Source organism: Barbus barbus, assembly GCF_936440315.1.
Source record: "Barbus barbus genome assembly, chromosome: 40".
Lineage (NCBI taxonomy): Eukaryota > Metazoa > Chordata > Actinopteri > Cypriniformes > Cyprinidae > Barbus > Barbus barbus.
Window position 1 is genome coordinate 16,607,656 of NC_136718.1, and position 72,089 is coordinate 16,679,744.

The 72,089-nt window shown below is 37.6% G+C and overlaps 1 protein-coding gene across 1 annotated transcript; it reads right to left on the reverse strand.

The window, feature by feature from the left end:
- Positions 1–11,989: 11,989 nt before the first annotated feature.
- On the reverse strand, positions 11,990–43,057 carry znf385a (zinc finger protein 385A). Its single transcript, XM_079401478.1, has 7 exons — positions 42,503–43,057; positions 38,773–38,883; positions 30,528–30,699; positions 20,562–20,891; positions 17,514–17,698; positions 15,808–15,900; positions 11,990–15,672 (listed from the first exon to the last, which is right to left on the reverse strand). Exons 1-7 carry the CDS (start codon positions 42,602–42,604, stop codon positions 15,445–15,447), a joined length of 1,221 nt encoding a protein of 406 aa, XP_079257604.1. The 5' UTR covers positions 42,605–43,057; the 3' UTR covers positions 11,990–15,444.
- Positions 43,058–72,089: the final 29,032 nt, after the last annotated feature.

Below are 72,089 nucleotides of genomic sequence, written 5' to 3' on the forward strand. Positions count from 1 at the left end.
CAACAAATCTTACGGTATATTGAACAGAAGCTCCTCGTCAGCATCGCTTTCGACAAACTGAAAATAAAACAGGAGACATACATTAAAACAAACAGAACAGTAATCTGACAACCGAGTTTATTAACCCATCAGTTTAATTCATTTCTCGAAAGACAACCATTGAATTTAACTTAGAAGAGTTCATATAAAGTAAAACAAACATCCATATATGCAATTAAATATGTAAGTAAATATAGATGTGTCTTAATTCGCAGTTTGGCTCTATTCTACAAGATAATGTAACGTCAGATATTTTCCCTGAATTCTGTTTCTAGTTTTACCCTTGTGTGTGTCATTTACTCTTCATGTTGTTCTAAACCTCTATGACTTTCTTTCCTCTGTGGAGAAAAAAAAAGAGTCTCTGACAAAGTAAAAAATCTGAGCTTCTCTCTTTGTGTTTATAAAAGGAAAGGAAATCAAATGGGAACAGGGTGAGTAAATGTTGAAAGAATTTAAATTTTTGGATGAAATACTCATTTATACTCTGAAAAGCTTTCGTGATACTGGCATATTTATTAACACAGGAAATAATTTTGACTTGTCCTTCAGGAACACGCTTAGAATGGAAGAACACCGGCTGATGTGCTGGAGGAATTAAAAGCAGGAATGTGAAGCTTGTATTTTTCTTAAAACATAAATTCTTACATAATTTTTTTTTTCTAATCTCATTTCAACACATATTAACCTTTTAAACAGTGTTGATTTTAGTTTTTACTCTCTTGCAAGTCCCGAAGTGCATAACTTAAATTGTTTCTACATTGGGATTTTGTTTAACAGCTACTGATGCAGAAATTGCAGACTTCACATTTCAGAGGATTCTGTGCTATCATCCTGGATTCCAGTTTACATGCACTTTTTACAGTCTTGTTCACAATTTGTTTATAGCAATAACTATTGCTTGATTCTCAGTTTGCAACCCTTCTTATAAAGGCTGCATTCTATTCAGAAATGATCCTTCCTCTGCCATGTTCCCTTCTTCCTTCACAGTGGGGGCTTTGGAGCAATGAAGTGATATTAAAAATCATTCAAAATGCACCGTTACGTAATCCTTCCTGTTACTGTTGCACACTGGCTGACATGAATGAATATTAGTTGATTAATGCAAAAACAAACCTAATTTGAGATCTTTACACATGATTTGGCCACACTAATAACCACTTTTGCACAAAAGGACATTATTTGAAAGGGCAGGACTTGAGAAGAAATTTTGAATGTTTCATTATTAAAATCTTTTGATGTTTCATTTATTTGACCAGAAATTCTGTTGCAAGACAAAGTGAAGTTAATTTTGAAGATTTTATTTTTGAGCCCTTCTGTAGTGAAAGATTCTACAAAATGTCTATTATAATTGTTTTCCCTTCAAGGTTTGCATATGCATCATGTTTGCTATTTGAAGCACATGTGTGAAACTCATCATGTGCATTATTTTGCAGTGTGTGTGTGTGTGTGTCTGACAATCCACAGTAACCTGGCTGAGGAGTCCAAGGACTCCACTGAAATTGCATCTGCCCCCCAACCTCCCTTGTCTTATTAAACAGTTTTTTCAAATCTAGCTGAAATTAAAACTTAAATAACTATACTGACCCATATATTGCCCATGTAACCTATTAGATGTAGAAATGTCTTTGCCATAATGAAGGCAGTGTCCCTTGATACCACATCTCTCGATTCAAACCTGGCAGGTATATTAGGTTACTGACGAGTTTCATTCATCAGCTGATCAAAAAGCTTCTGTTCTTCAGATCGACGATATTTTCAGAGTGTTTCTTCTCTGTGCACCCGTGTCGGTACACGTTTCTTAGCCCTTCAGACAGGAAATGGTGTTGTAGCTCAATCAATGTGGCGCAAAATGTGATGAATACATCTGCTCTTATGATGCCCAATAACCTAGTGGCTTATTCCAGTGATATTACACCATCCGTAACAGACCAATCCCTTCCCAACCAGCCAGATAAGGGCCTCCTCTACGCCTCTATTCCTTCGGTGCTCATCTAAAATGTTTAAGGGAAATTGCAATACGACAGGGATCAGTATAGGCCAAGCAATAACAGAAAGTCAGATTGGAAAGGATTAAACTTGTCTGACTGCCATTATGCATTCACTGATTGCAGGAGGGGGGATCAATCTTTACCAGATTTATTCTTGTCCCTTTTCTGCGCACTCAATCTGTTCCAGCTACGATGTTGTACGTTGTTTGACACCTATGGGCCACAATTCTTTCAGCGTCCAATCGGTGGCAGCCAACGACATCCATTAAATATTAAGGTGCCTCTCAATCCTGCAATTATTCAAGACTGATCGCTTCCAAACTAAAACTGGCCCAAAGCCCCATTTTGTAATGATCAGAGCTGTTCCATGTTCACGTCGGCTTTGGAAAGCAGAGTTTAATGTGTCTTTGAGACTAAAGGATGAATATACCAATAAACAACGTGGTCAGACTCGTGAATAACCAGAAGGCCCTGCGGCTCTCCGGAAGGTGATTTATTGCCTTGGCAACGCACGGCTTCTCTAGGGGTAAAGGCCATGGGTGTAAAAGTAATTTCCAAAGCAATAATACAGCTCTCACCTGCTCATTACTTTTGACATTTTTCTCTTTTGTTTCCTTTTTGGAAGAGGACAAAGAATTGAATGCCTATTAAAGACATTATTCATGCAGCTCAATGGACTCTAGATCCATTACATACACATAGGTATGATTATTGCTTTCAAAACGTTCAGAGATGTTGCTTAATGGTTTCTGACATAACACAGCGGAGAACTTCTCCTAGCGCTCTGCCCTTGAAATCTCTCATTAAGCTTTTGCAATGAAGCAGGGGTCATATTGCTTATACAGATATCAAGTGAGTTATGGCCCTCCAAGGGAACTGTCATAATAAAGTTTTCCATAAATTCGCCATTAAGAGATCTGTCTTTCTCCTATTTACCTTACCACAAATGTTCACGGTTTGATGCAAAGCACTGCGCTTTATATTCTGTATTAGGAAACCGTGAAGTTTTCGTTACAAAACTTGAAGCTGTCTTTTTCTAGAAAGGCCATAGTGGCTCTGATCTGTCTTGGCTTCACCGTTGTTGTCGTATTCACTGGTTGGAGGCCTGTCAGTTAGGATAAAGATGTTCTGTGATGCTCAGCATGTGAATAGTTGCCTTTGCAGGGCCACAGATATTGATGCTCTCGGCTAAATGCGAGTTTAATTGATGTCTTTCACTTGCTGGGTCACACTGGTCGAGAAAAATGAAAAAACATGGAGAATGTAATTTGTCAACAGCCTTGACATAAATAAGATGCTTCGGTTACAGTGTTCATGTGTTAGACTGAATGAAATGTCTTTACAGTAATTTTTAAAAAATAGTATACAGCTTGTTTTATTTGTGAGCGCAGTGGAAATGTCTCATTAAGTTGTCTGTGCAAACAGAAAGAAACAAATGCACTCTGTATCTGATTGTCCTCTGCCTCATTAGCTAAGTTAAATTTTCAATTAGAGATGTAACTGACGATGTCCTCCATGTCACTTCATATTACTGTGCATTATGAGAGATGATGACAGATTTATATTATCTCGTGCGCATTTGCTGCTCTCGCATTATTCATTACTCGCTATGATACTCTTAAAAAGATATGTTCATTGTTCTAGATCTTTATAGATGCATGTGTGGAGCCTTTGTGTGTCTCAATATGTATTTTCTTCTGTATAATATTCTGGAAACACTGACAAGTTGTTGACGGCATCCTCCCATCACGTTCAACGCCTACACTATGTACGCACATACATACGCAGATACAATACACGAATGCAGAGACAAGATTGATGACCATAGGCTTCCCAAATGGTTGTCCCTCTATAATAGACAACTGCCATCCAAGCTGCCCAGTGCATGATGATTTGATTATTGCCATAACGCACACAATCACAGTAAACAGCCTTTCCTCTATCCATCCATCACATAGAACACCCAAGAAATGCCACGTATTGTTCAGGAAGTGTGAATGGAAAGTCTTTTTTTAGTGAAAGGTCAGTGAACAGGTGAAAAAAAGTCTGACTGTGTATTATACGCTGAACAAAATTATAAACGCAACACTTGTTTTTGCCCCCATTTTCATGAGCTGAACTCAAAGATCTAAGACTTTTTCTATGTACACAAAAGGCCTATTTCTCTCAAATATTGTTCACAAATCTGTCTAAATATGTGTTAGTGAGCACTTCTCCTTTGCCGAGATAATCCATGCACCTCACAGGTATGGCATATCAAGATGCTGATTAGACAGCATGATTATTGCACAGGTGTGCCTTAGGCTGGCCACAATAAAAGGCCACTCTAAAATGTGCAGTTTTACTGTATTGGGGGGGCCCAGGGGCTCCGAAAACCAGTCAGTATCTGGTGTGACTACCATTTGCCTCACGCGGTGCAACGCATAGAGTTGATCAGGTTGTTGATTGTGGCCTGTGGAATGTTGGTCCACTCCTCTTCAATGGCTGTGCGAAATTGCTGGATATTGGCAGGAACTGGAACACGCTGTCATATACACCGATCCAGAGCATCCCAAACATGCTCAATGGGTGACATGTTCAGTGAGTATGCTGGCCATGCAAGTACTGGGATGTTTTCAGCTTCCAGGAATTGTGTACAGATCCTTGCAACATGGGGCCGTGCATTATCATGCTGCAACATGAGGTGATGGTCGAGGATGAATGGCACAACAATGACGCCATTGTTGGATCTCGTCACGGTATCTCTGTGCATTCAAAATGCCATCAATAAAATGCACCTGTGTTCATTGTCCATAATATACGCCTGCCCATACCATAACCCCACCGCCACCATGGGCCACTCGATCCACAACGTTGACATCAGCAAACCGCTCACCCACATGATGCCATACACGCTGTCTGCCATCTGCCCTGTACAGGATTCATCTGTGAAGAGAACACCTCTCCAAAGTGCTAGATGCCATCAAATGTGAGCATTTGCCCATTCAAGTTGGTTACGATGACGAACTGCAGTCAGGTCGAGACCCCGATGAGGACGATGAGCATGCAGATGAGCTTCCCTGAGACAGTTTCTGACAGTTTGTGCAGAAATTCTTTGGTTATGCAAACCGATTGTTGCAGCAGCTGTCCGGGTGGCTGGTTTCAGACGATCTTGGAGGTGAAGATGCTGGATGTGGAGGTCCTGGGCTGGTATGGTTACACGTGGTCTGCTGTTGTGAGGCCGGTTGGATGTACTGCCAAATTCTCTGAAACGTCTTTGACGGCTTATGGTAGAGAAATGAACATTCAATTCACAGGCAACAGCTCTGGTGGACATTCCTGCAGTCAGCATGCCAATTGCACACTCCCTCAAAACTTGTGACATTGTGCTGTGTGATAAAACTGCACATTTTAGAGTGGCCTTTTATTGTGGCCAGCCTAAGGCACACCTGTGCAATAATCATGCTGTCTAATCAGTATCTTGATATGCCACACCTGTGAGGTAGATGGATTATCTCGGCAAAGGAGAAGTGCTCACTAACACAGATTTAGACAGATTTGTGAACAATATTTGAGAGAAAGAGGAACGTCTTTGATGTCATAGAAAACGTCTTTGATCTTTGAGTTCATCTTAAATGGGGGGCAAAAACAAAAGTGTTGCGTTTATAATTTTGTTCAGTGTAGGAGTGTGAATGCCATTTCATTTTGTATTTGTTTTATGTAAGGTTTGCAACCCTCTTAACAAATTTGAGACCGTCTAAAATTCTGATTTGTGTCATTTTGGTGTTTACATCCAAAATTAAACAACATTTACCCGTTTTTGTTAAATCAAACAAATAATAAAAACAAATTGACCATAATGGTAACAGAGCTGCAGAGTTAATTTGAGTTCATTTGGCTAGTTGGTAAGCTTGAAATATTTAAATAATTTGATTTAACGTATCTAATAGTTAACAGCGAAACTCGGAAACATGGACAATTAAAATGTATCACTTTAATGGAAACTGGCTTTTAATGTTCATTTCAAAATTTAGCGAGTAGTGAATTTATTCTCATATTTGAAGGACAAATTCATTACTAATAATGTTGAATTCTTTTATTTGATAAAAAATAAACCATGCTTGTTTTAAATTTGCAAGAACACTCCATATGACAGTAGGATACACTAGCTGCGTTTCCATCCACCTATTTTATGCACAATTTTAGAATATCGCATAAAGAAACGCTGGATGGAAACGGCAAGATGCGCATAAAAAACTTATGTACACATTTACTGAATAAATTCCTGGATTCGCATCAAAAAAGTCATGTGACTGCTCTATGAGATGGGATAACTTGACTAACCAGCGGACCGATCTCGTTCACAGCATCTGTTGTTATGGTCATTCATTCTGAAAAGCCTGAGCAAAGTCTGTCATCAAAGTATTTCTGTATAATTAATGTTCTCAAACAGCTGGCATCCACCTCCGAACGCAGTGACAGCATTTATTGTGTTACGTATGCTCTCTCTGAGGCGCAAGTAATTTATATCATATATGAAAATTATTATATTCAGTGGCTTCTACTATATTCTTAGTGATATTTAGTGCCACAGTTTACCAGGAAGTGACGATTTGGTTCTCTTTGACTCGTTGGATGGAAACGGTGCTTTATTCGCATATGTTTTATGCGATATTCCAGTTTTGCGCATAAGTTAAATTCGAATCTTTGGATGGAAACATAATGACATTTTTCAAGTCTTTTTCACAGTAAAAAGATGTCATCTGTGTGAGAGACTCTGTGCCTGCTTTCCTGTGTGCTGTAGTGAGTTCATCCACAGTGAACGCTGGCTAGAAAGATGAACGTCCTTGAGATGTTCACATCAACTGAGCAGAGTATGTTCGGTGCCAAATCAATTCTCCTCGTTTCATAGAAATGACATTTCACTGCAATAACCGGTTTTACAGTAAGTCCTGGGAGGATCAACCACATTATTATATTTGCACTGGGATCTACCTTTGAGATTTCATTTGACAAGTTTGTTGCAAGCTACATATTGCAATCTACGAAGGCTAAAACAAATCTATCAGTATGCGATTACATTCCTCCAGCTATCCATGTCTACATCTATCAGTTTTTCCATTTAAGCCCCACTTGGATTGTAGTCAGTTGTTTAGAACCAAACAGACAATTCTGCCTGCAAATGAGTCTATTATAGGCTCATTCATTTGAGACTTTGGGAAGAAAAGGACAACAACTGCTTGTGTCCGTCAATAGCGTCTCTCGTGACGGATGTGTATAGGGAGATTGCTCTAATTATCAGTATGATGCGCTCACACCTAAACCTTCCAGCTTTTGTTCAGCTAGAGCATCATGGGGAAGCTGAGAGAAATTATAATGTCTTCTTTATTGGAGACGTCTGGAAGCACACAATTGTGCACTTAAAAATTCCCCCCTTTTTTATCTGGGTTTTTAGCTCAATATAAATTCATGTTCCAGTTTTAAATTATGTATCTATCTGTCTATCTATATATCTATCGAGATATTACTTTTGCAACAACACTTTTATATAAATATATTGTATATATTATAGAAAAATAGGTAACACTTTAGTATAGGGACCAATGCTCACTAATAATTTGTTGCTTATCAGCATGCCTGTTATTAATATATTGGTTGTTTATTAGCACTTAAAAAGCATGTATTCTGCATGACCATATTCTACATACCTAATCCTCCCCAATACTAAAATGTAACAATTACCTTACTAACTATTAATAAGCAGAAAATTAGGAGTTTGAGGCAAAAGTTGTAATGGTTTGTTAATAGTGAGAATTGGATCTTAAAATAAAGTGTGACCGAAAATGTTGTATAATGTAAAAAAATATAAATTTTTGTATTATAGACTCATACTGTTAAAACCAAGTCACATTGAAGTACATGTTTTCAACTATTATCTTAAAAATAACTAGAGCAATACATTAAAAATGTTTAGGTAAAAAAAACCTTTGTTACTTCTGTTGTTCAGGTTATTTATTGATATAGTCATCTTCTTTTCAAATAGCATGATGTTCACAGATATGAATGTGGTGGTTAAAAAAAGAAGTAATTTCAAGTAATTTTTACATTAATTTTGATTTTTATGTCATTGATGTAGTCCAGTGTCTGTCCACAAATCTGCATAACTTTACATTCACTTGACCGTGTAGAACACGATACGTTTTAGGATGCTGCCTCATTCTGAAGCTTTATTATTCGCTGGATAATTTATATATTTAATTCACATTTATTATTTTCACTTCTGTTTTTTCTTTCCGAGGCAAAAAAAAAAAATGTACTCATAAGTTTACATGAAGTGCAACATTGTGAGCATCTATTTAATCAAGAGCCTGCGTTCATGTTATTCATTTGTATGTGACCCTCATGCAGTGGCCACTTGAGGCAGCGCAAGTCTGTGATATTAATTCATTTAGTTGTCATATCATAATGAACCTTTTTACATTTCATTATATAACAAATTGCACCCTCTCCAATTAATCAGGATTGTTTGTTTTCCTTTGAAGTTGGATTGCAAGATACACAGCCCGATCTGAATTGCTGTTTGAGGTAGCATCCAAAATAATCGTGACTGGGGAAAGAAAAGCTGTCAAATGTCCTTTCAAACAGCCATCAGAACACCCCCGACCCCTCAGGGATGTGAGTTATCTCAGTATTGTTGCTCTCTCTCTTAGATGGGTGTCACACAGAGAGGTTGAAAGCTCCAGAGAAGAGTAGCCTCCAGCTTTCACTCTACATGTATGATGCCACTGCTGGGATGCGGATGGGATTCATAAAGCCATGCTCTCTCACACAGATGCCAGCAACCGGAGCATCATGACAGAGGGAAGCACATCTCTATGGGACTGATGAGAGGAGTGGGTAAAAGGGGTGGGAAAATCAATATGTTAGTATTTAGGCAGTTAGAGAACACAGTGAACTGCACAAATAATACAAGCAGCATTTTCTGTTTTAATATATTTTAAAATTAAATTTATTTGTGTGATGGCAAAGCTGAATTTTTAGCATCATTACTCACGTGATCCTTCAGAAATCATTCAAATATGCTGATTGGGTGCTCAATGTTTTATCAGTTATTATTGGTACTTAAGAGTAGTCCTTTTTATTTTGCTGAAAATATTTTTTGTGGAATCCCTGATACATTTTTTTTCAGGAGTTCAAATGGTCAGCATTATATTTGAAATAGAAATCTTATGTGCATTTCCTTTTTTAATGCATCCTTGCAAAATTTTTATTTAATTTTTAAATCTTACCCCAAACGTTGAATGGCAGTGTATCACGGTTTCCACAAAAATATTAGGCAGAATATTTCAACACTACTGATTTCAACACAAATGATTTCTGAAGGATCATGTAACACTGAAGAGTGGAGTAATGGCTGATGGAAATTCAGCTTTGCCGTCACAGTAATAAATTTCATTTTATAATATACTGAAATAGAAAACAGTTATTTTAAATTCCAATAATATCACAATATTACTGTATTTCAGATAAATGCAGCCTTGGTGAGCATAAGAGACATCTTTGAAAAAAAATAAAAATCTTAATTATTCCAAACTTTTATACATATATATTGTAGTAAAGCACTAGGTTTAACTGTTAGTTGAGGGCCGAACAGTGGACCACTGAGGGTTAAATTTCCTGCTAATTACTGAACGTACAACGATTTAGGAACAGAAACTATAATTCAATCCCTTCCTTGTGGCATTATCATAAGGAAGGAATTAAATTCTCATTACTCCTTATGTTGGTGAATAATCTCAATGTGTACACAAAGAACTTGTCAAGTTCAGCGCTGTCACTGTGTTTTGTTTTGTTGTCAGCATTAGAATATTTTGTAGGTGTCAAGTATGTAAAAGTGCATTAATCACCCAGTTCGCTTTCTTTCTGTCTTCTCTGCATGTCTTTCACATTTTGCTGTTGTTGGATGTATGTGTTATTTGCTGTGTAATTATCCCCACAGACCTGTTAGATTTGTGCTAAAATCTTTGGTAAAAGCACAGGCACATATTTCAGCTAATGGAGTTCTCCATTTGCAGAGCGCGACGCGTGAACCTTTCAAACTCTTACACTGTGTCCTTATGAGATGTGTGTCTACCACAGCTCTCCTCGTCTCTCCACCCATCCTCTCTAACACAGTATGTGTACTTCAGCTGTGCTCTGTCCTGCTCTCAGGCGTCATGGAGAGGATTATAGCTCTAATGACATTCAGATTTCAGTGCAGAACTGCTCTTATTCCTTGATTTTTGGACAATACGGAACTGAAATATTGGGAACAGACTGGTTCAACCTTAAAAGGGCGGATATTATGAAAAACAGAATTTTCCTTGATCCTTAGAGATAAAAGAGACTACCGAAAACTGAACTTAAAGTTTCCTGCTCACTTCAAAAAGACCATTTATTGCAACTATACGCTGCAAAAAAATCCTGTCCGGAAACACATGGGTTGCTGATGTAAATTTATTAACATATGATCGCAGAAATGCTCTGTTAGCAATAATATTCAATAGCAGCTGTTTGGTTCATTATTAAATGTCATGACTAATAACACTATAAGTCCTTGTAGTTTGATATTAGATCTTTTTATTGATAGCCATTTTTAAAAACCATAATCACTGGTATATAGCTGATGAAACTCTTATTGTGGGACTATATAATGTAGCTCTTCTCACTGTGATTACACTTAACACAAATATTAATCAACATAAAAAAATATATTTTATTAAAATCCTGGCTATGCCTAAATGTTTATCCTCATATAAACATTATTACACCCAGCTTCCTTGTAAAATACAAACGGAATATATATGAAAATCCACAATTGCTTTGAAAAGCTGCGTGCAAACTATATAGCATCATTCTGAGTGATCTGTCTAAAACAGTATTCCACAAGGTCAGAGATAAAAGTTCAAATCTATAGGCAATTTCAGCAGACTACATTATTTGTGTTGACAAAGCAACAAATGAGGAAGGGTAAATATAAAGCTTAGACACACCATGTCCCCATATTTGATATACACGTATTAAATTTTTTTAATGTGCATTAAGTTTACAAGTAAAACATGAACACATCATAAAAGGTGCTAGTTCATATAAAGCCTGTTCATTAGCTATTAACTCAATATTTGTTTTAATTTCTCGCAGAAAGCAGATAGTGTATAAATACTAGTCTGCTTGCTTTAGTGAGCTTTGAACTGTGCTGTGAACATATCAGTCCTACAGCGCCATCTAGTGAAGCACAATAGAATTTACATACATGTGAGTTAGGATGTAAAGCTGCCTAAATTATTCTTCACTTTCTGTGTAATGAGCGGAGGAAACAACAAACAAAAATCAGAGATTTGCTTTTCAAATACTGTGGTAAAAACCTGTTAATTGGTTATTAGTAAGTTTCCTTACTATATACAGGGAAAACTGAAAAAGTTATAAATATAAACATATTTTTGGAATTCCCTGTGTGACATTTCACATTTGATAGTATTTCATAATATTTTTTAATATAACTGTTACCATGATTGTGTCTTATATTTGTGTGTATGTCTTATTATTAGTATGTCCCATAACTTATGGAAAGGCTACTTCTGATGAACTTTGATTCTTCATTTGAATGTCTTTATGTCACCTGTTTTATAATGTTGGTTGTTGGTATATGTTCAAGGTACAAAACGGAAGGAAGCAGAAAAGGGCTATTAGGTTTGCTGGTTTATTTATTTATCTATTAACTTTAAAATGTACAGGTTGTTCTGTAAATGTTTCAATTTTTAGTGTATTTTTTACATAATTATTCTGGATTTAATTTTCTGTGAAAATATGTATTTATTTTTTACAGTGTACAGTCTTGGTGTTTTAAATAATAAATTTTTTAAGAGATTAATTTTAACCTTAAACTATAATTATAATTATAACATTTCATAAAAAACAACTATGAAAAAAGAAGCATGAGACATGAGTTTTAATATTCTTTATTGATTTATAGACATTGATTTTTTTCCTTCTTTTTTTTCCCTGTGGTAACTCCAAGTATCTCTGATACCAAGTATTTCCATAATTTTCTGTGTTTGATTTAAATTACATCTATAATATTTTACTCACATATGCATCTATTGGTTGATTTCCTTATTGCAATAAACAAGAGTAGCCAGTATGAGTTGAATATTGCTACGTTTCATCACACATACTGTTTTCCCATCTGACAACTCTATTCAAAAATAAATTTATTGGCAAGACGAGGTTTGACCGAAGCGTCTCCATCCGCGTCCGCTCCTGGAGAGGCCTGGGGTGGAATAAGGCTAAGGCTAAAATAGACTTCACCAACTAACATTACACCTGCCCTGAAAGGTTGAATAAATCTACCAAAGACAATTCTGTACAGTGATGACATTATTCTGACTACAGGATGAACGTGGTCTTTACAGTGTTGACGGATGGGATTAAGCGAGTCTGTCTCGAGCCTGTGGAGTGTGTAAGCTGTGATGGCTTTATGGGGCACTGGACACCTGGTTTCAAACTACAGCATGTGTCAGTGCGCATAGTGTTACCCTAAAATGCTCATCTGAAATCAGCCGAAAAAAACGTCCACTGATTGTTTTAATGATTAAGTTTGGGATAGAAACAGCTGATTGCAAATGTGCAGTTTAAAGGAATGGGTCATCGCAAAAAATGAAAACTTGTTCATTTTATACTCACCCTTGTGTAGTTCCAAACCCATATGCTGTTATTTTTTTCCCTTCACAGAACACAAAGTATGTATCTTTTAAAGAATCAATATGCTTGGTCAGGGAATTTTCTTAAAAAACAAAAATCTTGGAATCAAGAGTTTTTAAGAAAATTCTGATATCAGAATAAAACTACATGCTTTGGTAACACCCTAAACTTCCCGTAAAATGACTGTAAAAACTATGATTTAAATGATGCAAGTTTTGGCAAAAGTTGATAAAAAAAAAAAAAAAAACAGCAGATGGCTGAATAAAAATGCTAAATCACTCTGACAGTAGGTGACGTTTTCCCACTAAAACTAAAAACTCCTTCGATTTGCACTAATGATGTGAATTTCAATGTCAGAACGGCGAGTTTGCAAGTATGATTTATATCATTATTTCTTTAAAGAGAATTCACACAAGAGATCTTTTTGACACTGTGGAGCTTTTTTTTGGAGCTCGATATCCCCTGGTCACTAAAAACTGTCATTTTACTGTGATTTTTTATAAATGTCCTTTGTCCTGTTGAAACAGGTTTGAAACGACATGAGGGTGAGTAAATGACAACAAAAGTTTTATTTTTCGGTGAAATATCCCTTAAGCCAGATTCTGTCAGGTTTCCAGAACCAGATTCTATCCGTTACACACACAACACTACACGATACACACCGACGTGAAACTACAGCACCCATAAATAGTGCTTCAGAAACTAATGAGAGATGGAGGTAACGTTCCATCAAAGCACAATGGTGGACGCTAACCACAGTTAGCATGAAGTAATGGCATTATCATGACGTTTCCCACACAATGCAAACAATGCCACAAACAAACAAAAAAATGAACTAAGTTACATACGCATAGGCTATGGCTGACTACACATTGTTTGCGTTCAGATATACCCTGTCCCCCACTCAGAGATGAGAAAAGACCCTTTAATATGAAGGGCTTGTCCCTGTGGGCGCCCTTTCTTGCTTTAAACACCCAGCTTTTGTACTAAAAAGGCTACTTTATCTCTGTGGAAGAACTTGGAGGCCTTTTAGCAGCCATACCATTTATAAATTCTCTTCTACAACAAATGACAATTGCTTATTGCATTGCAATATCTAAACAACAGTAAGACATTATCGCACTTTGCTTATCAGTGAACTTTCGCGTATCTCCACCAACACGACAGGCCCTAGTTTGATGTTTATGCTTATGTTACTTTACTTCCTCCGAATGCAATTTCTACATGTAGATCCCACCCAAGTGCCGGTTTTCAATCTTCCATAGAAAAATATTCCTGTTTTTTTCTTTTGCTCAATTATTATTTTTTTTTAGAATTTCCACAACAATATTTGTTCAGTGTAACAGTGTGCTATGAAAACAAACCAAAAAAACAACATCAAAACAATTTATCATAATAAAAGAACAAAAATAATATGCATTGCATGGCTTTAGATTCAAGACAGGAAGTTCATACCAAAAAAAGGGGAGATTGCACAGTCGTGTCCTCTGTGACCTCCTCTCCTCTGTTAATTTTTCTAGACTCTCATGGGTGTCCGCTGGAGTAGCTGACCTGTGGTGTCAGTCCTTGCGGGATGGAGGCTGTCTCGTGACACTGAATGCAGAAGTCGAACAGAAGGGGGGCCGTATTGCTTGGGGTTGCATAATGTCCACCGAACATACAGAGACAGAATGAACAGAGGAACCTGTATGTACTGAAAGTCCAAGTGTGTGCTTAGGTTTGTTGCCTTTCTCTGAGAATCAAGGTACCCGTCCATCTTATTTCAGCAGTTACATCATCCTCTACGTACATATTTCACTTCGGAATATTTCTAAAGTCAACCAGCTTGGATGTTCTGAACTAAACTACGCTACAGAATAGAATAAATAGACGTCTACTGATTTTCTAAGATCTAAGTCAGGGTTCTGGGGGTTTTCAATCAACCGCTCCTAGCACAAACGGATGTAAAAGTGACACAAAAGAAATCTCGAGTGTCTCTTCTGAATCTCTCCGTTTTCCTAGAGAGATGCGACTGTATGAAGTCAGGTGCCATCTAAGCTTCTCAATTCAAGCCAGAATTGAGAACGTGTTGGCATCCTTAGACCTCCCCACAATCCCCATGCTCTGAGTCTTGACGTGGTGGAACTGCGACGGAGATTGGGGCATTTTCCTCTTGCAAAGCCAGACAGGATAAGTTGAATACAGCGAATACTATGAGAAGCATACTGATGGTTTCTGTAGGTTTCTCAAGGTGCATAGGGTTGAGGGTGCATTTAATCAGAACGACATTTAACTGTAGTCTTTTGGGGTGTCTAGAAACTGATTCCAGCATGTCTGGCTACGATGTGACTGCTGCTACCTCACAGTATGAGTATAAATAGAGGGAAGGAACAAGGACGTCAGATGCACTCTGCATACGATATTGCTCTATTCCAACAATCCCTGCATTCGTTCATTCATCCACCAACACATAAATCACTCAATCCGAACAAACGGAGATGGAGGCGGTTAAGGGTGATGGAAAGAGGGTTGGAACGCTAGTCGCACCCTCCTTCATGGATGCGCCCCCTTCTGTTTGGTTTGATGATTGACGTTATTGTTGATGGGCCGATTCTTGTCATTGCTGTGGTGTTTCACTATTTTTTCGTCTTCACAGTGTGCTTTTGGAGGTGAGGCTCCAGACTGGCTGTGATTGGCTAAGGGGGGGGTGAGGGCGGAGTCAGTACGGCGAGAACAGGATCGGCCCGTGTGAGGTGCGTATGGGCCCCGGAGCTGGTCTCAAGATGGCGTGGCTGAGGGGCGGACCCTGCAGGAGGTGATGATGTGGATGGGGGCCGGAGGCTGCTGCACGGAGAGCGAGCTGATTGGAGGAGGCTGCTGCTGCCATTGCCGCAGCAACGGCCAGAGGACTCGGCAGGAGGCCGGCGCCTAATGCTTTGGTAAAATCCTATATGAAGAGAAATATTATGACCCAACGATATCATATTGTAATCTGACATACAATTAAATGTGCATGCAAGCACTTGTAATTAATTTGTAATTAATTAAATTGTAATTAATATCATGATTGGTTACAACTTACCACAAGGTCAGCTCCCCTGTGCTTCTTGTGTCGGCTCAGGAGGGGGTTTGGTTTTCCTGCCACTCCATCCCGGTGCCTTCGACTTGATATGTGCTGCAAACATATCAAACATACCAATTTTGAAACAAATTTGATTTAGTGTGAGTCGCTCGTTAACAATGTATACAGTACATACAGTGAGGGGGAAAAAAATTTGATCCAGTGCTGATTTTGTACATTTGCCCACTGACAAAGAAATGATCAGTCTATAATTTTAATGGTTATAAATTATATAGTTATAATTATAATATTATAATTATATAAAGTTATACATTGATTTGCATTTTAATGAGTGAAGTAAGTACTTGACCCCTTCGCAAAACATAACTTGGTACTTGGTGGCAAAACCCTTGTTGGCAGTCACAGAGGTCAGATGTTTCTTGTAGTTGGCCACCAGGTTTGCACACATCTCAGGAGGGATTTTGTCCCACTCCTCTTTCCTGATCCTCTCCAAGTCATTAAGGTTTCGAGGCTGACGTTTGGCAACTCAAACATTCAGCTCCCTCCACAGATTTTCTATGGGATTAAGGTCTGTAGACTGGCTAGGCCACCATGTGTTTTGGGGCATTGTCATGCTGGAATACCCATCCACAACCCATTTTCAATGCCCTGGCCCTGATGGTACATGGCCCCATCCATCGTCCCTTTGATACGGTGCCGTTGTCCTGTCCCCTTAACAAAAACACACCCCAAAGCATAATGTTTCCACCTCCATGTTTGACAGTGGGGATGGTGTTCTCGGGGTCATAGGCAGCATTCCTCCTCCTCCAAACACGGCGAGTTGAATTGATGCCAAAGAGCTCCAGTTTGGTCTCATCTGACCACAACACTTTCACCCAGTTCTCCTCTGAATCATTCAGATGTTCATTGGCAAACTTCAGACAGGCCTGTACATGTGCTTTCTTGAGCAGGGGGACCTTGTGGTCACGGCAGGATTTCAGTCCTTCACGGCGTAGTGTGTTACCAATTGTTTTCTTGGTGACTATGGTCCCAGCTGCCTTGAGATCATTGACAAGATCCTCCCGTGTAGTTCTGGGCTGATTCCTCACCGTTCTCATGATCACTGAAACTCCACGAGGTGAGATCTTGCATGGAGCCCCAGTCCGAGGGAGATTGACAGTTATTTTGTGTTTCTTCCACTTGTGAATAATTACATCAACTGTTGTCACCTTCTCACCAAGCTGCTTGGCGATGGTCTTGTAGCCCATTCCAGCCTTATGTAGGTCTACAATCTTGTCCCTGATATCCTTGGATAGCTCTTAGGTCTTGGCCATGGTGGAGAGTTTGGAATCTGATTGATTGATTGCTTCTGTGGACAGGTGTCTTTTATACAGGTAACAAACTTAGATTAGGAGCACTCCCTTTAAGAGAGTCCTCCTAATCTCAGCTCCTTACCTGTATAAAAGACACCTTGGAGCCAGAAATATTGCTGATTGATAGGGGATCAAATACTTATTTCACTTTTTAAAATGTAAATCAATTTATAACTATTTTGAAATGCTTTTTTCTTGATTTTGTTGTTGTTTTTATTTTGTCTCTCACTGTTAAATAAACCTACCATTAAAATTATAGACTGATAATTTCTTTGTCAGTGGGCAAATAATTTTTTCCCTCACTGTACAAGCATTTAAAAGATAAAAATGATGAACACCATGACCCCCGCTAACCTGTTTCAGCTGCAGTTCTGAGTTGACCCGTACATTGCAGATCTCACAGTGGAAGGTGCGTTCCTGAGTATTGGGGTCTGTGGCACCGCCTCCCTGCTCCCCGCTGGGCTTCAGGCCCAAACGAGGGTATGCCTTAATAGGGCCCAGTCCGCTACGGGCTTCCAGAATGGTTTTGTGTTTAGTGCCTGAGGAGTGCAGAGAAATACAATTGTGGTATTGAAAACAGTGTGTTGTTATAAATAAAATATAATGTATATATGCACATACATGCATATAAATTTGGGGTCAAAGGTTATATATTATTGTTTTTGAAATCTCTTCTTTCAGGTTTTTTTTTTTTTTTTTGATATAGTAATTTGTGACATTAAATTTAAAAATTAAAATAAATAAAATAAATAAATAAAGAGTATATGATAAATAATAAAAATAGCAACAAAGGCAATAATAATAAGAAGAAAATAAAATAAGAATATTATATTATGATAATAATAAATACATAATATTTTTAATTTAATGTAAACTACAGGCAGTATTGTAATATCTGGTCATAGGCACTAGAGGGCTCTTGAATCTTCCACTTTGAATTCCCCTCAAATACCGCTGCTCATGCCAGGGATGATTCTCATTTCTGTCCACGTCTAATAGGCAGTCACACCATTCTTTTGTTGGAATGCTTTGCACTTGGAAATCATATCCTATTTGAATTTCATTCAGTTTACATTATTGTACAGTACTGTTCATAAATCAAGAAGTATAAGGGGGAAAGGGGTGTGTGGCCAAGTATGGTGACCCATACTCGGAATTTGTGCTCTGCATTTAACCCATCCAAGTGTACACACAGTAGTGAACACACACCCAGAGCAGTGGGCAGCCATTGCTGCGGCACCCGGGGAGCAGTTGGGGGTCCGGTGCCTTGCTCAAGGGTCTCACCTCAGTCGTGGTATTGAGGGTGGAGAGAGTGTTGATTATTTACTCCCCCACCTACAATCCCTGCCGGACCCGAGACTCGAACCCATGGCCGACTCTCTATCCATTAGGCCACGACTGCCCCAAGTATACTGCCTGGCTTTCAATTTCAAAACTTTATTGCAAAACCGAATTCCTCAAGTTTTAGTGATTCGTTCGATTTGGTTCTCCTTATTACAATGAAGCTCATCAATTATCCATTTCCTGCGTTTGGAGCCGTGCAACACATGGTTCTCCTTAAATGTTTCATCGTCATGTTCCCGGCCTCACTATGTCAATGATATGGACAAAAAAGCATGTGACGTCCACATGCTTGGATTCCTAAGAAGTAATGTCTTTGTTTTGTTCTTAACCACGAAAACATTGGGTATGTTGAAATATTCTCTTGCTAAACCAAATGCAGGCTTCATTTTCTCCCTTTGACCAAAAGTTCACCTTAAGTTTGGGTTTGAGGAGACAAAGCAAAAAAGAAAAACAAGCATAAATGACCTTTGTGCTCTTCAAAAATGCACTCTTGCAATATTTAGACTTTTTCCAGACAATGAGCATTGCTACAGTTGTTATAATTGCTATGTTTATTGCTAAACAGATAAAATAGGAATTGACAGCTCTGTCTGAACATAGTTTAGAGGTTTAGAGAATTAATTTAGGGAATGGACTGTATTGATTCCAGATAGCTTTCTGAAACCCAGACTGTGATTAAAATTTGCCATTCCACTGGCAACAACGCCCTGATATCACTCATAACTTGTAATGTTTACTGTAAAACATGGTCTTGTTCCAAGAGGAACGACTTCCATGTGGCTTCCATGTATCAAAGTGTGAATATGCACTGTTTAATTTTCAGACCACATAAGCAGTTGTCAAATACCTTATGTAAAAGCATTAATTTCTTTTGGCCTGGGGAAAAACAGAGCATTTAATCAACAAGCTCAACATGAGAAATGTCTAATTAGATGGTATAAACACACTGAAACTATGACTGCAGTTTTCCCTGACAAATAAAAGAGGAGATCAATAATAAATAGAGTTGTGTGTGCCTTTGCAGCAGAGTCTTCTCTAGATTCACCTTCATATCATCAAACAGGGCTGTTTGTGTTGACACAAGCTGAATAACAGAGCAGAACGAGATATGCTCAGGCATTCGATATACCACGAGAAATCTGGAAACACTGTCTAAAATACTACAAGCTGCACTGCAGTACAAAAGTTGATCTACTTCATTTGTTTTTTTGTGCACACCTTTGGGGAAAACTGAGAGGACAAGCAGCGCTGTAAAGTTGTGAATAAATCACGAGCGAAAGAAAGCTTCTAAAGACGGCCATTTTAGAAGTTTAAAGGGGTTTTTCGGTGATGGACGTAATTGCTAGTGTTCCTCTGTGAGCTGCCTTGAGCTAGGCAGAGCATATATCTGCTGCTCACAGAACCAGATAAATCTTGCAGACTGTTCTTAAAATAATAATGTCTTCTGAAGTAATTTGAGCAAGTATTGAGAAAGACAACCTGGTTTGAATTTAACATTCGCAAGTGCAAAATTAAAGTAAAAACTAAATAAGGGTTATATTTCCCAGTTTGTCTGCAACTTTATTAGGAACAACAACATGGTTTTATTCCAGCTGAATGATAGGCTCTAAATAAATAAGAAAGGAAGAAAGAAAGAAAAAGTCTGCCAACATAAAAAAAATGAATCTAAGATGCATAATTTATGGAAAATAAATTATGTAATATTCTATATGGAACATTTCTTCCATTAAGCAACCAAAACATGGCAAACAATAATATGTTTTCACATTTTGTGATAGGACGTTTTATGGAGAATAAGTGTTATGATATAAAAAAAAAGAAACTATATAACCTCTGTATTTACTTTTTCTGTTTGCAACAACATTGAGCGTTTTAAAATCATAGCTGTACAGACTAGTGAGTCCCTCAAACAAGAAAATACACAAGGAGCATTTGTTATTATGTATCCACCTCTAAGCTCATTGGAGACTGTTTATTGCAAATGATGGATGTTTTGTGTAATCAGTCAGAACAGTAAGTTATTGAGTTCAGATGAACTGTCGCTAAATGAATGTTCACCTTTATTGTGGGCCTCCAACTGGGAGAGCGAATTGACGGCCACTTTGCACAGTGAGCAGTAAAGCAGCTTCTTGGCTTTGTCCTCTTCGGTCTCAGGGTTGCTGGGAGTGACTGATGGTGCCCCAGGGGCCCCGGTGCCTGCCTGCTCTGGGTTAGAAGAGCCACAGCCGGGAGATGAGGAGGTGGCTGGAGGTGGTTGAGGGGTAGTGGGGGTGGGCAGAAGAGGACAGGTAGAAGGACCGGGGGATTCTGGGGTAGGGGGAGCAGAAATGGCCACGGGCCCTGGGGCCACCGCAGGTCCATTTGACTGTGGCGCTGTCCGCGTCTCATCTGCAAAGCAAAGCAAACAACAAAATGACATTCAAATGGAGTATTTATGGAAGTTAATGGCCTCTGCTGTTTCATGTTTGAAAATAGCAAAGCTGCTGCACAGGAATTCAAGAGCTTTCATGCCACAGAAATGTGTTTTCCTGTAAACCTCAAACCAGGCATACCTCAAATACTTTGTCTTAAAGTGAGAAACCCCAGCTTTTATAGACCACATAAAAACAAGTTTGCAAAAAAACTAACTTCATAAAATAAAATTATATACATATGTTTGTATTTTTATGAGCCTTCACGTATTGTTTAATTTAATATGTCAAGTAAAATGGGAGATGCTAAGCAATATATAACCATACATTTCAGAACATTCATGACTCAGAATAGCAGTTTTTGCTAATAACTTCTGTTGACAGACTAAACAAAACCTGTGATTACAGTCTCAGAAAAGGCTGTTTTATGTTCAAAAAAGGAAAACAAAGGAACATTTTTGAAAGAAGTCTCACCAAGGCTGCATTTATTTGAACAAAATACAGTAAAAACAGTAATAAAATTTTTTACATTTTCAGCAGCCATTACTCCAATCTTCAGTGTCACATGATCCTTCAGAAATCATTTGAATATGCTGATTTGTTGCTCAATAACATTTCATAATATTATCAATGTTGAAAACAGTCAGGCTGCTTAACTGTTTTTTGGATTCTTTGAAGAATAGGAAGTTCAACAGCATTTATTTGAAATAGAAATCTTTTGTAATATTTTAAAGCTTAACTGTCTCTTTCGATCAATGTAATGAAGCCTTGCTGAATAAAAGTATTAAATAAAAACAAAAATCTGTCCATGTGTCACTGAAAATCAAACCCATGACCCAGGTTTTGCTAGAACCAATTACTTTACAGAGAAAAACATGTTTTGTCATTCACCCTACTTTGGCTTCATACTAAAAAACCCTCAAATTGGAGCGGGGTGTTACACAGTTCCGGCTGTCACCTTCAACTAAAAAACAAACATCCAGCCTACAAATTATGGCTTTAGAAAGACTAGGAAAAAGTATCTCTTGGGGGGAAAGTAAGCAGTGACTTCACCACTCAATTTCCTTACAAAGACGATTCAAGATTTTTTTATTTGTCACATACACAATTATACAGAGTATAACCAGCAGTGAAATGTAAGTAAGACGATGTGTGTTTTTGTCATTTTACAAACATTTAACCACAACGTCTTACATAAACTCTTAGTCATTCCAATTCAATGTCCCGCCCCTGAAGAAACTGTTCAGATTTTATTCACCATGTCATTTGAATTTCAACAGCCTCTGCTGTGGTGACAAATCCTGTATGGCAGGTGGATAAGAGCTGGTTAGAAGCAACCAGATCCCTCGTTTGACTGGAAACAGTCCTCTCTCTCATTGGAAGTTTCCAGGCAGATTTCTCAGTGTCTCTCTCTGTTTGCGGAGCAGATGAGAGTGTGTTCTATATTTCTTTTGGGCTTGAGCTCCTGTCAGAGCTACATAAAGATCATCTGGATCAAAGCACGGGGCGATGACATACTGCACTTTTGGAAGATACAGGATGTTACAGAAAACCTTCAAAAAAACACCAAATATAGACCAACGCTTTGTCCAATAGATATTATAGCATCAGAATGAACAGGCCAAACTATATGGCTTGTACTTGGTGCAGGTTTGGTTTTGAATGACTGAACTTTTAACTCTGAGCTAATATTCCCAAGGGCTCTTTTCCACAACACACCCCATTCCCTTTCAGGCTCCCACCCTCCAACAAACACACACACTATGCGTGTGTAGTGAAAAAATGTGGGTTTGGCCATGTGCATGTGGTTTGTGTTAGCAGATCGCGGTTCGGGGGTGGAGGAGAGTGTGTAATGGGGGATTTCAAAATCCTCCATCCTCTGGATGGTTGCCATCCACCACCATCATTGACATGCCCTCCATGTTCACTGCAAAGTGTGCCTGTCTGCCCTCCATTTATTCTTGCTCTGCATATTTGAAAGTACAGTTACACAACATGCACTCTCAGAGGACTCATATTTAATGCTTAAATTAACACACGCCTTCCTTCAACTGCTGAAGGAGTCAGCTGCTGTAAACACTAGCTAGTAATGATGTAAATATTTTCAAGAAGGTTCAGAGGTCCAAAAGAACCCCCAAATATTATGACTCTAATATTGCCAACAGTGGGCATGGAATTATGGACATCGCTTGGCATCTTTCAAATATGCTGATTTGCTGCTCAAGAAACATTTCTTATTATTATCAATGCTGAAGACAGTTGTGCTGCTTAATATTTCTGTGGAAATCTTGATCCTTTTTCTTTGATGATTAGAACAGCATTTATTTGAAATAGAAATCTTTTGTAACATAAATATTTTTATATATTGAATGCATTTGAATTGTGTGTGTGTGTGTGTGTGTGTGTGTATATACACACACACACACACACACACTCAATTCAAATGCATTAAATTTTTAAATAAGTAATATTGATAATTTGATATAGTATTAGTGCTGCCAATCAATTGAAAGTAACTAAATCACATTTTTTTCTGAAATGAATTGCAATTAATTTAATGTAGAAACAACATACAGTATATTTTTAATACTTGTTTAATGGCATCTTTTTTAATGACTGAAAGTGAGTATCACTGATCTCTAGGAAATTGTTCTTTTTTTCCTAATAGCTTATTTAGCCTATAGCCATTCAACATTACATTATAATTGAGAGCTATCAATTTTAACATTTATTAGACTTTAAAAAATAACAACTTCTAATTTAAGTAAATTTAAAATAATCTTCACATAAACCCATTAGAATAAATGTCATACCTGTGCCCTTCAGCAAGTAGGAAATATACAGAAATTGAATAAAGTTATCAAACACTAAATTTAAAATTTAATATAGATGAACCCTTAAAGCTGCAAAAGTTATTGATTTCCTCTTTTTTCTTTTGTTCTTTGATGAACAGACATCACAGCAGCTGGATTATTAGGTTATTTGGCTGCTATTACTTTAAGAGCTGGCGCTGCTGAACGTGATGCAATCTGACACGCACGCTCATAGTTTCATTCACACTTTAATATGAAATGATACAGGCTACAGTGCACGCAATCGTATTTGTGCATGCAATTGAAGAGCATGCACTACGAGCACAGTATAGCGGCTGACAGGAAAATTAATTTAATTACTGACAAATGGCCTGACAGCCGGACAATAGCGAACTGAAGCTGCCTCGTCACCTGTACCGTTTCCGTGCTTGTTTGACTAGCGCATGGTCGAAATGGAGTGCATGTCTGAAAAGTCTCCTGTTTGATGTGTTTGTAAAGACATTCTGCTTCAAAATAAATGCAATTCATGTCAAGAAAAAAGAGACAGTGGTGGTTTCTCGCGCCGGGGCAGGATGCTCGGGTGAGCGCTGGCCCACTCTCGGCGGTCGCTTGGCGGGGCCTGGCCCTACTGGCCTTGCTGGGCCCCGGTTGGGGGGTGGGGGGCCCTTGGATCTCCGGGCCCAGGGCTCGGTCTGCCCTGGTGTGGTCGGCTGCCGGCGGAGCCTGCGGGCTTGCCGCCACGGCACCCTGGGGTGTCTACACTGTGGCTGTCGGATGTCCCACCTTCGGGCTCTCCTCTGCCCTTTTCTGGGTGGGGGCCGCAGTTGTCCCTGCGGTGGTTCCCCTGGGGGTCCCGTGCCCTGGGGGGCCTCCGGATGTTTGGGGCCTGGGTCTCTTCCATGCCTGCTTCATGCCTTGCGGGATGGGGCTGTTGTTCCCCACACACACACTATTAAACATTTACATGGAGGAACCTTATGAACACAAGCGCGCTCACACACACAGGTGTACACTCAAGCATTCACATTGGTGTAAAAACGGGTGCTCACAGACACACATTGTTCTGATCTGCTGTTGCTTCAAAACTTATTTTGTAATATTAGTTATGCGTGTTGCTCAATAACATTTAACATTTAGAATTTATTGTGATTCATACAGATGTTGGTTGTTGCTGCAGTTTCTCTGATGTTGTGTCTTCTGTTGTGTCTTCTGTTGTTTTCTCTTTTTGTCAGCAGGTATCGAAGCAAATTGTCTGGTTTTTTTTTTTTTTGTTTGTTTTTTCCTCTCTCTCTCTATCCCCCATTCTCTTTTTTTTCCTCTCTCTCTCTCCCCCTTCTCTGTTGACTTTATCCACAATTTTTTTTTTTTTTTTTTTTTTTTCTAATTCCTTTTTTTTTTTTTTTTTTTTTTTTTTATTATTATTATTTTTATTATTATCATTATAATTATTTTTTTATTATTATTATTATTATTATTATTATTATTATTATTATTATTATTTCTCTCTCTTGTTTTCTCTGTCCCCTGGTCTTGTCGGTCATAGTATGGTTAAATAAAAGGGTATATAAAATTTAATTAATTAATTAATAAAAAAAAATCATATAAAAAAAAAGAAAAAAAAAAGGCTGTGAATGATGATAGCATAACTACACATACGTACTGTCATGTGTTATCTGTGTTACTGACAGGCCAAAAAAAAAAAAAAAAAAAAAAAAAGAAAAAAGAGACAGAAGCAGCAGTTGTGAATGTGGCCAGCCTTAGCTCCGCCTCTGCATTTAAAGGGTTACTCCACCCCAAAATGAAACGCAAAGAAAATAAAGGAGGAGGAGACGAATTGTTGAATAAAGTCGTTATTTTTATTTTCTTTGCGTACAAAAAGTATTCTTGTCGCTTCATTACATTAAGATTGACCCATTGATGGCAGATGGACTATTCTGATGATGTCTTTCATACTTTTCTTGGCCTTGACACTGTTATTTACTTGTCAGTCAATTGGATAGTCACAAGCCTCCCGGTTTTTAATCCAAAATATCTTAAATTGTGTTCCGAAGACGAACGAAGCTTTCACGGGTTTGGAACGACATGGGGGTAAGTGATTAATGACAACATTTTCATTTTGGGGTGGAGTAACCCTTTAAATATTTTTAACGCCGTTAAACTTCAAAAATGAATCGCCTGCCTTAACACGCTAATTTTGACAGCACTAATATAAATATACTTTTAAAATATGTACAAACTCATTTAGGGAACTGTTAAACATTTAATTTATTTTATAAATTTATATTTTAAACCATCTGCTATTAGATATTAAGTTTTTCGTTTTAATGATTTAACTTTACATATGTGATCTTCTGTGCTTTAATTTGTAATATTAATATGAATATATATGAGCAGCAGAAACAGGATTTTTTTCTTATATAACTGTAACTGATACAATGGGTGCAAAAAGCAAATGGGAGTTGAAGAGCATATCAGAATAACCACAGCAAACACAAAATATTATTATTACTATTATTACAACTTCTTGTGGGCTGTCACTTAATTTTAACACACAACAGGAATGTATACTCGTGCTGAACAATTGGAAAACGCTTCATCTGTATTAGTTTCATCAAGTGGTTGGGCCTAAATCTGCCATGACAGAATGTGTAAATTATGCCTGTGCTTACAGTAGAATTATGATAGCTTAGTTACAGACTCCACATACAGAACCAGAACCCATGAGAACAATCTCTCAGTTTCCAGACAGTAAACTAAACCTGCTATTAATGCTGCTCCAGTTTCACAGCCGCTGACAGCTGTAGCGGAGAAGATGGTGTGTGGCGTAGTGAAGCAGGGGTCTGGTTGTGACCTATGCAGGTGGATCAGATGTTCTAGGGGTCATGTAGAAGAGAGGCTGGCCTTTACCCCACTTCTACCCTGCCCATCATCAATGATTAATGAGCCCTGAAACAAGACGCCCCAATGAGCTTTGGGACTTATTAATTATGGAGTCGGGTGTATTCATTTGCTTCGCTCAGATCGCTGTTTCCCAGATGCATCTTCCATCCATTAGAGCAGGCCTGTTAACCAAACGATCCTCGTCATCTTTAATAGAATCTGCATGTTAGAGTGGTGATTCTGCCACGGTAGCTCAATAGAACAGAGCTGTCGGAGATGGATAAAGATCTAGCTGGAAATTTAATGGCACTTCAAGCTTATGCTGTGAAATATGGAGGCCCAGAAGAGTGTCGTGCAGCCTTCTGTCTCTATACAATCTCCAGATGTGTAGAAGACTGCTGGAGATGTATGGCTTCATTAAACAGAGTGGCTGTGCAGAAGTGGATCTTGGGGACAAACAGAGTGCTAAAACAGTTCAATGCCAAACCTCCCGCGCATCCTGCCAAGTCTCCATGTTATTATGGGCCCTGTTAGCCACATTCAAACCTTACAACAAATCCTCACTGGGATAAAAGTGTTCCTACAACAGGGAATGTAAAAAAGTTAAATATAAAGAATAAGCAAACATCATAATTAGACAAACCACAAATGAAATTCTTTGTAAAAGAGCTAAGAATGTATTTAAAAGAACGTTTTTCTATTTTAATAAGTTTTAAAATGTAATTTATTCCTGTGATGGCAAAGCCTAATTTTAAGCAGCCATTATTCAAATCTGTGTCAGTTTTTTTTTTTTTTTTTTTCAGGACTCTTTAATGTATAGAAAGTTCAAAAGAACATTTAAAATAGAATATTTTGTAACATTATAAAGGCTTTACTGTAACTGTAACAAATGCATCCTGGATGAACAAAAGTTTTAATTCCTTTAAAAAAAAAATCTGCCCCCAAACTTGAACAGCAGTATATACAGTATATACTGTATTTTTGGGGTGAACTATCACTTTAAATTATCACTGGTTCAGAAGATAGTCAAGGAAACATACAGAAAGTAACTGAAACTCTATAGCCACTGTAAAGGTGACTCCACAGGCGCGAGTATTGTCTTTCTACCTCTGAGAAGATACTGGCTCTAGTGATGCGTGAAACAAAATCATCAATAAATTACATCTCCGGCAGCCTAATTTTTCTCAGGAAGCGTGGGAATTCTCCTCTTGAGCGTTCACATAAAAATGCACACACACAGAGCAGCCAGCAAGATGTGTAGACAAGTGAGATAAAGTGATTAGTTCCAAGCACCGAGCCCTGATGAATCCCCGATATCTAGTCGCGTGCTTTTAAAATCTGGCTGCAGTGGGAGTAAAAAAATTAATTAAAAAAAGATGAAGAGAAACACACCCAGTGAGCTCTAAACTTTTACAAAATGACTTTACACTGTACGATCTCACCCAGACACACACACACACACATACTTCTACACGCGCTGGGATTGCAATGTCCAGATGGAACTGCAGCTGTCAGGACTCTAGGGTTTGGCAGCTCAATGAATGCTCTGTTGTGAAACTAGTATTATGGGAAGGCATCAAAACAAAGCAATTGTCGAGATATACAAACAAGCGAGCCACCAGCCCACTAGGGGTCGGGTCAGGGGAGTGAGCTTTGGATGGAAAATGGCATTCTTTCATATGTATCTGGTTTCACATTTAGATCATGGCCGGTTTGTTTTGGCTCTCTCCTGCTGGAATTCTTTCTAGGCCTAAGGACTATAGACAGTTTTCTCTGGACAGGCAAATCCCTCAGTGAGAGACATGGCTGTACTGTCCTCCTCCATCCTCAGTGAAAGAGATAAGCAGGACAAGGGAATGTGGAAAATAAGGCAATCATTCTGTATATGATACTGTATGTTATTTTTGTGAAACTTAAAAAATGAAGACAAAAGTTTGCATGGCTATTGTGGAGTTGAACTCATTTATTGTCTAATTTAAATTAACTCAACTTAAAATGTCAATTTTAACAATTACCAATGGATTTCTATTTTTAAAAAAATCTGCTCTTTTGAACTTTCTATTTATCAGAATCCTGAAAATGTATCATGGATTCCACAAAAATATTAAGCAACACAGTTAATGATTAATGACAGTTAATGGCTGCTTTTAATACAGCAGTTTACAGTATATTACAATATAAAATAATTATTTTAAATTGTAATAATATGTCTGTGTTTACTGTATTTTTCTTGACAGGAGTCTTGAAGAGCATAAGAGACTACATTCAAACGTGAAAAAAATCTTATTGACCTAAAACTTTTGAATGGTAGTGTTTTTGGATGAAATAACTATACAAATGGTTACAGTATTATGTACTTCATCTTGTGTTTTCAGAATGAGAATACAAAGTGTTAGTTGTCTGACAGTACTGACAGCCTCACATGAATATTCATCACACACTCATGAGACAAACAAGGCTCATAAGATATCTTAAAATGCCACTCACAGGTCATAAGTGTGTGAATAGGGTAACAGTCAACTAACTGATCATTTTAAGTACAGGAATAAACACATATCCTGATATAAGACAGTAAGTTAGTCAACATTACAACAAAATCAACAACAGTGTAAATTATACTGGTATCCATCTAGATATCCAGATGTGTGTGTGTGTGTGTGTGCATATATATACACACACACACACACACACACACATGGACGTGATAGCATTTTAAAGGTGCTGACTTACAAATAAGAGTTAAAAACTTGCAAGAGGCATTGAATCCATGGTCCTTCTGAGAACTTTTATATGGATTTCTTTTGGTGTTCATGAATGTTTAAAAACTGAAATTCAAACACTTGTTTTAAAAGCTTCCCATAAAACATCTACCAGTTGTGTATTTATTTATTTTTTACCTCATTTCTGACAGTTTGATCCAGATTGAGGTTGGCAGGTAACTGGTGCATGAAAAGAGCAGGGAGCACAGACGTAAAGAGAACGGGAAAAGAAGACCGGCAAATAACAGGCACAAGAGGGAGTCACCCACCCTCTGGCAGTTTATAAACTCTGTGTCCCCATTTTATCTCACCATCATTATGATCTGCCAATGTTTAATCACTTCTCATTGAAGCAAGATCAACTGTGATGTTTCCCTTCTCCCCTCTTAGCTAATCCTCAGACCTCTGACCTTTTTTTTTTATCCACGTTCTTTGTCTCAGCAATTCTCACTCACTGCTCATCCTCTCCTCCAGCTCAGCCCTCCTAATCCCAAACTTTATTCTGATACAGAGACAAATGGGCTTCTAATACCTCATAGTCCTACACACAGCTCCATAAACACATCAGCTAGGCCTTCCCAATAAAGTGGTGACGGTCAAAGTCACGCCACTCTAGTAAAATTAGGCTCTAAATGAGGTGGTCCATGTTTGAGACCTTCATCCAGACTTCCTCAAGATGTTTCAACAAGACAAACGAGGAATGCACCATAGATTATTTTAAATCTTGGCCTGGGACTGAGGGATGTTGTTTTTGTCTTTCTCTGTTATTGTACAGTTGGGGCTGTAATTGCCCTGTGACAGACCCCAGATCTTCAGTGTTGGGAATGTTCAATTGACTGCTTCTTAAAGAGTGAGGTCGGACCACACACTTGGAGAAGATTAAATATTTGTGGCGTCTTTATGTCTCATAGGGTGAGTTAAGTGTCCTAGATTCCCAGTCATATCTTTTGAGAGTTTTGAAGCAGAAGAGACCCCCTTGTATTATGATTGAAAGCTTCATATTCGTCAGCTTAATGTCTTTTCTGTAGAAACACATTTTCTTCCCAAGTGTTCTGTGTGAGTGAGCAGAGACGACCAGATGTGCATGTTTTACAATCACATTATTCTGAGTGAGCAGAGACGACCAGATGTGCATGTTTTACAATCACATTATTCCCTTACCTATTTTGATGGGGTCATTATCTGAGATGGCCGGTAAGGGTCCCGTTGGTGAGGGGGATGAGACGGGCCCGGGAGGAGGTTTGTCACTGTCTTGTGGGCGGCTCTTGGAGGTTTCAATGCCTTTGACTCTCCTAGCATGACGGTTCCCCTTGTAGTGGGCTTCTGCCTGACTCTGAAACAAACACAGATAATGCTGCTTAAACATTTTATAAACGCAACTTTCAAAATCCACAATAGGCTGCACTCAAACAAAACAGGTAAAGTTACAAAGTTTTTAAAGCTCAGGACACAGGCCATATTTGACATCTTGTACTGGATGTCCTGTCCAGGAGACATAAAATGGGCTTATACCTACATTGTCCCTGGATATTGATGCCACATTTCCTGTGACTGACACTGTTTCTGTGTCTGCTTTTAGATGTGTCTAATAATGTAAAGACCCCAAAACAACAAACAAATAAACTTAAAATAAGTGATATTTAATTTGTATATAAAATAGTTGAGATAATATAGATGAGGTCATTCAGCACTGTCATCAACACAACTGATCATGAAACCATACTAATATAATATATTATAACAATAATTAAATAATAAAATCAACAATAATTATTTACAATATTTTGTAATTTTTTAATACAATTGTATTGTCAATAATAAATGTATAATTTTTTGTTATTATTATTCAGAAAAATTACATATAACCATTATTCATGACACAATGTGTATTCTGGCTATAAATAACTTAAAAAAGATAATAATAATAATATAAAATAATTATTATTATTTAACTTGTATTTGTAATTTTTAAGTTATTTTAATATTATTATTTTTTAAAACATTTAAAAATTTATTTAATTTTTGAAATAAATGGTTTATTTAAATACAGTTATTTAAAAAAAATTAAAAATACATATTTCTTGTAGTTTTTAAAAAATTCTTGAAAATGCACTTACACAGTTGTTATAAATGCAATCAAATATTTAGTATTTATTAGTGCTGTCAAACGATTAATCGCATCCAAAATAAAGGGTTTTGTTTACATTATGTATGTATATGTACTGTGTATATTTATTATGTATATATAAATACACACGCATGCATGTATATATTTCAGAAACATTTTATGTTTATATATTAAATATATTTATTTATAATATAAATCATATGAATATAAATATAGACATGTAAATACATGTAAATATTTTCAAAATATATACTGTATGTGTGTGTATTTATATATACATAATAAATATACAAAGTACACGCATATATATTATGCAAACAAAAACTAAAAATCATTTGACAGAACTAGTATTTATATAAGTATTTATACCATTACCCATGACAACTAATATGTATTCTGATTTAATATAATTTAATAATGATAATACTAAGAATATAAAAAATTAATAATAATTTATATTGATTTACATCAATTATATCATAACTTTAAGTTAAGTTATAATTTTAAGTTAATATAAGTTTTTTAAATACTCATTATTATTATTATTTATATATAACAATAATTCTAATAATAATAATGTATAATTAAAATGACAAAATCAGTTATATGATTAGATATTACAATAAATGTGAGGTCTGCTTCTATGATTTTACTATTAACATTGTGTTTGAATGAGTCCAGATGAAGAGACGCAACTGAAAATGCAACCATTGTTAAGCAAAATGATAAATTTAGCCGTCTTAGAGGTCAGTGCATAAACAGCACAAAACCAAAGGAAACACAAAACACTTGACTATTGTGAAAGCTCTAATCTGCATAAACAATTCCACATCTCTGATGTGGCACAATCTGTCCACTCATCGATCATCGAGCTGACTTGACCTCTGGCAGGAACACATTAAGAGATATTTCCAGAAACGTTGACACAGGAGCTGTCGCCTATAGTCTGCATCCTCGTTACGGGGGAGCGGAGCCGCCACGCAGCACAACGCGTATCTGACGTGCCTCTCAGCAGCACGCTTCAAACAGATCACCTAGCAGCGGCCTCCCAAAACAGCGATGGCTTCAGAATGCATCCCATCAAGACAAACATGATGATTATTAACTGGTAGGATTATCTGTTGTGTGAAACCGAGAATGAGTTGACAACAGTTGCTGCAGACACTGGGAGCAGGACCAAGAGACTCATATCAGAGTGTCATCCAGGGCTCAGACGCTCACAACATTAGAAGAGGCGTGGAACCCCCGCAGAGACTCATGGGAACAGAAGAGATTAAGACAGCTAGGACAGGCCCTCAGAGATATTTAGAGTACACTTGCAGTGAGGGAATGGCATTAGGTTGGCCATTCCTGTCTGTTGTGGCAGGTTGTGGGCTGTAATTGGTGATGACAGAGCCTTATATAGCTGGTGGTCTGTAATCGAAGCCTTCAGGGGTTTGAAGGAATTGCCTGTCTGAAGCACACAGGAAACTGAGAAGGATGTGGGAAAGAGGCACTAAAAGCACAGATCTCTGGGATTAAGGAGGAAAGAGGAGAAGATAGCCATGTGGCTCTGGCAGGAACCAGCAGAAAGCTCAGTGGATATGGGGCTAAAGCACAGGTGCAGACAGAGATCACACAGACATGTAAAACTGATCAGACTTGCAATAGAGTGAAGAAAAAAAATGCAGAAAAAATTAACTTCCCCATCCAAGAACAAATGAGAAACACAGTTCATGCCATTGCCATGTGCAAGGAACAGACTCAGTCTGGGGCGGTAATCACAACCATGAGTTACAGAGATGTCAATACTGGAGATTCCAAATATATATATATTTATTTTTATATTTTTAACAGTCTGTGACTAGGAATGAGAATTGTAAAGAATTTAACTCTTTTGGTTCTGGTTCCAATTCTTCTTAATGTTTCCAGTTCTACGAATGATTCTTTCAGTACTGTACTTATAAGAGCTAAATATATGTTGTTGTTTTTTTTAATCATTGCATAGATATATATTTTTTTTAATTCTTGAAAAATGCATTTACACTGGTGTTATAAATGCAATCAAATAATTAGCTTTACCTGCACTGTATATTACACAAAAATACTAAACAAACAATACTTGTTGTAACATTGCGAAAAAAACTAAACAAAAAAACACTTGATAAATAAAAAAACACTACTAACAAAACAAATCGTGTGCATCTTTAGAAAATACTTCTTACAGTTAGTTGCAAGCTGTATTTGTTTGACTGACAAAAAAAGAAACTTCTCATTAAAATAATTTGTCTGGGAATCAGTCTACACTATACACCATGTTTTTTAATTTATTGAAAAAGAACAACTTCATAGGAATCATTTGTTCATGAGTCAAATACAGTGGTTGCACTGCAAGTTTTTGATTTACTTTGAAGAAGTGTTTTGTTTGGGAATCAGACTATATTGGTTGCACTGGCTGTTTTTTGATTCCCTAAAAACAACAGGCTCATAATAGTCATTATTTAAAGGTGCAATAGGTGATTGTCTTCAGAAACATTTTTTTTGTTATGCTGGTTGAAAGTCTCTTCACATCCCGATAGTAATCATTAATTTAAGTGGTCTAAATGTATTTTTATATGTATTTTAAATTTATGTTTACATGTATTTATATATTCTGTGGAAGGCGTAGGACCAAGAAATGTTCGTCCAATCAAAATGCTCTTTCCGAGCATTTTTATTGACTTTCCTTCCTGCCTGTCAACATTTGTATTTGCATACCTCTGCGCACCCGCTTCACGCAGACAGGATATGTCATCAGCGCGTTCGTGTACACTATGTAGACAGAGCGAGAATGGCAGGCAAACATCAACAACCTGATCTTCCTTCCTGGTATTGTAATACTTTTACTAACTGTGCTATAAAATTTTCTCACCGATGAATGACACATGATGCAGCAATGTTGTCTCTGGTCATCTGGTCTGTGTGTGAGTTCATGCGTTCAGGGGCGTGGCTTGGACGGCAATTTGCAGGGAGGGTGGGACGTACGCTTTCAGTGCTATCAGGCTAAAGTTAGCATTTTCCAAGATCTCCTACTGCACCTTTAAGGAGTCTCACTGGTTGCACAGCATATTTTTTGATTCACTACAAAGAAAAGGTTCATAGGAGTTGTTTACTGAGCAATCAGATTACACTGTTCATGCAGTCTATTTCATGCTGTAAATTCAGTAATGCTGTTGTGTCACCACTGAATAGCAGTACAGTTCTCTGTCTGAGTATTTTAGTACAGTGGTGCTTCAACACTGGTGGAAGAATTCATGTTTGAGAACCGTTCATGGAATTGAGTGTCGTTTGTTTCCAGTAAAAATGTTTGTGACAGCCTGTCTGATAAAATGACACTACCAGCCAAGCTCTTTTGGCCAGTTCTTAACTCTAATTCAATAAGATAAGCAGACCAGTTTTAGCAATACGAACCCAATTTTCACATTTGAACTCTTTGAACCCACATACAGAATCCGTTCATTGAAATTCTCAGTGAATGCTTTCTTAATGAATCGACTTACAAGAGAGGGCATACATTATGAGTGAAGCCATTAGATATGAATGCAAATCAAGTACCAAGCCAAATCCATGATGTGCCAATGAGAATGAAGTGCTCGTATGAATGCAGCGCTATCTATAGAATAAGGAAATGAGGAAAGTTCTCGTCCAGATGGCACAGGGTTGACAGATGAGTTGGTTTTGAGAGCACAAAAAAAAAAAAAACTTTAAGCACAATGATGGAAAAACATGGAGCACAAAGAACTTTTCCAAGGACAAATTAGGACACAGATTGTCTTTGCCTCATCGAACCACAGGTGAACAGTATGTAATGCAACATATGCCAACAAAAATACAATTACAACAAAAAAAATGGGAAAGGGCTGCAAAAGGAGTATTGACAGCTGTGGCTATTCCCGAAGCTCAACACGCACATGGAAGGTTAATTTGCCCTAGTGATGGAAAACCAGTCAGCGAATGACGGAAATTGTACGAAAACGGTGGGCCACTGCAGCTCTGGCAGGGGGAGGGATGCGCAGTCAACCCTGTCCTGCAGCAACAGTGACACAATATGGTGACATCACTTCTGCAGCGCGGCAAGGTTATGCCTCCATCTTGCGCTAGAGTGAAAGGGACAGAGGGACACTGGCAGCACAGCATAACACAACTCTGAGCTCCTAGTGATGAATGCATCAGATAACACGCTGGCAGCCAATAGTCTGCTTTTTCCACTACAAATGTGCTCAGTTATCGGCACTGGGGGTTAGGAATCTATGAATCCATAATGGAGCGTGAAATGATGATGGGAAGGAGGCGAGGGAATAGATATTTTCAAGGAACAAAAGCATTGCTTTATTCAGCATATAGTAGAGGAACAAAATGTAGACTCAATTGCTCTGTGTAACCATTTAATGAAAGATGGCATTATATAATTTAATCTTTTAACGTAGTTGAATCATTTCCAGTGCAACAATGCATGAAAGACGCAGCACAATGTCTAATACAACATCAGAACTCGCAATTCTTTGATGTCTTTTCTTTTGATCTCTCTGTCTTTCGCTCACTGCTGATTGGACAACATGAACATTTGGTGCCTGAGAACTTTAAAAATAAACGAGAGTTAAAATTTTTAGGACATTGATCAAAGAATGTGTGAGTGTGTATGTGGGATGATGAGTGATGAGTTTCCACAGATAAAGTACATTAAAAAAAATACATTTTTACAATGTTGTGAGAACTATATATATATAGAAAGAGATAAAAATGTTTATTCTAATACACAATGTGGCGATTAATCTAATTAAATGCAAAATAATAAAATTTCACATCAAATCGTACCCCCTAAAGATAATTAAAAAAATTGTTATATAAATAAATACACATACATTACAAAAATAGTATTTAAATATATATATATTTAGATATATTTATTGCAGTTCAGAAGTGGCATGAATGGATTCACCCTGCAAATGACCCTTTGCAGGGAGTTTTATTGACAGGCGATCTGACCGACCATAAACATAAGGCGGTTATCGGTACAAGACCGCGGGCACCAGATGAGTCCTCTGCACAATTTGACATTGTTGCAGCCTAGATTTAAACTGCTGGTTTCGTCTGGCCAGAGGACAATGGAATACTATTTAGACACACTATTTCCTTGTTTAATACTGTAAAGCTGCTTTGACACAGTCTTTATTGTAAAAAGCGCTATATAAATAATGGTGACTTGACTTGACTTGATAATGCAAAATCTGCCATTTTTGTCCAAAAAAACAAACCAGACAGGAAGAGTAGATTAACGTTGGTGGACTTTAACACAAAAAAGGTGTTTATTGATGTCTTTCTGCAGTTGAAACAAGATTCCTTCTCATGTTCATTCATGTTTATTTCATGCTATGATTAATAAAGAGGAAGAGATGATCGGTTCACATGCTGCTTGAACTGGACTTTGTTTCATACCTAAAGTAATCTGCTCTGTCTTGTCTGTCGGCACGTTGTCAGTGTCCTTTTTGCTCTTTGATGTATTTTTTACTGCGTAAGAACATGATGTGTGGCTTGAGAATGGCATGGCATGTCAGACATAGCAACAGTAATGAAAGGAGGTGGGTCTTTGTGAAGGGTCAGTTACAATTGCATAAATAATGCCATAAGATTAATGGGTCTTAAATGGGCATTTAAGGAATAGTTCCCCCGAAAAATGTAAATTCTGTCATCATTTACACACATGACTTTCTTTCTTCTGTCGAACAAAACAGAAAATAATTTGAGAAATGTCTTTGTGTTTTGTTTTTGTTCATACAATGGAAGTCGATGGTGACCAAAACAGTTTGGTAATCAATATTCTTCAAAAATATCTTGTGTTTTCCGCAAAAGAAAGTAAATCTTACATATTTAAAGCGACATGAGATTCTAATGATTAAATGATGACAAAATTTCAACTGAACAAACAAACGAATAAAGAGAAAGAAAAATCAGCCCCCATATTCCACCCCTTTCATGGAAAGTGCTACGTGCTTAAATTTATGTATCGTTAAATGCAATGATGGCAAGCAGGGAGGCATTGTAAAAACGGGTGTTGAAAGAATACAAATATCTTTTACAAACCAGGACAGCTGCAGGTGTCAGAGATGTCCAATCAGCAGTCATGCGCTTAAGGTTTATTGAACAACATGCAGTATTATTTACAAGCACGCTTGTATATGTGTCAAACTCGTTTGACTTAAGGGTCATGAACTGGGTTGTAAACTAAAGGCATCTTTGGATGGCACTTTGGGATGTGGAATTTATAGTTGAACTAACAACTGTCTAGGATATTTACTGTGAACCAATACAAAGCAACATTAGATGACGAAAATAACTGTAGTACAAAACTTCAATATTATCTTCACCTCCCTTGAACTAACTACAACTCTTAAATCCAATTATTTCACAGAATTGCTGAGTTGTCTCAAATTCTGTCCCCGTAAATCATTAAAAGCGAGCTGGGCTAACAGCTAATTTCGCAGGTCGCCACAAGCAGGCTTGGCCTCACCATCTTCTCCCTGTCTTTCATTGTCTGTGGCTGTGGTTTAAAGAAGGCCTTACATCTGCTCGACTGGAGGGCCGAGATTACAGGCTCACACCAAGAAAGCCACTTTCTGCCCATGATTACAGTTCTCGTCCGTAAAAATAGTGCAGGCTAGTGGGGCACTCCCAGGTCCTGCACCGTTACTAATCTCAGACATGTCACAATGTCTACCACAGCTGCAACTGAATTCAGCCCAGAATATTTCAGGCTAAAGTTTCTCCCCCAACAAGCATAGGAGCAATTTGGTGCATAAACAACTAACATAATTGCTTTCATTGCTGCATGAGGAATATTGGAACATCAAAATGTGAGATTCGGATCTTGAAAATAAATGACTGTGGCAAGTCTGAAATGGAAAAGTTGGAAGTTGTTTTCATAGGAAGTTCTTACTTGTTGAAATAATATCTTAATAATTAAGAATTTATGTTGAGAGAGATTTTCTTAAAACTTGTTTTAATCGTCGAAAGAAAAAAAAAACACTTGACCACCCTGACGTGCTTTGCGGATACAGTACTTCAAAGAGGATTTGCCGTTGGCTATTTCCAGACTAGAAAGCAGTGTGCGCAAAATATCTCAGCAGTATAAACACAACGCTCATATTACATAATCTCACTCGAAGAACGCTATATACCATTTCATGTCTTCAATAAAGCAAGCTATTTGAGTAAGACACCAAACATGTATGAAGTTAAAAGGTCCAATATCAGATACCTTACCTCCGAGTTGAAACGGATCTGGCAGACATTACAGGAAATGATTGGCCGTTTGGTCTTCACCAGTGGGACTCCAAAGGTGTGGTTGATCACTGCCTTCTGAACAGGATCCATCTGAATACAGAACAGGAGAAAGAGAAAGAGGGAAAGGGAAAGGGAAAGGGAAAAGAGAAAGGACGTGTGAAACTAAAGTCTGGTCCGATTCCCATTAGACAGACAAGGTCATTAATCATGTTGATGGAAAGGTTTAGGTGGCAGTACAGTGGCAGCAGAACATGGCTAAGGGCAGCCATATAAGAGTCAGGACACCTATGAGATCAAGTCAGGGTGAGCAGCGAATCTCCATCTCCTGCACAAATGTTGTCCGGCCCTGTATTCAGTTACAAAATATCAATGGCTTAGCTAATAAATGAAGACAACCTAATTACTCACTTACCTTTAAGGAGGTCATACTACACTAAATCATTTCTAAACAAACATAAACTAACTAAATAAGAAAGCATTCCTAGAGTCTACAGGATATAGGCCTAAAAGCATGAAATTATATTATTATATCTATCTGTCTATATTATCTATATTATTATATATCTATCTGTCTGTCTGTCTGTCTTTATTCATTTGTTATTTAATAATTATTTGTTCTTAATATTATTATTAATTAAATGCATTATTTAAATAATTGTTTAAACCACACACATTATATTTATGTACATAACAAAAAATAATACATATTTATGTATATAATTAATATTTATGAATATAATATGTATGTATATATATATATATATATATATATATATATATATATATATATATATATATGGAATATAACTAAATAAAATTTAAAATATAGTTAAATTCTAATTAACTCAAATATTACAAATATATTGGTAACACTATACAATGAGGTCTCTTTACAGTATTTTAATACTAGTTAACAAATGTTAGCTCAGGTCTATTAAACATAAAACTTTTGATTTTAATAATGTATATTTATTCATGTTTTTAAATAATATACTATTAAAATAATATTATATTATATTAAATTAATATAAACTATTAAATATATTATTTAAACAATTATTTACACACATAATATTTATGTACATAATACACACACACACACACATTATTCCTTCAATTGTTTCTGTTAGATCAGTGTCCACCATGGAACAGTTGAGATTTTAAAATAAATTTAACTAGTCATCCTAAGTACCACATCCAATCGTGCCAATGGCTAAGCCTCTGTTTATGACCAGCTTAATGCACAAAGCCTGATGGTTGCAGTCCAAAAATCTTTTGGCCTTGTGGTCTGCATTCAATGCTTTATTGTCATATGATTCCTACCATTATGCCTGATATAGTTTAATTTGATTTGAACATTTTGACTTGACATTTGATGTAGTTCATCTTCATACTGTACATTTACAACAAATTCATCAACACTGTCTTTTTGGCAAACTTGATTTTATTCTTTGTTTTTTATTTATTTATTTATTTTGTTGTTACTAATGAAGTGGAAAGTGATACCGTACATCTAGTTACAGAAAGAAAATGTTTAACCTTTCAAAACATCTATAATGGTTGTTTTTCATTCCAACTTCTAAGAACAATAGTCTAAGACGGGCCAGTTTGGAACATCTTCTCTTGGCTGGGAAAGACGGGGAGAGGCTGAAATGAATATTCTCTTAGTCAAACAAAAACATTTTGAAAATCTGCAAACGGATCGTATCCAAGCAACCCCCTCTACTAGAAGCAAACATGCAGAGAGCCGAGATGTGGTTCAGGGTGACAGCGCACACCATTTGTGGGTTAGCAGGCCTTGCACCGGACTTCCTCAGATTTTTGCCTCTTATCTCTTTTGACACAGGCCTGGAACTCGTTTCTGCCGTATCCGTGGAGGGCCCTGATGCTGTTGTGCATGTGCAAAGTCCACACTACATCAGTCAGACAGGCACTGGATTAGCCACAATGATGTTGTTCTATGGCTTTGCCTTCATGAATCTCCAGAGGATTAAGTGAAGCTGGCAGTTAGCTGGGTAATCAGAACACCTCCAGCTAGAACACATCAATAGATACAACTGTCAGTACTAACAGCCTCGGCGAGGAAACGGATGAGGGAGGGGCTCCGACGAGCTCTACGGGAAAAAATCAAAGGCCTCTCATAAGAAAAAGATTACTTTTAAAGGCTCATGTCTTTTTTTAAAGTCTACTGGCTGCTTTTCAACTCAGAACACCCTTCTAATCAAGATTTAATAACATACAGAAGTTAACATGCATCTATAGACCAAAATTCTGGGAGTTGGTCCATCATGCTTCACGTCGTTAAGTAAAAATAGCACTGCATTGAAGTGGTCTTCTGCTGGTGGTGATTTACTCCTCCGACTTTCTCAGAAAAGAGAGACATCTTAGCTCATGACTATACCAACTAATTTCCTTCAACACAAAATTATGTTATGATACAGCTTATGAGGATGCTTCAAGAATCTAACTATAGAAACCACCAAACCACAGCTGAAAGATGCTTTAAAGGCATAGCTCACCCGAAAATGTGTATTTGGTCATCATTTATTCATCCTCATGTCGTTCTAAAGCTACATCACTTTCTTTCTTTTGCAGAACAAAAGATATTCTGAAGGACATACAATGTAAGTCAGTTGGATCTAAAACAACACCGGACTTCACCGACACCGGAGATTATTTTTAGGCCACTATATCACTTTATCACTTTAAAGGCCAGTATGTGAAACATTGCTGGTTTTATCAAAGCCTCTCTAACATGCTGTTTTATGGTATTGGCAGACACTGCATCTATACTAATTATCAACGCGAGCAATTAACAGCGCCTGTTACATTTATCCATTTGGCAAGCACAGTGTCTGTCATATGACCTCCTGATGCTCCCTCTGGAAAACCACATCCCACAAACTGATAACTGTTCAAAAATAGCCAGATTCTTCTCATTATAAAAGCACAGACCTTTAAATGACCCTTTAAAAGGAAAGTTTATGTAAAATTTTAAATTCTGCCATCATTTACTCAGCCTTATATCATTCCAAACCTTTTTGACTTTCTTTCTTCTGTGAAACATACTGTAAATAGTCATTAATTTTATACAGTAAAAAGTCAGTGGGGTCCCATGTTGTTTTGGACAAAAGCTGTCATTGACTCTTCAACAGGTACACATTTGTACCTGAAAAGTCCATATCAGTACCTTAAAGGTACATATAGTACCTAAAGTGTATCTAAAATGAATAAAAGCGCTCCTTTTGAAAAGGTACTGCCACATTTACAGAGTGTATGGACATAAACACATGAAACATTTGTTAAAATCTATTTTGCGTTCTGCCATACAAAGTCATACAGGTTTGAAACAGCATAAAGGTGAACAAACAATTGTGGATGAACTATCCTTTTAAAGGAAATATGCCCGTAAAGTATTATAATGTATTTAAATTTGGATTTAAAAAAATGGTCTACTTTAATTCACAAGAGTCTCCCTTTACACTTTCAGTACAAGATCCCATGTCAGTTAATACAAACCATGGAGTGTTTCAGCCTGCCGAACACCACAAGCCCAAAATGCACCGCATTCAAATACAGAAGAAGGTGCAATGCCAGATAAGACATCCCACAAAGCTAACAAACGCTGTTCGGTGTCCAGCGCTTTACACCGAGAAAAGAACTCCGCTTTGTTATGTCTCTGCCTGAGCTATAGCCGGAGGGCACTCACCTTCTTATCCTCAGAAGCGCTTGGATCTCGCAGCTGCATTGGATCCTCCATGAGGGAGCTTGTGTTTGTGTGTGGGAGGGTGTGTGTGAGAGTGTCACTCATCCAGAAGGGATCCTAGCTGTCCCACCACACCACCTGATTCTCCCACATTCACATGCTTCTGTGCCCCCTTCTGGGGACGTCAGCGCACGATTCTTGTGTTTACAGGTCCACGATATGATTAATTGTTGTCTCTCTTCCTAGTTTTACTTCTTCTTTTCCACAGTCAGTCGTCACTCTTGCCGTTATGGTTTGGTTTCTCGTTCTCCGTTGCTTAATCTCATCCACCTTCCTTCCATTCCTCCTTCCATCCTTCCTGACATTTCACAGCAAGCCAAGACTACGTTCCTGGTTGGATGCTCTCTCTTCATTTTCCTCTCCCTCTTACTTGCTTTTCTTTCCTTTCCTTCCCATTTTTTTTTTTACTCCAATAATAAATTCTGTCGTCCTTTCCTGTGCTCTCTTTCAGTGATCTCCTTCCTCTTTCTGTTCCACATGCTCACTCGCTGACTGCTTATTTTGCCCAGATGCACTAAGAATGTCATGCACTCCCTCTGTTTTTTTTCCCTTTCTCACTCCCCAAATCACCCTCCACTCCCTCATTCTATCAAAAGCACAAGCTGCAGAATTCAACCCTCCTCCGGCTCCCCCGTCATGACGATCCTCTCGCTCTTTCCACATACCTCTGTAACACATGTGGAACCAATACAGCGGTGACCCTGGCTAAATTAATAAAACTACTAAAAATATTTGAACTCGTAATGCCTTGTGATTGATATCGTCCAGCTATTAAGGTCGAAAATTACAGTTTTTCGAGGAGGTCATCAGAGGTAAGGTGCATGCAGCCAAAAGGTTTCAACTCCAAAAATCCATGTGGAGTTGCATTACTCAGTGAGGAAAATTGGCAAGCTGTGCACATAAACGTCGCCTTTTGCGAGTGAAAGAAAGCGAGGCTTTACTCGAAGGAGGCTGCAGGGTAGATGCAACAAGTTGGCGCACGAGACCCCCAATTTAACGCCTCTGAAATTCCTGATTCTGCAGAATAAGCGAGTGTCTGAGAGAGGTTTTCTGCTCTTCCATGCCACAACCAGCTGCTTGGTATAAATTATTCAGGTGCCTCAGTGCCTACAGGCGCATTGACTCAGACAGGCAGGTACAAGCCAAATCACATTAAAGGCAAATTACAGCTGAATTGTAGAGGAATGGAAGATTGTGGTCCACCCCGGCTCTATCTACAACTGATCAAAAGCATCTGATATTAGTGAAACTTACAAAGCAAAATAATTATTTGGCCAAACCCCCACATTTTTGAAAAATACCTTGAACTAGATTACAGCTTCAAGTCTGTTTGATCAGGCCATTGCATTCCAACATGAATGCGATTCCAGACGGAACAACTTGAGCACAGCTGACGTATCGTATGTGTACAAGCAGTACTGGGGAAGCTACTTTGAAACTAATTTAGAGATTTTAAAAAGTTCTTGTTTATAACAAACCACAAACAAGAAGTTGTAAAAACTAGCTACACTAAAGTCCCATAAGGAGTAATATGTTTTATAAATATAATGTAACTATGAATAAGAAGATTTAAAGGGATAGTTTACACATAAATGAAAATTCTGTCATTAATTACTCACTCCGTTTCAAACCCGTAAGACCAGAACACAAGTTAAGATATTTTTTGGTGAAATCTGAGAGCTTCAGAACCCTGCATAGACAGCAATGCAACTACCATGTTCAAGGCCCAGAAAGGTAGTAAGGACATCATTAAAACAGTCCATGTGACTTCAGTAGTGCAACCTTAATGTTATAAATCTACAAAATACTTTTTGTGTGCAAAGAAAACTAAAATAATGACTTTTATTCAACAATTTCCATGTTAGTCTTCGACGCGTGTTCACGAGAGTACTGCAACGCATGCATGAACACACGTCTAAAGCTGACAAGGAAGAGAAGAATTTGTTGAATAAAGTCATTATTTTTGTTTTCTTTGTGCTCAAAAAGTATTATCTATCCAAGAATTTAATTTATAATTCAACCAAAACTGTATATTTGCTTCCAAAAAATGTTTTGAATAAACAAAACAGGGACTTGAATCAGTGAATCATTTGTATGAATCTTTTGATTTAGTTGATCTATTTGATTTACAGTAACAAATTCACTAGAATTAATCAATTTTCAATGCTATATATGAAAGAGGGAACTTCTTGGGATGAACTGATTCTGTGCATGCTCATTTTAAATCAAATCATATTCAAATGTCAAAAAGATATTTAATTAAACCACCCAACTGATGACAGCTGTTAGTCTTAATACCTCAATAGAAGCCTATATTTATTACAGTCCGTGTGAGTGAATTCTTGTAAATGTCAGTATTCCATTAGGCAATGGCGTAAACACTGCAGTGTGCTTTCAGCAGTGTCCCAGAGAGAGGTCAGCCTGTCCTTCCAGCCTCTGCAACATCGCTCCCTCCTGGACATCAGGAGAATTTCCCCTTCGGACATCTGGTCACTCTCACATTGAGCCTTTAACCGTAGTGATTAATAGCCTGCTGCAATGCTAAAACTGCCTCAATCTAAAGATTACAGCTCATTGTATGAATGTAAAATAAATGGCGTAAGTACAAGAGATAGTAGTTAAGCTCTTAGATGCTGACTCTTTCACGAGCTCATGCATATTTCAAAATATTTAAACATCCCTTGGCTTTTACTAAAACGATAATAATGTGGCACAATTGGAAGGCAATGTGTGATGTGGATTTATTGAGCTGGCATGGGGAGAGTGTTTTTTCCTTCTCAGTGTTACGAGACTGTGCCAAAGGGCAGGCCATCTTTCACACTGGCAACAAGTGCAGGCAAATACAGGGAATTTAGGAGAGAGAATACAAACGACGGACATCTCAGGCATGGCTGGATCCCACGACTAACCTTTCCCATTCAATTTGCTGACCAGCATCCTCATTTACATAACAGAATGCAATCTGGGAAATGTGCAGAACAGACTCTGAGTAAAAGTGCTGAGAGAGTGAAACGAGCTGCATGCTAATCAAAATGATTAGCTATAAGTCCCGATGACATGAGAGAACTCACAGCATTACAAATTCAACTACGCAAACAAGCCTGGTATAATATTTAAGGTCATCTTTTATGTAATCCGATCGCTATTTCATAACAACAAGGACACATTAACATATTATGACATTAATACACCAGATCTGAATAGTGGAGGGGAACATAACAGTGAAAATTGTTTCATCATTTACTCACCCTCATGTCGTTCAAAACTTGTATTCAAAACTTTTTTTCTGTGGAACACAGATGATATTTTGGAGAACAACCTGTTTTGGTGACCATTCACTTACAATGTATGGACAAAATACACATTTCTCAAAATATCTCAATTTATGTTCCACTGAAGAAAGTAAGTCATGTAGGTTTGGAATGGTGACCAAAAGCAAGGTCATCAGAGTGACTCAAATTGACCAAATTTTCACCAAACTATCCCTTTAATGTGTAGCTTTAGAAAACTTTATGATATTATGTTTCCTCACTACCCCCCACTTGTGTTATAATGTCTGAAATTACATGCATGAGTTTTCATTTTTGCATGCTTTTAATATTGCTCCTGAAAGGCAGCATCACTTTTTATTTATTAATTTCTGAATATTTAAAAGCCATTTTCTTTATGCACTTAAATGTTTTTTTTTTTTAAATAAGTCTCTTTGCTCAGCAAATGTATGTTTAATCGACCAAAAATACAGTAATATTGTGAATTATTATATTTTCTATTTTAATATATTTTAAAATGTTGTTTATTACTGTGATGGCAAAGCTGAATTTTTAGTAGTTTTCATTGCTTTTTAATTTTTTATTTTGTATTCAACTGAAAGTAACATGCATAAAAAATTGAGAATCACTACCTTAATGCAATTACCACAATATGCTATTTATTATTATTATTCATCAGTTTTTTTAACTAATACAATTGAAAAACTATCCAGTAATGTTGTGACATACTCTAGGCAACAACCTCTATAGAAACTGTCTATTCTAATAGCAAGTGGCATGAAGTGTCCTGACAACCCTCTTCATGAAAAGTAACAATATAGCATATTTGTTGTTTTTTAGGTGTAATGCAATAATGCAGCACTGTCTCAACAGAGATTTTCAGAGGCCTAATCTCACCGCATTGAAGTTGTGGAAGAGCCCAACGCTGTGTGGAGGAGGAGTCTCCATCTGAAACTGTAGGAAGGGCTTCATATCCAGATGAGGCTGGATGACTGTGGGGGTCCGCAGAAATGTAGGGACAGTCCCTGTTCGGTTGATGCTTCCTGCAGAGACAAGAAGAAAGAAGTTAAAGAAGCCAAACGCACTAATTGTTTCTTTAAACTTTTCAAATGAGTTTAGAATCCCATCACCGGGTTAAATTTGTAACATCAAGCCTGAATATAGCCCCTTTGCTCAAATTCTGACTTCATGCCATACAGAGGTGAAACACTGAGGCTCAGAGAGGTGGCTGTGCTGACACATTTTTTTTGTCAGAACAAACCTCATCAGAGAGATGTCAACCTTTGGTTATGAAACAGCCCCTTCTATCTCTCTCTCTCTCTCTCTTTCTGTCTCCCAATCCACGTCACCGAGTCTCTGTTCCCTGTCAGCCTGTCTTCTCTTATCCTTTACAGCCCGCGCAACCTCTTGCATGAGACCGTGTGAGGACCCTCTCGTCAGAATTAAGCTTTAGCGAGCAGTTACTTTAAGCTGCTTAATTTCTGCTGCTGGATTTTCCTCGCCTCAAATTCCCTGCAGTCTTAAATCTGTTCCCTTCTATCTTTCTCCCTCTTCCCCTCGCTGTCTGTCTCCTTCTTAATCTTGGATGATTTTTCACCCTTCTCCACTTCTATTTCAAGATTGCTCGTCAAGACTACTCTCTCCTGATTGCCTAGCGCAGTTGAGATGGTTTCTTCACGTAGGAGATGTCATTAGGCTGTGCTGCTGTGGGCACACATGTCAGGATGCGCGAGGAGAAAGAATGAAGGAGAAATAGAGATTGAGAGATATGCTGTCACAGATATGGCCACAGCTGTTCCTCCTGCTCTCCTGCTGGAGCCTCAGGCCTGAACGAGTTCTGGCATCATTAACTCAAATTAGGCATGCAAGACTCCTCACTGGCTGCATAGCACACAGGGAGATAAAGAGCAAGGGAGAAAAGGAGAACAGCAAGAATAAGGAGGCAGACCGGTTGCAATATTGCTTGTGAGAGTGAGAGAGAGAGAAAGTGCCAGTGGTCGCTTGTGGGCACTGCTGGTCCCTGATGCAGTGCTCAACAAAAGTCACATGACTCACACTCTAAATACTCCCTTTTGCTGCAAACGGTTCTCTTCAAAAGCGCCGCAGTGTGCCTTAAAGAGATAGTTCACCTAAAAATTGAAAATGTGTAATTTACTTATCCTCAGATGTTGTTATTTGTTCCAAAAGAGATGTTTTCTTTGAGTATATAGTTATCAGGGGCTTTCAAGCTCCAAAAAAGACAATAGAAACACCATAAAAGCACAAAAACACCATAAAAGCAAAATAAGATACCAAGAAAGTTATTCTTATGACTCATTCATTGTATTTCAAGTCTTCTGATGCCATGAAGACATCACAGCAAACAACACACATTAGTTTTAAATTTAGAGATTTAAAAAAACATTTTTTTTTACAAAGATTTATGATAGATCATGTGACACTAAAGACTGGAGTAATGGCTGCTGAAAATTCAGCTTTACCATCACAGGAACTATTTCATTAAATTAACTGGCTAAGAGGAAAGAGTTTGTCTGAATGGCACTATGCCCTTTAGCCACATAAATAAGACAGAAGACTAAACTCTAATGTACACCGCCACTCTGTGTGCTTGTCACTGCAATACAGTGCTGACATAATTCAGGACATGTGTGACTGATCCAACGAGAGAGAACCCAAGCCCGTTTAGTCTGTCCACATGCCAGCAGAGAAACGGCACAGATTTGTTGACAACGAGGGAAAGATGTAGAGAGAAACACAGAGGGGAGTAGAACACGAGTGCACTCGAAGCGTGTAGGGGACAGTTGTCCTTGCAGCAGAGTCAAAGTGTGTGTGACAAAACACCACTGCCAGCATGCATAAATCAGGTCCAGTCTGCTTCCTGCCCCTAGTGTATAATTACCTCATTAAATTAAAGAACACTTTCAGGGCCCGGCTCACACTGTAAATCACTGTGACGGGGTAAGTGCATGCGAGTACGCGTGTGTCATGCATTTATAAAAACGAGAGTAAGATCTCGTACTTACTGCTCAGATAACGTATGGAGCTTTAACGTGTCTTCCATGAAAAATAAACCAATAAAGACCAGCACAATGACAACTGGCTTCAAACAAGCGCGTTGATTGGACACTGAGATCCTCCGCTGACAAACAAAGTGCCTTGATGATAATACCAGCGGTCTTAACAGCCTCATCAAGCCCATGTGGCGCAGGGGGAGATGTTTTTCTGCCACTGTATCTGAGTCTGATTCTCCTAACAAGCTGCGGGAACCTGATCGGGCTGGAGAAGGGGGTGGAGGACTGGAGTGACATGCTAAGAATCCTGCAACACACGTCGGGCCTGTAATCACCACGTTTAAAGATCCTGCAGAGAGGGGGCAGCCGGGGGCCGAGGGACAGACATGCACGGGGATAAAGGAGCTGGTGTGAAAGGAATCTTTGGGAAGAGGATTTGGGAGAGAGTGATCCAGAGCTGCGTGTGGATATGGGTGAAGTGCGGGAGAAAGAGTGGGGGAGGAGGGGTTTATAAATAGAGAGAAGGGCACGGGAAGATCAAAGGCGAGGGGAAACGATTCAACAAACTCAAATAATTCGGAGCCTGTTTGGGCCTGATAAATGGAATCTCAGGCGTGCTTGTCGCTCTCTAATACTGAAGCTTGGCAATCCTATTTCTTAGGCCGTGCGTTTGCTATTTTCTGAGGGCGGGCGTAATTGTGAGGAGCGCGGGGGGGGGGGATAAGGATGAAATGGTTTGGAGATAAGGAATAATCATGATTAGGTCAAGGCTGACACAGCTACGGAAGGAAAGGAGGGAAGATTTTTGCGATGGCTGGAAAATAAAAGGATGTTACTGTTAAAACGTGCATAAAAGGCACTGAGCTGTATCTCATTAGTTGGCCGGTCACCTTCAAACCATGGAGGTCAGTAGTTTAATTGGTTGCAGTGGAAGAGAAATCGGTGACTTGGTTTCTTCAGGTGCGGAGAGGAACCCAAGGGAACAACACAGCGTTTCTGGCCTCAGGCTGCTCCCCTGGGTAACATTATTACAAATTTGAATACATACAGTACATATAGGGTACAAATTGGACCTATTATTTTGCTTTGATTTTTGCTTAATTCATGTTATAGTAAATGCAAATTTAAATGATTTATTTTAATGACAGAATAATTCTCCTGTTACAAAAAAAATTACATTATTAATAATCGTGACACTTTTGGTAAAATTATTATTATTATCTTTATTATTAATAATAAATATAATCATTATTATTATTATTTGAATAAATTGTTTAAAGGGTTATTATTATTATTATTATTATTATTTTATACATTTTAAATTAAATTGTTTTAAGACATTTCCTGCATTTGGGAAGAGGGCTCAAAAAAAATCAAACCGCAACTTAATAGAGAACAAAACAAGGAAAAATGACTAATGATTAATAGGATTAAAATATCCTGTTTTGTATCCTGTTTGTGGAAAGCGCCATATACATCATTCATGCAGTAAAAACAAAGAGAATACGAGTGAAAAATAAGGGGTGCATTGGTTACAATAGCAAGAAATGAGAGAAAGGTTAAAAGAAAGAACAGGATGGTTGGCTTTGGATGAACACAGATGTCCCATGGCAAGCAGCAGTGGCCCTGAACAAATTGGAGAGAGCGAAAGAGAGAGAGATTGAGAGAGAGCCAGGGTCCCCGAGAGCCCCTCACTGAGCACCTGTCGTGCAGATGATCCAGAGGAGAGTGAGATTGGAGCAAATGCAGATTAATGAGATGAGAGATGCAGATAGATGTTTAGTCCCCTCTGAATCCACCGCTCTCTGTCTGTCTGTCTCTCACTAGCTCTGTGTACTTTAATCATGGCCATCCTGATGAGTTTTAGATTAGCGCCATTCACTACTGGGGAAAGTAGACCCCATGTGATGTCTTAAATGTGATGGTAAAAAAAAAAATCCATTCTATGTAAACTTCCCTTAATTATGCAAATTATTAATAACATCCAATTCAAGGCTACAAAAATGGCATTTGGAATTTGTCCATTATTCAATCACAATTCCATTTGGTGCCACTAGTGATGCAGAAATAGCTTCAGATTCAGTGCAAGTCAGGTAGAAAATGAAAATTTATTGTTATGTATAAACATTGTAAAAAGTCAGATTACAAAAAGCCCAGATCTTTCCTCTAAAAGCCACCTGCACTGCATATTCCAGAACACAAAGTGCTGTGTAATTATTGCTTGTATTACAGCAGACAAGTGTCATCTCCTTCAACCATCAAAAGAAAGCTACAAGCAGCAACAGTTGGTGTATATTAGAGGAAGGACTCAGCTTGGGAGAAAAACTCTTTGTATGTTTTCATTATTTTGCTTTTGAATGTGTAACTCCTCAGATGTTTTAATTATTAAAGTATGCGGCAACAGCGCGGCACACTGTGTGTGCAATTCATGATTATGTGCCGTAACAGCTTTTGTGTTACATTTACATTTGTTCATACCACATTTGTAGAGAATAAAGTAGGCTAGGTATATGCACTGATTTTTGTTCATATTGCCATTGACAGTTTTGTCGTGCACTGCTGACGCCTGTGCTTTTTTTTGGACGGGGAGAGATTTAATTAGCTGAAATCTAAGAAGGCCAGACAAGACAGTCTGGTGATAAGGTCAAGGTTTGTCTTCAACTGTCTACAGTTGTAAATTAGAAGGAAAACAATCAAATCAGCTTTCCAACCAAAATTCCTCAGAACTCATCACTTCTGCTGATGGAGGAAAAAAAATAAAATCACATGCTGTCTCCAGTAAATTAATTTCTTTCTTTTCATTCATCTGTATGCTGACAGACCCGTCCGTTTGGGGACCTGAGCGTATGACCGTCCTGTCCTCAGCTGTGACCAAGGCAGCAGAAATGGCTCATTCATTTAACCAATTTAGGTCCAATTACTGTGACGGCAGCATAGCACTGCTCGCTATTCCAGTCCCGTCTCAGAACGGCGGGGAGAGACAGCCTGTCCCTCATCTGACTGCCAACGCAATCCGCCATCAAAACCAACCTCAGGATAAAATACACACACTCACATTCACAAACACGATCTTATCACTGAAACACACAGCCACGAGTAGCTTATTGCTTTTACAATACAAGTGGCAACAGCAATACGGTAAAAGACACAACATGCATCTGCTAAGTAATGTGATGCTTCCTTAGTCGAACCAGTCAAGACTGTGACAAACGGAAAAACATTCTGCTTGGTTGCTTGGTTTCTTTATCTGTATTGCCTCTTTTAACAAAGTGGTGCATTCAGTCAGATTTTAAAGCTGGAGCTATTACTTTTTTACTCTTAAACATTTTATCCGCCTCAATCCAGTGAGTGTCTGGTCACCAGCCGCCTCTGTAAGCCACTGGCTGGATTTCGTCACTCAGGCTGAGCACATGAAAGTGGCTTGAGGTCTGTGGAGAGAGCTACTCATTAAGATTCTCATTTAATTAGAATGAACACACTTCTCGACGCTTCTGCACTTCGCCTGGCTTCCTTCAGCCTAAACTCAAGTGCATCAACAAAAATGAGAGAAAAAAACATATGCATAAAACTCAGTTTCCCAAAAACCGACTACGGCAGTTTGACAGTACAATGGCAAAAGGATAAGAAATGAATGACAGGCAATGTCTGGAATGGAATATATTGTATAATGCCTACTATTTGCTTAAAATAATATGTGTTAAATGTTTTATGTACTGTATGCCATCCATGTATAAAGCACAAGAAAAGGAATGAGACAAGGCGTTATAAGATCATTGATTGCATTTAGAATGGAATGTTGATTTACTGCAAACTGTAAAAAATATTCTGTATTTTGCTATGGTTGTTAAAAATACTACATTAAACAGTATACTCTACAAACATTACATTTCTAAAGTATACAGTCCAGAGGATATACAAGGATATACAGTCCAAGAGGATATGTGACCCTGAACCACAAAACCAGAAGAGATCTGAATAAATAAGCTTTCCATTATGGTTTGTTAGGATAGGACAATATTTGGCCGAGATACAACTATTTGAAAATTGAATCTGAGGGTGCAAAAAAATCCAAATATTGAGAAAATTGCCTTTAAAGTTGTCCAAATGAAGTTCTTAGCAATGCATGTTACTAAACAAAATGTAAGTTTTGATATATTTACAGTAGGAAATTTACAAAATATCTTCATGGAACATGATCTTTACTTAATATCCTAACTTAATATCCTAATATCCTAAAGAAAAATCAATCATTTTGACCCATATTGCTACAAATATACCCCAGCGACTTAACACTGGTTTTGTGGTCCAGGGTCACATATACAAGAACATTGGCTATGTCTGGAATGGAATAAGCTATTTTACTGCATACCGTGCAGAATATAAGGTCAATGCCTAATATTTATTAGACAGTGTACACTACAGTATGCAACAGTATGTGTTTTATAAGTTCAGTCAATGTATAAAGTATAAGCAAAGGAACAAGGACAAATAATGAGCATGGCAAGACTGTACAAGATCATTGGCTGTGTCTAGAATAGAATATTAGCATACTGCTTACTACATATTGTGTGAAACATTAAAAATTAACCATAACATAAAAAAAAAACTCTAAATGTTTAAACCGTATTATGATACTCTGTTGTTATGTGACTTCATTATTTTGCATGTCAAAAAAGTTGGAAATAATAAATAAGTGGTTACTTTGCAATCAAATGTTGGGGGAATTTTTCCTTCAGATTTTTGGGGAATTAACCAATTGAGGATAAGATGTTAAAAATAAAAGTTTGGAGTTGAATTTTTGGGAACAATGTTTTTGAAAGCAGTCTCTTTTGTTAACTAAGGCTGTATTTATTTGATCAAAAATACAGTAAATTTGTTTGTGAAATATTACAATCTGCCATCGAAACCGAAGCCATGATAAACACACAAACACACACACACAAGTACAATCTTATCACTGAAAAGCACCCCCCCCCCTCCAAAAAAGAAAAAAGGTCCTTTGTACTTTTATAAGTTTATTTAGTTACAGTTTATTAATACAACACAGTCTTGCTAAATAAACTAACTCATTAATTTAATAAATAAATAAATAAAAACTTTCTCCCACACGTTTGAATGGTAATGCATATAATAATTCACATACTGTGCACAATGTACATACTGCATACCACAGAAATAGCATGAACAGTATGCTAGTATGCTACAGTATTCTAAACAGAGCTTATGAGTATAGAAGGCGATATGACTGTGTCAGCCCTTTAAATTGCCTATGTTAAAAGCAGAACTGATTCAAGCAGCACATCTCTGCTGTCTTTGGAACGGTCTGACTGTGTCACATGCTATATTTGGCCACAAGGAGGTGCTACTGTGACCTTGCTTGCTGACCCTTCCGCAGATATCAAACAGGATATAAATCCCTTTTATCCTTTTTTCACAGCTCTTAATCAATTAGTCTCCCCCTCTCTATCTTTAGGCCTTGCAGTATCAACCCCTCCCAAAGCGCTTCTGATGTTAAGTAGAAGTTTTGCAGGGAGATAAAAACTTCTCCTCAACTGCATGTGCTCAGCACTTTCAAGCACAACCTGACCATCATGTCTTGCTACATGAGCCATGTCTGCGGTCCGTGTTTGTGCGTGCCGAGAGTGAGGTGAACAAAGAGATGATTGACTGTGATAAGCCTCCAAGACGCTACAGCGGGAGGCCGATATGAGCCCCAGCATGTCTGACATTAATCCCACACATCATTACTACACAAACATACATAAACACACATTCACGGCTGCACACTTCCACTGCGCGGTGCTCTGTCTTGGCTGAATACTAAAAGAGACAGAAAAAAGGTTACGAGAAAAATTGTGAATCAGCTAAATGATTTGTGTTTGTATGTGTGAGATAGAGCGACAGTAAAAGAGAAGAAAACAGATAAAGAATGTGTGTCCTGTCAGACCTGTGATTTAAAATGTCACCACAAATTATATGCCTGTGGGAGATACACCATCATAATGGCCCAAATGATATTTACAGGGGCTATAATTTCAGTATTTTATGTTGATTTACTTCAACCTGAATTATAGATTGGGTTGTAGCATGCGCACATATTTAGGAGGTCACCATATCAGTTCAAATCCAACCACGGACTCTAAATTAGATTAAATCAAAGCAGGTGTTAAATGAGCTTGTGTTGAATAGGGATCCGTCTGATTTAAGCACTTCTGTAAATGGACCCAGACAAACTAGACTTGCAAAGTAAGCCACATGGCCCCCCTCACCTCTCCAAACAGAACAAACAAAGTTTGCATGAACGGTCATTGTAGAAGAGCACTGTTCATATCCCAGTGTCAACAACGCTACTTTAAATGTAAACAGACTACTTGTACTAGTTTCTTTGTAGCTTGAAAAGCTAGATTAAATTTAGCTAACCAGTTTTCAGAGCTATATTTTGTTATACTACAAGCTTCTAACAAAGAGCAGCTAACTGCATGCATATCTATATGCACGACACAATGCAACAAACAACAAAACAGCAATATCATCACACTACACTGCTATTCAGCTTATGACTAGTAGTTATGTTATTACCATCACTATTTTAGTTAGTTATTCCTCAACACTGCTGTATCCATTACTAACAGGTAATATGACTCACACAAACAGATATAACCATACACATGGCCTGTTTTCAGACTGGAAGGTTTCCAATGGCTAAATACGGGTGAAGTAATGACAGGCAACACGTGTGTAATGACACCCCGTTGAGATAATAGACGGCCCAAGACGAAAAGCCCCAGAACGGGCCGTGCTTTGATCTTATAAGCAGGTGAATCGAGGCTGCGAGGGTTTAATTACCCGTCTGTCTCTCACAGAAAAGTGCTGAGTCTGCCTGTCAAGTTACAGGCCAGATGCAGTCATGCTGAAAGTACCTTTGCTCCACTCTGAAACTGATTAAAGTTGGAGAGAAGTTCACAGGTAATATCTGTCTTCATCTCTCCCCATCTGCGGCCCCAGTGTTATTCCTCCCCCTTACAGCCCAGAGCTCTGTGCACGTGTTCCAGACGCAGAAGCAGATTCACACCCTAATCCTCTGATAAATCTGGTCTTGGCTCCACCGTGGGGCCCGATGGTGGTTGTTCCTTACAGTGGAAATCAATGAGAAGCAGGATGGCTCGTGGGAGAAGGGCTCTGTACACTCAGACACACTTCTTCTTCAAGTCCAGACAGGAACTGCTTAAAGCTGGCTAAAATATAAGTCATTAACCATCAAGAAAAACTCATAAGCGAAAGTGAAAATGAATCAAATGAATCAGAGAATTTCTTTTGTGTTGTGTTGTGTTTTTATTGTTTGATCTGGCACCGTTTGATGCTATTTTTCTGTAAGTTATTTAAAATAATAAAATAATAGTATAAGTTAAGTATAAAATAATAGTTATTTAAAAATGTGTTACAAAAATGTTTAATATAAAAACTATGTACAAAAAATGTATATATTAAAAATAAGTATATATTTATTATTTTATACTTAATATAAGAATAAAATAAGTATAAAATAAATTAAAAGCTCTAATTTTAACATTTTCCCAACACATTAAATGTGTCATTTACACAAATCTACACTTATTATTTTACAAAGGAACTATGAAAATGATGAGATTACTCACTTTAAATTTAAATTTTTACATTTAAGATTAACAACAATAATAAATGTTAACATTTAACATTAACAAAACAGAAAAACTGTTTTTTTTTTTCAAAATAATTACAAAACTACAACTACAAAATTAGATTATTATGAGGTTATAATATTTAACATTTCAAATCTAAAAAACCTAATTTTTTAATATTCTAAATTAACAATAATTGACCGTGCTATTTTTATTATTACCCTAGCACCTTGAATACATTTGACTCATGATGAGTCATTCAAACACATTCAAAGTGGCTATTGCAGTGTACTATTATGCTACTCTTGTGTAACTCATTTGGTCTGTTAAGACATGTTTTCATCAAGGGAATGATTGCCTAGCTTTACAGAGAGAAAAAAAATAGATGTATTGAGGTCAGTGCCTACAGTACAAACAAAACCCGCTTTATTACTACCGGAGAACGAAGAGACAAACAGACGAGAGCACCGAGAGACCAGCCAAACAAGAATGTATCCTCTTATATGAAAAAATCACAGACATGCTGCGGCATAACGCAAAAATATAACAAATAATGCACTTGAATGCATTCCTCTTACTTCATAATGTTAAAGCGCTGTCAGCTGACAGATATGCTATAAGGACCCCGCTGATTCACTTTACATTAGCGTTCATTAATCTCTCACCCCATTCCTCTACCTCTCCACCTCCTTTCATCCTCCCTGAGCTATTCTTCCTCGAGTTTCTATCATTTTCTTCCCATTGTTATGAATCGCCCATGTTTGGCTGAGGGCCAGCTTGGCTGGTAAGATGATCCGTTCTTATCCATCTGTAATCTATGTGAATGTTCCTGGCTGCAGGGCACACCGGAGTCTTTGATGGATGGTAGGATGGCGTGAAGTGCTCAGGGTGAATCGGAAAAGGGGATGTATGCTAGAAAGAGAGAAAGAAGGGGGGGGGGGGGGCAGCTAATGATCTAATGTGCCTTTTATCCATATCCTCATTGGCAATATAAGCATAACGACAGTCAGAGTTCAAGCATTTGATCCTTAAACAGTCTCAAGCGTCTTTGCCCTGACCCTCTGAATAATGCGGTTATCTTAAACTGGCCCTGTGCCCTGAAAGTGCAATAGCCGTCTTAGTTGTGTCCTCCACCACAAAAGAAGCACTGCATTTTTGACCAGTGCTGTGGAACATAGCCACTCCCTTGTTTTATTCACTTCCCCTGCAGCAGTTTCCCATCTATCCTCTCGCAATCTATCTATAACCTTCCTCAACCCACTTCCCCCCCTTCCCTATTAAAGGTCTGGGGTGCACACCCAGGAAAAACAATGGCCGTCCTGTCTATCTTACCCTCGTTCTCAAAGCCTCCTGCCCTCAGGTATGAAATCCTATCACTCAACACAAATGGCTGGATTAGGCCAAATTCATCTGCAGAGGGAGAGGAGAAAGAGGGCTGGGAGATTCCTGCACAGATATGAGGGAGGAACAAGAGTAAGATGATCCACCGCTGCCCGTTTTATTAGCAGTTCCTGGAGGCCACTGTTTCTTTAAAAAGGAAAAAAACTGCAGAGCGGGACTTGGTAAGTCACAGGACATGAATAATGGAGGAAGTTTTGCTCAGCAAAGGAAAGGTTCATATCTGTGGAGTGCTTGTGTGTTTTTTGTGGCATGATAAACGAGTGTATCTTCCGCTATATCCATGTACCATTAGCGCCATAGGTCCAATCACTTTAAGTGCTCTGAGCTCTTCGAACGTGACGTTATTGGTGTATGTTCACATGAGGCTGACTGTCCTTAACATTGGCCTCAACTTCTAGGGTTGCTAGGTGCTTGTTTACTGCTCCAAGTCAAAAGAGTATTTTTTATCTTATCACCCACTGAGGAAAAATCTTCAATCACTGAGAACAATAATTACACACTATTCCTAGTAAGCTTCAAGATTTGAAGTTGCTAACTCGCTGTTCAGAAGTAAGATTAGGTTTATTTTTTACTTTTTTGACAAGTAGCATCTTATGCTCAACGAGGCTGCATTTATTTGATCAAAAATACAGTAAAAACAATAATATTGTGAAAAACTATTACAACTGAAAATAGTTTTCCTATATTATATACCTTTAATATTTAAAAAATTTGAATTGAATTCAAATGTTCACCTTTCTTTCTTTCTTTCTTTCTCTCTTTTTCTTTGATGCATACAAAGTTCAGATGAACAGCAATTTTTCAAAATGTTCAAGGAATCATTTGTAACATTAGAACAGTGATTCTCAACCAGGGGGCCAGGGTCCATTAGGGGGCCTCAGCAAACTTCCAAGGGGGCTGAAGGGTGACTTAATATGATTTAAAATAAGACAACACAAGCATTAAAATAAGTTAAAACAACTGTTTATTTTCTTTTAAAACCAGAGGTCCTATTGTCTGGAAAACCTGGATATACTGTATGAGGAAGCCTAATTTTAAAAGTGTTTCTAGACCTGGCAAGTCATGTAAATGAATAACATTCTAAAATAAATATGTATTTTACTAGTTATGCCAAGCTCTCCAAAAAATGATCAGGTAGAAACAGTGAGTAAAATTTATGAATAAAATAAAATAAATCCTAAACTCCTAAAACTTCTCTAATCATGGAATGTAATTATTTTAATTTAAAATATTTTTATTTTATTTTATTTTAGTCATTATCTTAGTGTTTTTTTATTTAATTTAAATGAGGTTTTCACCCTAAACTAAGAGTAGATTAAAATAATAAATGTAAATTCTGAAAACAGAACTAGGGCTATAAAGTTTGTGTGTGTGTTAAAAAAACAAACAAAAAAAACTCTGAATAACTCTAAACTTTTGAATGGTAAAAAGTAAATGAGAACTGAGGCTGCAAATTCCAAAATGACCACAAAGCACCATAAAAGAACCATAAAATAGTTGTATATTCTTCTGAAACCAGAAGAAGCTTTGTGTGAAAAAGACCAATTTAGACACTAAAAATCTTCTCATGAGCGTTATAGAAACTAGCAATATCTGACGTGTAAAGTCTTTTTAAAGTATTCTTTGATCTGGTCCACAAAAGCAGTCTAAATTATTCATTCAGACAGATCAGTTTGTCATTCAACTCACAACCTGAAGTGTTTAAAATCTCACTACACTAAAGAAAAGGATTATTCAGAATATAGCACTTGGACTATTTTTATACTTTTATGGTTCTTTTGGGACATCTTTAAAGCTTGTAATCTCCAAAAGAGTGACCAGGTCCTGTTTATTATTCAGAATTTCTTCTTGTGTGATCTACAGAAGAAATAAAGTCACACAGGTTGTATCAAGAAGGCGAGTAAATGTTTTCATCTTTTGGTGAACTAATCCTTTAAAACCTAGAAGCAGACACTGAGAAATACAGAGATGAGAGTGAAAGAGAGCAAAAGAAAAACAATCAGGGAACTGGGTTAGTCTGAAAACATATTCTCTTTGAACGTAAAGGTCCCAAAGGGGGCATGCGAAAGAAAAGGCAGAGGAAGACAGAGAGAGGGGAATCCTGACCTGCTTCTATGAATCTCACACTTCAACGCCACTCTCCCTGAATACTGTCACCTAATATAACTGACTGCAGAATACTTCAATTCTCAGAAGGAAGTGTGTTCATTTAACATTCATCTAGCGCTGACTGAATCGCACACTGAACAGTAAGAACCGGCTATTAATAAGTCATCCTTAGGCTACTTGTCTTCATCTAGAAAATACATCCACAGCTCCAGGAGGGTCTAATTCTCATTTAACCTTGATGTACTGTATGGTTTTTCATATCTCCTTCTTTCACACACACACACACACAAACATAATCACACAACTGTAACACATGCTTACATCCAGCAAATGTGCACTGGCAGTCTTCTTATATAAAGACTACGGCTGACCTTGCAGTCCAGCTGAATGTGAGAAGAGGAGGGAGAACTGGGCATAAGGTAAGAGAAGGAGAAAGGCTGACTACTGACGTAGCACCATATTGCGTACTCTCCTTTAATCTCTTCCACTTTGTTGTTTCCTTCTCTCCCATTTTTACAGTTTTGTTTCCTCCTCTCTTCTCCTTTTTACAGTTGTTTTTTCCTCTTCTCTTTTTCACTATTTTGTTTCCAGTCCTCCTCTATGTTGCAGTTGTTTCCTCCTGTTCCTCTTTTACAATTTTGTTTCCTTAACTCCTTTATACAGTATTGCTGGTCCCTCCTCTCCTCTTCTGTTTAGTTTAGTTTTGTTTCACCCTCTCTTCCCCTTTTTACAGTCTCCTTTTTGTTTCCTCCACTTCTCTCATTTTTACAGTTTTGTTTCCTCCTCTTCTCTCAACAGTTTTTTCTCCCTTCCTTTTCTCTTCTTTTAGTTTTTTCTTCTTCTCCTCTCTTTTGTACAGTTTTGTTTCCTTCATTGCTGTCCTTTACTGTTTTGATTCACTGAATGAATCAGTGAATCATTTTTACTGTCCTTACTGTTTTACCTCTTTTTGTCTCCTCTCCTCTCCTTTCTCTTTTACTCATCTAATACTTTTTTTCCCATTCCTCCTTTTCAGATTTGTCTTCCTCTCCTTCACTGTCATTAACTTTGCTCTCCTTTTATTGTTTCTTCCTCTCTGTCTTTCCACTGTTTTGTTTCCTCCTCTCTTCCACTACCTTGTTTGCAGAAGCAAAGGTGAGTGTGACAGAGAGCTCCATAGAGGTGCAAAAGTGTAAGTTTGCTGATGCCGCTTCTTTCATTGTTATTGTGCTGCATTTTTTAATGAGTCAACTGCCCCCTCTCTGCCACAAAAAGGCCTGATTGAATGTGGCATCCCATTATCATGTAAAAGAGCCTGGCTTCATCTTTGAGCTGCTGACTGACAGCTGATATCATCTGAGTAATTGCACTGGAGACACACTCGCTCACAGTTTGGAGGAGCTCACAGAGGGAGCAGGGGATGAGAGATTTGGAATTTTCTGGAGCTGGTGAGAATGAGTATGGAGGGGGAAGATCCACCAGAAGATCTTACTGGTGGATCTTCTCTTCAGTCGTCTCCACCAGTAAGGGTCTTCAGGGATGAGAGCTGTGTTTTGTGCACTGTTAGACTGTGTTTTAGACTATTACACAACACTGCGCAAGAATCCTCTGCACGCGCGCACACACACACACACACTCTCAGGTGGGCGGCAGAACAGAAAGGCTAAGCGGACAGCAGAAAGGTTACATGTGGTGTGAGCCAGAAGAGGAGGGAAGCAACTGCAGACACTAAATTCAACTGAGCGTGACGTACAAGAGTTTGTGAAGCTACTTTAAAGTTGGAGGAGCTTGAAGCATGACAAGCTTTAAAGATCAACGACAGAATTGAAAAATAAACAACAAAAACTACTAAAAGCAGCAAACTATACTAAAGCTCTTTTAGGGAATGACAATACATTTTCTAATTTAATTATATAAGTTACATATGTTGTATATGATAAATATATCATAATTGTATATATAATTATATGATAATTGTTTATGATGTACAAAAAATTGCATATGATGCAACAAAAACATCAAGCTGCATTTACAGTATTTAATCCAACATACAGTAAAAACAGTAATATTGTAAAATATTATAATTCAAAATAAACATTTTCTACTGTTATATGTTATAAAATGTAATTTATTCTTGTGATGGCAAAGCTGAATTTTCAACATCCTTCAGAAATCATTCTAATATGCTGATTTGCTGCTCAAGAATCTTTTATTATTGATGCTGAACAGCTGCTCAATATAAGGTAGCACATTAAGGATTCTTTGATGAATAGAAAGTTCAAAAGAACAGAATTAATTTGAAATAGGTTCTTTTTAACAATGTTGGAGTCTATACTGTCACTTTTTCATCTGTCCTTGCTGAATTAAAATATACATTTCTTTAAAAACAATTATACATAATGTTGTAAAACAACTATATTATTTTATATATAATTAAAAAAAGAAAATGTTGCACAGCTGTCTGCACAATAACTGAATGAATCAGTGAATCATTTTTTGAATCAGATTATTTAAATGAAACAAACAAGTTCACTAAAATGATCATACTTTCCAATGTGTTTGATTGCGCTAGTTTATTCAGCTGTAAATTGCAATGTAAAACTTTGTAACACTACAGCACTAACTGCTGGAAAATTAGCTAGTTACTGAGAAAAGCTTGACTATTTTGAATACAGAACAACCGAGCTACTGTCACACTACTGAACAATGTCGTTAAGCTCAGAGCTGTGTTATATGCACCTCACACACACAACCGTTTGGTGCATCATCTCTGCAGCACCGTTCACTGCCTGCTTTTGTATCTAGAACGATTCTTCCCCCTTCACTCTTTTCTTTCAAACTCCTTTACTTCCTCCTTCCTGCATCACTGAACACCCCTCCTCTCTCTCTCTCTCTCTGCAGTAAATGATGATTGAGCAAACAGCACGCTGGAGGAGGGCTGCAGAAAAGATGGTTATCTGGCCTTCACGTGCCGCGCATCCCAAATCAACCACCTCTCTCCTCCTCTCTGTGTTTTCTTCTCCTCTACAACCTCCTTCCTTTTTTCCTTCCGTGGCTTTGGAGATAAACTGGCAGACAGTGGCGGCGTGCAGCATGTGACACAGTGTATACATTAACCCCAATCTCCAGCTTACCCAGGAGAGACGGCTGAGAGAATGAGAGATGGAGAAAAAAAGGGAGCCGCGTGGAAAATGTCCAATGATGGGCTGCCCCTGAGGATCCATGTGCACCTGTAGTTACATTTTCAACGCTTCTGTGACTTTGACATTTCTCCTCATAGCCCAGGAGCTGTGTTGAAGGCAGGGAGAGGAGCAAAAGAGGAAACACTGAATGAAAGAGAAGGACTGCAGTGTTGTTACAATCCCACTCCACATGAAAGACATATGGCATCTGAGCCATCACTTCTCTACTGCTGTAAACGTCTTCTTTGGAGATTTGAAGGGGACTCTGGGACTGAAAGTTGCCTAATGTCTCATATGTCATCTGGTGTTATTGCTGGAGGAGTTAGTCTCTGTTTCATTGGGGGGGGAAGCTGTTTACAGATGAAAGGTTTTGCATAGCTCATCAGGCATTAAGATGACGCATTTAGATAAGCCTGCGACGTACGGAGAGTCTTTGCCGTCTCGGATGAATAATTCATGTTGCTGTGGTCACAATTGCTATAATCTTAATATATGCCTGTATTTCTTTGCTCCCTCTTATTCATTGACTGACTACTATTCCTTAATGTGAGATTAAAAGGTGATTATTAAATGGATAATGCACCCAACCCGTATGAATTTCTTCTTTTGTGTTCATCAAAATAAATAAGTAAATAGATAATTAAATAAACACAAAAACAAATCCAAATAAAAAGATTAAATAAATACTTAAATATAAACATATATAAAAAGTAAACAAAAAAAATAAAATACATACAAAAATAAAAACAAAATAAACACAAAAATAAATAAATAAATACTAAAAATAAACAAAACAAAAACAAAAAATGAAGAAAAATAAATGTTTGTTTGTTTGTTCATTCATTCTGCCATAATTTACATTTAAAACAAAAGTCACTGGGTTACAAAAAAAAAAAAAAGAAGAAAGAAAGTCATACAAGTTCAAAATAAGATGAGGGTGCATAAATTATGACAATTTTTGGGGGGATGAACTATTCCTTTAAGAGCTCTCCTTCTGTCCGAAAATAAAGACATAAAATAATACAAATAAAAACATTAAATAAATACTGAAATAAAACAATAAATACATAAACAAAAAAATATATATATACAGAAACAAAAACAAACATTCAAATAAATAAATACATAAAAATAAAAAACAAAGACAAAAATAAATAAATAAATAAATCGTTCATTCATTCTGCCATCATTTACATTTAAAATGAAAGTCAATGGGTTCCAAAATAACTTCAATAACAAACAGAAAGTCATAGAAGTTTGAAATAAATTGAGGGTGAGTAAATGATGACAAAAAAATTATGACACCCATTTTTGGGTGAACTATCTCTTTAAGAGCTCTTCTAGTCGTTTCAAACATACAGAGCAAAGAAAACTATGTTCACTGTTTCTCCTGCTCTCCTCTCTCCCCTCTGCCCACACTCAGATATCCATGAAATCAACGACTCTGTACAACTCATGTGGATTAAGAGGAAGCCTCCACATGTGTTTCATTGAGGAGAGGATATTATCAAGCACTCCAAACTTACAGCAATGAGAAGATGCCATCACTTTTATCAACTCAGTTTTACACAGATCTTGATCTGGTGTGCTTTCCACCTGCACCATGAAGGACACTGAGGACAAAGCCATTCGTTGAAATCTATGTGGATTCGATCACGCGGGCCATTAAATTTATCTGTATGTGTGATCAGTCTTGCGTGGGGCAGACACAACAGGCAACGGAGTCCATCAAGTCCCCGGTAATTCTCACCATAATGGCTTCCCACCACAAATGAAAAGATCAGTCCTCTCTTTTAATTCCCCGTGTGTTTGTATTAAGCATTTAGATCTATCACTGTTACAGTTGCTTAGAATTCACCTCCATCCTAATCAATTGACCTGTCTAAAGGACCAGTTTATCTGCTACAAATATCCTTGAAGTAATTCCCTTCTCAGCCAGGGTGGAACAAACTGAAGAAGTCAGAGTTTCTGATTCAATGAATATTGATGTGTACCTCTGGCCACCACTGACATATGTGGGCAACATGGCCGCTGATCCAGAATAATGCCACACTTCATCCATGTAGTGAACAACTAGTTACAGGAGCATAAACAAAAGGAGTGCTCTTTCGCCCAACCAGTGTTTTCCTCTAATTATCCTGGTCAATGATAAGCAGAGCCGATCCTCCCTATACGCAGAACACGCAAGCTGCGTAGGGCCACCGAAACACCAGGGGGCCCCTTGCTCTCAAAGATGTTTTAATTTTAGTTTCGTTTTTGAGTTTGGCCAACGGTTATTGAAAACATGAATGATCATTTCTTTTAATGCGGTGCGCTGTCACCCTCCCAACGTAAAAAATCAGTCAAATCATGTAACGCGAATGTCGTACAGTCTCTTGCTCGAGACTAAAAACGTGTTGAAAGCGCACTGAGCCGCGGAAGAGATAGCCTACTATCAACGGACAAATGCGTTACATCCATTTTTCAACCCCCACCCAGATACAGTATAAAAGAACTCAAAAACGAATGAAAAATTCTGTCATTAATTAGCATACTGGTTAAAAACCTGTAAGCCCTTCGTTCATCTTTGGAACACAAATGAAGGTATTTTTGATGAAATTCACTTTTTGAACTGCATAGACAGCAGTGCAACTGACACATTCAAGGCCCTGAAAGGTCCATGTGACATCAGTGGTTCAAGAAAAGCTCTCAGAGAGCTCTCGGATTTCATAAAAAAATCTTAATTTGTTTTCCAAAGATGGACAAAGGTTTTACAGGTTTGGAACGACATGAGGGTGAGTAATTAACAACAGAATTTTCATTTTCGGGTGAACTGTCCCTTTAATGACTTGCATAGGCCTCTTTATTGAGAAATAACAAATCTCTGAATTCTAACTATTTTATTTTAATTTTTGTGGGGTCAAAAAATTTATAGGTAGTAGGAAAAGTTATTATTAAAAAGTGTGAAATTTGTGAATAAAAAAAAACTTGGCATAGCTTTTTAATCACACATTTTATCATAACTTTCTATTTTATCACATTTTATTATTACTTTTTATTTTATCACATTTTAATATCACTTTTTTCAAAACAAAATCATGTGAAAAGAAAAATAACTAAACAGGAAATTATATGATTCAGGCCAAATTCATTTCCCCATATATTTTTTCCCCATTATTGTTTTTGAAAGGAAATTCATGTGCATTTATTTATGTAAAACAGTAATACTGTGAAATGCTATTACAATTTTATTTTAAATGAACAAAAACTGTATTCTATTTGAATATAGTTTAAAAAGTCATTTATTCTTGTGTCATTACTCCGGTTTTTCCTTCAGAAATCATGTTTGGTGCTAATTTGTTGCTCAAGAAACATTTTGTATTATTATCAAACTTGAAAACAGCTGTGCTGCTTCATATTTTTGTGGGAACAGTGATATTTTTCACAGTGATCATATTTTTTAGATTTTTTAATAGTAGTATGTATAATAACTTGTGTACTTGTGTACACATGTATTCAAGGTGTAAGGAAATATGTTTTCTTTTTACTTGATGGTTACACCATTTGATATTTTTAGTCATTAAATAAAAATGTTTTCAAAAATGTATGAAGCCAACCAGTTTTCCACGTGTTTTAAACTAAATTTTGAAAATGCTTCTTCTGTTAATTTTTTCAGACATCATTATTCGTCACTGACCCATAAATATTTCTCTATTCTTTTTTTCCCATTCTCGTCTCTTTTATCTCACCCCTCTCTGTTGATTTTGGTTTCTCTTTATCTGTCTCCTCCGCAGCCTGTCTCCCACTGCTGCTATTTAAGGCTACATCCTGTCTCTCGGTAGCAAAGGACATGCACATATAATTGAATGCACCTTCGTTTCCCCAGCTTGCTGGCTGGACTGTGGTGCATGGTGTCAGAATGTGAGATGCGCATTTTCCTCTGGAGTGTGAGTGAAGAGCCGGGTGAGGAGGGGAGAAATGGTGGCGGAGCTCGGAGCAGCCCGTTGAGTCGGCTGGGAAAGAGGGGGAGAGTGACAGACGGGAGAACGGCTGCATGTAATGGAATGCAGCTCCGCAGTGCTGTCTGCTCACTGTGGGGCACCATGAGGGACCGATATGACGCTTCTTCAAAACGGATTTCGAATCATGAGAGCCCTCAGCCTTCTCTTTTGTCCCCGCTTCTTATGTGCGTTTCACCCCCTCTCTGTCTGTGTTTTCCCCTCCCTTCATTCTTGCCTCCATGTCTGTGACTGCGGCAATGCAGGGCAGTCAACTGGAAAATCCACTGATTGTTTCTGACAAAAATAGAGGGGGTGACGGACAAAAGATAGATGGTAAAAGAAATTAAAAAGAGAGAGAAATTGGATGGCGAGAAAGAGAATGAATGGCACATCAATAGCAGGGAGAGGGGATTTGAAAAGAAGCAGTTTTAGAGGTCACTGGTTTGGAGCTGCAAGTAGAGACCAGGACGTCACGCTCCTATTTTTCCAAGCGCCAGCAGTGGCGGACCTGGCTCACTTGGTGGCCTTTAAGGCAAAATAAGACATGACTAAAGGAAAAATAAATACTTTTAAACAACTTCATAGCTCTTTTGCGCAACTGAAAAATGGGAAAGTTCAGGTTAGTTTTAAACTAGTTTAGCTTAACAGTCGAATATCCAAATAAAACATATATTAAATAAATTACTATGCAGATATATATAAGATATAAATGTATTTGTAATATTCACAATATATATATATATATCATTTAATTTGTATATACATACACAATATTACAAATTCACAATTTTATATTATTGTATTTTTACTTGTAATAATTATATAATAATAATAATAATATCTTTATAGTAATTTAATTTAAATTTAATTTGAATATTTAATGCTTTACAGGTTGAAGCAAATAATGATGACACTGGTTTTCATAGTGTAGTTTAATAGTTTCCTACTAAATATAACCTGATATTTAAAAAAATTATATGCATTTATATATAATATATTAAGAATTCGTAATATTCAATAATATTCCTAAATAGACCTCTTCATTAAGAAAAAAATAATCTCTGAATATTTTGTGGCGTCAAAAATGTATAGGTAGGATAATTATCATTAAAAAGTGTGAAATTCGTGAATATTTAAAAAATACATATATTAAATAAATACTGTAAATATAAAAATGAAATATTATTATTATCATCATCATTATTATTAAATAATATATTTTATTTTTATTGAATTAAATGTTTTTCTAAATTTGTTAAATAACATTCAGAACATTTTAAGGTTAAAGCAAACTTTTTGGGAAAATCCACAAATTTCAGAGATTTCCTGCAGAGAGACATGGGTAAGTGGCACCTGAGTGTGCTGGCATGTTTGATGAGATCTGATAAAACGCCACTGTGGGTTCACTGCACCTGCCAAGCGCTGAATCAGTATCACACAGCACTTCATCTGCTCCATCAAAGATTAATTCATATTTGATAAGCCAGTAGTCTTTTAACCAAGATCATACTGGCCAAACCTCCCACCTTCAGATAATAGGGTCTGAATCTGGTGAGATGGAAACTGAATGAAATGGGATGAAATTGTAACAGGGTTAGGGTTTACATAACATCCTCTAAAGGGTTAAGGAACAAGACGCAGGTTTTTGTGCTGAAACTCCACACACAAAATTGGCACGACTTCACCCTTGAGTGATCGTCAGCAAGGCAAATGTCTAAATATGTCATTTCGTACCCCGCTTTCCCTTTCCTTCCTCCGTCTCTCTCCCTGTCGCATTAGCCTTTGAGGCTCCACGCTGTGAAGGTCATCCTCCCTGCAGCTATGGATTACACAGGCACGCACACACAAGCAGAATTGGATACCGTCCTTGAGGGGAGGTCTGCCCAAAGCCATCCACCTCCACCAAGGTGTTAATGCTGGCAAGGCATTGGGGTTCACACAAGAATATAGAGCATATGACATATGAGGGTCAATGACGTTATATAAGTGTCTACATTAAAATAATAATAAAAAAAAAACAATCATAAAATGAAAGAAAGTTTTTTAGAAAAGACTCTTTGTAATTATGCTGGCTTTGAAAAAGCAAAAATGTTACAAAAATGAACCATAACATACATTGTATGTACCATACAAAAATGTAAAAAGTTATTAAATAAAATGTTTTTAAATCTCTTGTTAAAGGAGATATTTTTAAAGATAGTACATAAAATATGTGTATGTATTGTGTATACATGTAAACATTTCTTAAATATATACATGTATTTTATTATTTTTATTTATTTATTTATTTTGGATGTGATTAATCATGAGTAATCGGTTTGGCATTATTAATATATATTTAATCACTCATGATTGCCAGTATACAACAACTAAAAATTATACAAATATAAAAAAAAATTTTTTTAAATAAATAAATAATACAAATGAACTGGACTTTTTGGGTCTATACACACACACACACACACACAAAATTACATTTGCCTTATTTTGTTAACAGTTTTTGGGGACTTGCACTATGACATTTTTCCAACTGCACAAATCAAAACAAAGATCAAAGTTTTGATTTAGATTTTATTAGAACAAAAAAATTTGAGCATTGACTCACTGACCCATGAAGACGCTGCATTCTCTATAATGCCGTTTCTTATTATAGTAGTCGGCTGCTCTTATTTTTTTGAGTGAATTGACTTTATTGTGTCTTGTTTTGCACAGCACGGAGGTCCTTATGTAAGTGTTCTGAAGTTATGCTTCTAAGTACATAGAGAGTGACAGAAAAGTAAGCCCGAAATAGATGCATTGTGGGAGAACTCCACCATCAAGCACCAGAGAGCAGTATGACTCATGCCAACCCCATTCACGAGTAATACGGTCTCTCTCTCTCTCTCTCTCTCTTTCTGCTCCGGTCCGTATCAAAAAACACCCTCAGAGCTGCAGCAGCACATCTCACATGTGCTTCACAATCCCCATTTTCTCTTCCTACTCAAGTTCAAAGACACTCATCACCTTTCATCATTTCTCTATATATGAACAATAGGCGATTTGAGCCTCTGGGGAGAGTGGGAGGACGGATGGGCGTGAAGGGTCTTGATTAAATGATTATGACTCCTTAGAGTAAGCTAGCGGCGGGTCTCGACTGCGTTCTGTGATGTGTTGAAGGTGGACAGGGAAGGCCGGTCTAGCACAGGTTCTCTCTGCTGTCCACTGCCTGCTGTGACCATAATTTGTTCTGGCTCGAGTCAGTACACCCACTGGGCGGCTGATGCACCTTCAGGGAACAAAAGAAGAGCGTAACAGAAGCTAGAATCCTAGCAAGCTGACGTGTGTGTGTGTGTGTGTTTGTCCAAAGCCGAAATGACAGAAGGGTGGGTGGAAGAGGAACAAAGCGGGATTCATTTCCCACAACTAATCCGGTAATGAAGATATGTAGCAGTGTGTGTATGTGCTGTGATTATTGGGGTGCCACAAAGCCGAATCACTCCCATCGCCCAATATAGCAACACTTATGTGGAGATAGACAACAAAAACACAGGAACGTGGCGGCTGGGACCTTATTTAGAGCCTCTTTACCGATGCGGCACTGTATAATATGCTCTTTAATCCAATCCGGTGCCAGACTCCCAGTGTAAAAATATTTTGTGCTTAATTCCATGAAAGGCCACGTATATGAAATCAGCGCTAGGCAGTTTACAGAGTGAGGATTGTGAATTCTCCAGCGGATCTTGCTGTTGTCTTCGCTCTGCAGGGGCTGCTGCTTCATTCCATTTGCTAAGCTAATTTTATGGAAATGGCCCACGTCTTTTTCCACAAGCCGCTTTGCTGTTTTTCATCACAGAGTTCTCACAACACGTTTAAGCCACTGGCCGCATATCAATAAGACGACGCAGGAGTGCACAGTTTGAGCTGTAAATGGACCAGTGATGGAGGGCTTTGGAGAGAAACCGAGAAGCCCAAGTCTTATGTGCTTTTCAAGACAATAGTATAAACTGTCTCTGCAACTCAAGCGGGAAGTGTTTTTGTGAACAATTTTTTGAGAAGTGAATGAATCATCACAAATTTATTTGAACAAATAACTTTTCACTTATCAACAAAGTGCCTTGGTTCAATCTTCAATGACAAACACTCACTCACTTCTCGCCACATACTGGTATAATGAAATATTTTTTTGTGAACTGATTCAAAACAATCAAGAATCTTGTCAATGGGATGAATTAAAAAAAGACTCTGATGGTCCACACCCAAATAATATAAATTATTCTTAAATCACAGTTGTTCTGGATCTAAATCAATGTTCTGGAAATATTTATGTGACTGAATCATTTGAGTAACAAATAATTTAAGTGAACTATTTTGTTTGTTTCAGTTTTCAACAATGATTTTGATGAATCAGTTGCATAAAAGGTTCAGTGGCTATCAAAACTGTGACTGAATCATTTAAATGAACAAATCTCTCTTTTTTCAGTCCTGAATTTCATGAATGACTCACTCTTAACACCCAAAAACACACAACATATGTAATAAAAAAAATATTTTGGTAAACTGATTCAAAAGTCGTTTAGTGCAGAAATAAGAAAAGAAAAGAAAAGAAAAGAAAAGTAAAGAGTGCTCAGCACTCAAATTAATTGCATTTTCTATGTAATAAAGAAGAAACAGGTTTCATCACTTCATCAATGTGTCTAATGGGATTAATTAAACAGAAAGTGATTGATATTATTTATGTACGGACCATGTTCTTTGTGTGATTCATACTAATGTGGAACTACCTATTAAAAAAAGCTATCAAACAAGAAAGCTCTGTATAAAAATGTTTTTCTTAAATTAATCAAAGTTCCTACCACTAATGAGGGCAGTTCTACTCAAGAAAAAAGGCATTTTTCATTAAGACTTTCAGACCAAAGGGGACTAAAGTGTTCATAATTCATGGATACACCTCCGCAAGGAAGC

What these genes read in the sequence shown, in the direction of transcription:
- znf385a (XM_079401478.1), bottom strand. Translation starts at nt 42,604, where the DNA reads ATGAGTGACACTCTCACACACACCCTCCCACACACAAACACAAGCTCC. An exon ending in CAGAACTGCAGCTGAAACAG is followed by an intron (nt 15,901 to 17,513) that starts GTTAGCGGGGGT and finishes ATATGTTTGCAG; the next exon opens with CACATATCAAGTCGAAGGCA. An exon ending in ACAGGGGAGCTGACCTTGTG is followed by an intron (nt 15,673 to 15,807) that starts GTAAGTTGTAAC and finishes CTCTTCATATAG; the next exon opens with GATTTTACCAAAGCATTAGG.